The sequence below is a fragment of the Ambystoma mexicanum genome, chromosome 2p, assembly GCF_040938575.1.
Source record: "Ambystoma mexicanum isolate Mex_15411 chromosome 2p, UKY_AmexF1_1, whole genome shotgun sequence".
Classification (NCBI taxonomy): Eukaryota; Metazoa; Chordata; class Amphibia; order Caudata; family Ambystomatidae; genus Ambystoma; species Ambystoma mexicanum.
Window position 1 is genome coordinate 585,031,803 of NC_090923.1, and position 72,089 is coordinate 585,103,891.

The window sequence follows — 72,089 nt, forward strand, 5'->3', positions numbered from 1 at the left end:
TTTTGTCAGCATACCTATGGCCTCTGTTAAGGTTCCATGTTTGTCATCGTGAAATGGTATAAATGCGCAACATGATTCTCTGATTTTTGCATAAACACCTCCATCCATAGCTGTGATCATGTAAAGGACATATCTTTTCTCGAGTGTCATTAGTCTGATCTCTCTTGACTCTTCCTTGATTGCATTAAATCCGTTTATGGTTGTGTTGATGGTCTGCAGTAACTCCCATCTGGTTATCTGCAACCATTTAGTATTTGCTCCAAGCTGAACTCTTGGCATCAGGATTGTCATGCACACTGATGAGGTTAAGCTGAACAGCCTATGTTCATATGTGATTGCATAAAAGGCTTCTATCCATTTGACAGAGAATTAGTTTTCTCTCTTCATCCTGGTGATCAGTTCCATAGATCTCTTCTCCCTCAGGTGAGCATCTGCTTTCGGGAAACTGTCAATATCCAGATCACTTCTGGGAATTACCAACGCTGGAACATGGACATTCACCAATGTGCATATACCACCCTAATTCTTCGGCAGTCTCATGTATGCGTTGGATCCACATTCCCAATAATGATCCATGATCACTGCAGTACCATGTACCAATCCTGTAGCATCGAAGATTCTTCCACAGTTCTGATTTTCTCCCATTTTTCTTGTAGCATTGTTTCTGAAGCACAGTTTGGAATTCTCCAATGGCACTATCTGTAAGGGTCCTCCTCTGTCCTTGACCTATGTTACATGTTAGCAGTTTTGCAAGTCCTGGCCATAATGGTTTGCATATCATCAGTGCATTTTCAATTGTTTCATTATAGTATCCAATAATCATCCATGCGCTGCAGATCACTACTCCTTTCTCCCATCCTTCTGGAGAAAGCACTGTTCCCCAAATTTGCATTTGACCTCTGTCCTTCCAACTTCAAGCTTCTTCTGTAGATTTCCCTTTGACGTTCAGCTTTTTGTTTGTTTCTCTTCTGATCTCTGCTCCTTTAACTCCAGGCTTCTCATATCTGATCACGATATTCTTTGTTTCGACATTGCTTCTTGTCTTTATGTCTTGGACATAATCATCTTCATCTGTGTCTGTTTTTCAGTTGCCCATTTGAGAGAAGCATCACTTCCCATGAACTGACCTCTGGTCGTGCACATTGCTAAATGTGATAGGCAGTGTGCTGTTATGACATCTATCTCAACGGCTACGAAGATTTTTGACTTGCCCATGCTGTAGAGTAGGAGTGCACAAACAAAGCATTCTTCCTCTGAAGTTCGTCTTCCAACTTCCTTCATATGTTGGTACCATATGTTGTTTCCCAAGTGTGCTGTGCTGTCCAGGTAATTGTTCAATTTGTTATTGTCTTCTTGTTTGCTTCTTTTGACTGTTAAAGTCTTTCTGTAGTTTGCTAAAACCATCTCCTTGAACACATCCGTATAGCTTCTTCTTGCTGGAGGATTATCAGGTATTTCCATCAATGATCTGGGCGTGTCCTCATGTATTATTCTTGTAGGATAAGGTCCAGTAAGCCTTTCCTTGTCCTCCTGTCTCTTTTTGGCTCTGTTTATGAACGTCCATATTGATTCTGCCATTATCTCTGCACGTGATTGTATTGCAGGACTTGAGCTGGACCCTTTCATCACTGGATCAGGCGTGCACGTCGGTGCTGTCTATGTTCGTTCATTCTTTAGAGTTTTTTGTTTCCTTAGCAGTTCCTTTTCCTTGTGTCTTGTAACACCCTTTGGTAAAAGGCTTCTTGTTGCACTCTGTCCAAGTTCTCCCCATTTTCTGGAATGTGATCCTGCAGTCATATTGCCTCATTACGAGGTTGGAGGTAGCCATGGAGCTATTAGCTCCATGGCTGCCTCCAAAACCCTACCGACTCCATCCTGGTGAATGGAGCAATTACCGGTCCATTCCAAGGTTGGCGGGACCGGTAATTCCCCATTCACCAGGGCCATTCCCCATTCCCATAGGGCTCAATGGGAATGGGGAAGGCACTAATAACGGTAACGCAAATTGCGGTACCGTTATTAGCTCCAGAGCCCCTTTGGGGGTCTCGTCCTTAACGCCTGAAAAACCAGGCGTTAAGGGAGGACCCGAAAAGGGAACTTGTAGTAGGGCGGTAAGGGATTACCGCACCGGTGCCTTTACCGGTGCCGGTTATCCCTTACCGCCCACCTCGTAATGAGGCCCATTGACACTAGACCAGGTGTGTATGTACTCATCATCTGTGTACGTGTACCTTTCATCAACCCCTTCTAAGGTTTATTTTTCCGACCCTGTCTCCGGCTTTCCAATTATCTGTTATCACTAGTGTCGCGTGTGTGTCATTGTTTATCACATCCATCTCAAGTTCAGTCACTGTATCATTTTTTCTAGGAACTGGAATGACTATGTAAGGTCTGGGTACCTTTGTATGTTTCATGCATACATCATTAGGTGGTGCACAGGGACCTGAACGCTTTGTGCACCAATGAAAAATGCAGTTCAGTTCTAATCGTTAATGACTGTAATATGATAATGAATACTATGCATGTGTAAATGATACATTTGTATGTTAGTTTGCAGCATTTGTTCCTAGGCCAATATGGATGACTCTCCTCATGAGGGAGGACAACGTTGCTGCTCTCGTTTCCCATCTCGATCATCTATGGAAGCAAAAATAACTCTTTAATATATACTAAACATTACCAATTTATCTGGATTCTGCTGCTTCTGCTTACAGGTCACGAGTGCTGAACGGATTATCCTCTTTGTCCGACTAATAGACTGTCTCTGGAAACAGTTCTTTTTCTATTAACAAAAGTTCCAAATGAGGCAATAAGTTCAGTACATCTTATTTTGCATGTTCCATGTAAACCAATTTCCAGTCTATGCCTCTAATTTGTTTCAATCCAGATGACATGTTAGTTCCTTGTCAGCATAAACAAAAGTGGATTCCTTGGCAACACCTTCACGATCTGTCCCTCGAAGGAAAGTTTACACTCTTCTCTTGTGATTGTGATACTGACTAGAAAGTTTGACCTGCATCACGATTCCATGTAGGAGCATACTCATATGTGTAGTGTTTGATGGGTCTCTGATGAAAGTGAGGATGTCGACATTGGCATGTCTCCCCACAAGTTCTGGAAATTCTTCAATTAGACAGAAAAATACTGCATTGGCTAGTTTGCTTTTCTCTGGTGACAGGGACATTTGTCTTGTCCTTGCTGTACTCCAGGAGCCAAAAGAAACTGCTCTGCAATCACGGTGAGCAGCCTCCTTATTTTCCTTTAGTTTTCAGGATCCTGAAGAACCTCTGTTGTACTTACGATTCTTCCCACCAACGATGGGTATGACCTCAATACTAACTCAAAATAGATCAGAATGTCTTTGGTGAGGTCACTATTATGTGACACCATAAGTAAGTTCAAATAGGGATTCTGTGTCGAAAGAATCATCATACTGTATTCTCTTCCAGTTTTTGGATCCTCAATCAAATGTTTGGCATATCTTTTCCTTATCAAGGCTGCAGTGTGCCTCAGTCCAAAGTTCAAAGTCAACAAGCTATCTTGTGGCTTATATGTGTAATTCTTCTTCTTTACCCTGCAACTAGGATGCACAGAGTGCCTGTGTTTTTATGTCCGTCTTCCCTTATTTTGCTCAAAGGAAGTGTCCAGAACTAAGCCACAATTTTGCACAAAAGTTCTTTGTCTTTTACTTGGCTGATCATGCGTCCTTCTTCCTCATCCTTGATCTTGTCTGCACATGCTCTGGTTCTTCCCCATTATCTGTAGTCTCTTCACAGTGGGGTGCGGGCAGAGGGTCTTCTCTGATGTATGGTTTGATGTCACCCAAGAAGAGCCAAGCTATTCTTCCATGTAGCTTGACTGCAGAGGGTGTGACGTCCTCCATTCTAAAAGGTCAGTTGAACCTTGGCTCGTCCCACTTTTTTCTCATGTGATTTCTCACCAGGCCTGTGTCCCCAGGGAATATTGGAGGAACATGTAGTTCTGGAATTTTGTCTGTTGCAGCAGCTCCTTCTGTGTTCTGTAATGCCCTAAACCCTTCTTGTCGTCGCTGCAGCTGTCCTGAAATTACAGTAAGACAAGATGCCATGCAATTCAAGTAGTTTTTGCATTTCCAATCCTAACACTTCTCCTGTTGGCTGAGCATCACATATAGCTCTATTTTGGGCTGTTAATGGCCTTCGTATCCTTCTGACCGTCACAATTTCGTGCAGCATGAGATGATGGTCAGAACCAGACTTGTTTCTGAGTGCATACAGTGCCAGTGGAAGACAGTGCAGCCATCCCTTCTTCAGAGTAAGCTTCAACTTGGCTATCCTTTCCTTTAACAAGCCATTGAGCTTCTTGCATATTCCATTGCCTTGAGGATGATACACCGAAGAAAATGTGTGCTTTATACCAAGCAACAAGCTAATCTGCTAATCTGTTCAAATACTGCATTAACAAAATGAGCACCCTTGTCTGACCTCATTACCTCACACACTCCCCATCTGGAAACACCTTCCTTACCAGGAATTTGGCCGCACAGGTAGAGTCTGGGTGTGTACATGGTCCTGCTTCTATCCATCTAGAGAATGGACACACCACAACAATTAGATACCTGTACCCGTTACATACTTGAATCATATTGACATAATCGATATGCAAGTGCTGAAAAGGCCAATTAGGCCTTGGGATAACTCCTCTAACCACATGTAGTGTATGCCCAGCCGTGAACTGCTGACAAATTATGCATAAAAAATGCAACGTGGTCTGCCAAGTTCGGTATGAACCAGTCTTCAGCATTTGTTGCTGCTAGATTCTCCTTTGTCATGTGAGCTGGATAGTGTAACTGTGCCAGTGCTATTTTCAATAAGACTATCAATGGTTTACCAGTGCTATCTTGTCACCACAAGCTCTCGGAGGGGTTCAAAGAACACCCTTGTCGCTTCCATAAGTTCTTCTCTTCTTGTGGTGCTTCTCCTTGGAGCTCCATTAACTGAGTTTTTGCCATATTGCTATAGCCTTCCACTTGTACAACAATCATTCTCTCATGCTCATCAATTATTTACACACTCATGATTATTTCGTCTTTGGTTGCCACACACTTGGCTTCAGTGTCTGATGCTTCATTTCCACGTGAGATGAAATTGGTCCCTTTCATGTGGGTAGTGCATTTCATGACCGCTGTGCCCACTGGGAGTTGTAGTGCCTTAATGAGCCTGTCCAATAAGGCTGCGTGCTTCACTGGCGTGCCGTCCGCTCGGAGGTAGCCCCTCCTTTTACAATACGCTAGGCCTGCGTGCACTGTTGACGTCACATAGGTGGATTCCCGAGTGTGAGTATCAGCGCCAATAATTCTGCAGCTTGTGCTGAATAATGTGAGGGTAATCGTGCACTAATGAGTACTCGAAATTCCCCATTTGCCATGTGTTTCACCACAGCGGCACCAGTATATCTCTGCCCATCATTTTGATTGATCCTCAAAGAACCGTCAACGAAGACAAAGTCTCCCTCAGCCAATTTTCCTTCACTCTGGGAATATCATCATAAAATTCTTAATAGTTCGCGCAATCATGGATTGGCTCTGCTTCAGTGACTGGTTCTGCTATAAACATAGCTGGGTTCACTATTTTGCATCAAACTATTTTAATCGTTGGATTTGATATGACCACTTCATAAACAGAAGCTCTCTGAGATGTCAATGTGCCTTTTGGTTTGTCTAAAATGGCAAATAATGCATGCTCGACAAATAATGTCATCGGGCATCCCATCATAATGGTTGTAGCCTTCTCTATGGTGAACGCCACAGCAGCCAAACTTTGTTCACACGGGAAGTGACCCCTCATCACTGGGTCTAGATTCCCACTTTAGTATGCAAGGGGCTTGTATATCAACGTGGTTTTCTGTGTGAGTACTGCTGTCATAACACTGCCATTCGTGTGTGAAAACAGGTAAAATTCCTCTGCATAATTGGGAATCCCTAAAACTGGTGCCGTGCAAATGACCTCTTTTAGTTCAACAAACCCTTCTTCCATGGTCTCTGTCCACACAATTTTTTCTTTCATTGCCTGTGCTTTGTTTAAGGTTTGTAAAAAGGGCCTGGTATAAGAATTGTAGTCAAAGACCCATGCCCTAACATAATTACATAATCCTAGAAAACTCTGCATTTGTTTTATCCTGTGTACTTGGCTGTCTTTGAAATGGCTTCAGCTCTTTCAGGGGTAACCTTTTTCCCTTCATGTGAGATCAGCTGGCCTATGTACAGCACTTCTTGTTGACAATATTGTAACTTTTCTTGGTCAACTTTATATCTTTTCTCAGTCAGAATAGTCAATAGCTGAATAGAATCGTGTCTGCACTTTTCCTCTGTCATGCTGCAAATCAGAATGTCTTCCACGTATTGAAAGACAATATTCTCTAATGCAATATTGCTTAAGTTCATCTGCAGGACACTGTCAAAAATCGAAGGAGACTCACAGTACCCTTGAGGCAGTCTTGTGCTTTTCAGATGAACCTGTCTGAACGTAAATGGCATCAGATCTTGTGAATCTTTGTGCAATGGTATTGAGAAAAATGCATTTTTCAAGGCAATCACAGTGAAATACCTTTCTTCAACGCGTATATTACATAGGATAGTGGACTGGATATGGACTAGAGGGAACTCTACCTCGACTATCTGGTTTATTGGCCGTAAATCTTGCACTAGCCTCCAAGACCCTACCCTTTTTTCACAAGATTAATCAAAGTATTATATGATGACTTTGACGTCACTAAGATGCCCTGCTCCATCATGGCAGAAATTGTCTTAAAAATGCATTCATCTGCTTCCCTAGAAATGGGATACTGTCGTGCTTTTGGTAATATTGCTCCTGGTTTCAATGTAATCTTCACTTCTCCGACTCCTTTCAGTAAGCCTATGTCATAAGGGCCTGTAGTCCATACTGAGACAAGCACCTTTGTCATGTTGTCATCAAAATATTCAGGGCGTTTTTGTGACAGCATCATTCTCTATGGCACCTCTCTTTTGATCATTTTCATCCAATAAATGAGATTCACCTCAACTGTTATCTCATCTTCGCCTATTTGCTCTTCAAATAGATCATCATCAGTGACACAAGTCAATCTGTAACCTTCCCCAATGGCGATTACTGCGCACCATTGTCTGACTTCATCATAACAACCGTCAAGCAAAGCCATCTCTCCTCACACTATGGCTGCTTCTATTGTTAAGGGAAACATGTGTCCCTTTTCCTCATGCATAGGTATTCTTGGTCTGAACAAAAACTCTTCAGGGGTTCTCATTGTTTTTTCTGCAAGGCCTGGTAGCCATGACATTAATATGTGCACTCCATATGCAAATATTTCTGGTTCCAATGGAATAGCTCTCATGGCCATTTGTCCTGCATATGCTCTAATTATTTTGCACACATTTAAGTAATGCATCCCTGGAGTTGAGCATATTTTGCCTTTCTCCGCAAACGAGATTGTCATGTTCAACTTTGTCATTAGGTGTTGACCCAATATATTCACTGGTCTCTGCCTCGAACATAGCAGTGGCACTTTCATGTCACATTCCCCTATGGAGACTGGAAGTTCTTTTGTAAAAGGAACACAACTTGTTGCTCCTGTAAAACCCTGAGTATTTATGGCATCGCCGGACAAACAAAACTTTCCTTCACGTATACACGAGCATGTCGCACCCGTGTCAACTAAGAAAGAATATTCTTTATCCCCTATACAGACATCTACCCTTGGTTCCTCATGAGGGCTCGGTTTCACAGATAGGATAGAACACATCAGGTCTCCCAGTGAGCTGTCCTAGTCCATATATAATCTTGTACCATTCTGAGTGAATGGATTTCCCCTGTCACTTGTGACATCTATTATTCCAGAATTCAGTATCTGTCCTGTAACTGTTGTCTGTGACAGTTGCATTGGGGACTGTTGAGACTGTCCCTGTGGAAAATGGGTTACATTCTGCTGCGGCTGGAAACTTTGCTGTACTCTTGCCGCTTGCTGCTGCATCGTGTGATTCTGTGCAACTCCATTTCCACCCTGCTGCGAGAATGCAGATGGATTCACCATCCCTCCTCTTGTGTATTGGTCATTTTGCACCACTCCTTGACTTCTGCATGTGCATGCTAGATGCCCTGTCATCCCACACGTCCAACACATTGGCGGTGGTCTGATTAATTGCCCATTTTGCATGTCCTGTTTTCCGCCTTGCATATTTTGAAAACCTCCCTGATTACTCTGAAAACCTCCCTGTTTACTCTGCCATATTCTTGCTCGAAAGCCTCTCCCTCTTGGGGAAAACCCATTATTGCTTTGATCAAACTGCCTTTGGCTATTGGTCTGCTGCATGTTTGATCCTTCTGTATTGGTTATCATTGCCCCTTCAATGGCATACTTCGATAATTTTTTCTGCACTAATTTAGCTTCTTTACCTTTTCGTGCAGCATCCCTTTTGCGATTCTTTTCTTGCAGAAGCCTGCAATAGTGCACAATGGTCAGCTGTATTTCAGACCATGGCTTAGCCTCAATCCCTACCAATTTCTTGAGCTGCTTCTGTACCTGTTCTGGTAGCCCCTGGCATAATATATGGTAAAACGCGTGTACAGATTTCCCCAAATATTCATGTGTTGCCAGGACCCAGGCATCTTGGAAATTCTGAATGTAAAGCAAAGGATCATCTGACTCCTTCGGGGGCGTGGCTAGGACGGCCATGTAAGAGGACGCACAACGGAAGAGCTCCTTCGATCCTGTGATGATCCTCTGGAAAAGTGCATGCACGGATACCTGTTAGCACTGGAAATCAACATCCTTGATTATGAAAGCAGAGAACGCATTTGCTGAACTTTTGGTGCACGCGTGATGCACAGATACAAAGTTATACTTGTTTGGAAATTGCGAGCCCCGAAGAGGAAAGTGGAAACAAAATGGCAGCGGGAACAAAGGAATCATCAAGATACATGAGGGCGCCGCAGCGATAACGGAATGAGAGCCCGGCCGGACCCTGCAATGGATGGCTGCATCCAGCTCTAGGACACGGACTCGAAGGGGCTGAGGCGCGGAGAGAGAGAGACGGTCTGCACTGGCCGCGCATCAGTCTTGCAGGTTGGGGAAAACAACTGTGATAGTACGTGCACACCCAGAGCTTGCGCACACATGGTTTGGAATTGACAAGACCCGCCGAGCACAAGCGAACCAGCGGCGGACGCTGGGCCCGCGGTCTAATGGGATCGAACGTCGGAGGAATCTATATAAGATACTTTGTGTCAGCGCACCTCATGGAGGAACGAACGAGCGTTGCGCTCAGCACATGGCGCTCGCGAACGGGCAGGCAGCAATGGATTGAGGGAACCTGGGGCAAGCGAAAGGGAGTGAGCGGTAGTGGCAGCATTCATGAACGCTGTGGATTAGTGAAGAATGGAAGTGAATGGAAAGAACTAAAGGGGCTGTCAACAGTTCAAGGCACACACCCCACACAAACTATAATACTGTAAACTGGGCTGCCTGTGGAAAGTGTGGTGGCCGGTGCTGTGAGGTGTGCTGGAATACAGGGGACCAGGCACGCTCCAGGGGGCCGCCTTCTAAGAACATTGGAGGTTGAGGAAAACACAATACCGATGGGCCCAAAAGGAACAGAAAGCACCGAGGTGCGCGAATTAGGTCAGAGGCTGGTGGGACCTTAATACAAACTACAGAAGCAAGACAGTAAAAGAGGCTAACCCGGTGCTCTTGCTGGTCTCCAGATACCATGGGATGCAGCCTCCTTAATTTAGGAGCGTGAGCAAAACACCTTGGGCTGTACTGCGGGCTGGATGGCCTCGAGGCCGACAGAGTGCCGAAGTGGGAGAGCGATGGGCCAGTGAGTGCACATGACCACTGACTACTGAAGGATTATAGCAGAGATCGGCGATACAACACTGCGTGAGTGCAGGTACGTGGGAGGACACAGCCCATTCTAGGTGTGGGGCGAACAATAAGGACACACTTGAACACAGCCGTAACAGCCCCTATAACGCCAAGAGTGGCCTGACGCCACGTGGACTTTCGTATGTAGGACATCGCTGCTGGATTACTCCCAGACAACATAGCAGGATGTCTTCTAAAATCGTCAGACCCAAGAACAAACAGCCCATGATTGTTACGCTCACCTGGCTCCCACAGAGGCGTCGATCGGAACTGGACTGCTGCGGTCTCCACCAATGTGACGCGTAGGGCCGAGATGACGGACTGGACTGGCCCACATAGCTTCGTTTGCTTGGCCCGTAGGAATATTCTTCTGCAAATGGAGAAAGGGAATTAACCACCCGTGGAGTTGAGCTAAATCCCCCCACTCCCGCTGTTCTCCCCACAGATCACCTTTGATGTCCCCTCTTATAGTCTCACCTGATGGTTTGAAAAGATGAGCTCTCCATCCTGCATTGAGCGCAGGGGCATGTTGATAACCAGTGGCTTCACTGGCTCGAAGGAAATGGTGAGTTCCAGAACAATATTGACTCAGAGATTCCCGGCAAGACGCCGTAAGTATTAAGTTCGTAAGAGTTTAAATGCCTGACTTTCACTCTTGTCCGATTCCTTGCAGGTTGCAGCTTGACCCTAATGAAGAGTTCCTCGTGGCAACCCGTAGTATTCTGGTAAGCATTTGTATTTTCCAACACAGTTCAATAGAATAATGTCAATATGTAACCTGTTGCTTTCTCCTTATTCAGGCGCTGAGAGAAAGTATGAAGTCTTGGGGAATAATACCTCCGGATGTAAAATCAGGTAAGTCTATTGTAGTGAGGAGGGTTCCCCTTGTTAGTCCCTTTGTTTCACCTTGCTGTCCTTTTGTTTCCCCTTAGGGGCTGGGGTTCGGCGAAGATGCAGTGGAAGCTGCGCCGTCCCGTGAAGAGGTAGAGTACCCCCAGTGGTAAAATCAGGTAAGTCTATGGGGGGCTAACTAATATTCCTTTTGTGTATTCCCTTGGCTCACCTGGCTGTTCTTGTCTTCTCCTTAGGTGCTGGAGTGCGGCGGGAACATGCAGGAGGATGCGGTGGAATGTGAAGATGCTGCGAAGGCCGGTGAGTTCAGCGCGGCGCTGCAGCAGGCGAGGCGACGCGCTTAAAATAACTTCTTTCTTCCAGCTCGAAGGTGCGATGGATCGGGAATTCAGGTAAGGATTAAAGGTATTGCTCTTGTTCTTACCTTTTCTCCTTCTTTCTCCCTTTTTCTAGGAGCTCCAAACTCAAGGCGGGCATGGCAGGAGACTGGATGCAGACTTGCAGGCACGGTGAGCGTTACGCTGCTGGATGCAGAATAACGCAAAGCGTGTGCTGCTCTTCGGCCGTGGTTTAAATAACCTCCAAAGTAGTCCCAGGTAAGTATTCCTGCCCAGCCCCGCCCAAGTAAAAAATAGTCCCTAAGTAAAGTAATCCCTTCCAAGCCTCTTTTGGCTTGGCGCTCTTGCACCATGGTCTGCATCAGGTAAGTTTGCAGCATGGTCTGTATCAGGTAAGTTTTAATCTATGAGCCTGCCGCCATAGGTTGGGCTTGCTTAGGATAACTTGATGCCTGCTTCTGGGGTTGCTGGACGTGGTCTGGGTCCCCGAGGGTAGGCATCATGACAACGATGGAGGCCCCCAGGTGCAGTGGGGGGCAAAAGCAAGAACACTACTACGGCAGTAGCGGAGACACCAGGCACGATCCAGGAAGTGCTGCAGCGATTGCAGACTTGAAAGTTGCCTGGGAGACCAAGCTGAGCCTGGCAATGAACAAACTGAAAGTGGGCCTGGACCTCAAGATCGGAGCAGTCCATGAGGAAGTGAATCTGCTTAGACAGGATGTGCGGACGCTTGCAGAGCGTACTGGAAACTTGGAAAAGGAGATGGCCCCAAACACGGCGGCATGCGCCGCCCACGGATCGGAGCTCCATGCCCTTGTGCAGCGAGTGGGCAACCTGAAGGACAGAGCGGAGGAGGCAGAAGGGCGCGCCAGACGCAACAACATTACCAGCAAATCAAAAGCGCGGATAGAGACACATCTAGATTCGACTTTGGCAGTTAACCTAAGAAATGGCAATTCCAGTGCAAAGATAAAAACACATCTAGATTCGACTTTGGCAGTTAACCTAAGAAATGGCAACTCCAGTGCAAAGATAAAAGCACATCTAGATTCGAGTTTGGCAGTTAACCTAAGAAATGGCAATTCCAGTGCAAAGATAAAAACACATCTAGATTCGACTTTGACAGTTAACCTAAGAAATGGCAATTCCAGTGCAAAGATAAAAACATATCTAGATTCGACTTTGGCAGTTAACCTAAGAAATGGCAATTCCAGTGCAAACATAAAAGCACATCTAGATTCGACTTTGGCAGTTAACCTAAGAAATGGCAATTCCAGTGCAAAGATAAAAACACATCTAGATTCGACTTTGGCAGTTAACCTAGGAGGCAACAGTAATACAAGACTAGGAAGCACATTTCAATCGTACTTTAGCACTTTTCCTGCAGGCGGTATTTCCGAAGCACAAGGAGTAAATTTGTCTATATTCTAGTGCTTGGGAAGTTTAAGCAAAGTAGGGCTAAGGAGAGTGATGCCCAACACATAGACAGGAGTGCAATTAATTTCAGGCATCAATATTTCAGTGTGGGTGACTGGTAGTGTGGGGCTTAGAGAGAGGCAGTCTGAATTGTGAGGAACTCAATGTTGGGCCATGATCAAAGCATGTGCGAAGAGGCGAAGGAGCACAGTATCAGTACTTACTATGTCATGAGCATATCCTGCAGGATGGATGGCGGCCATCTGCGGACAGCTGCAGACAGGGTCCCTTTGTTCGCGGCCCTTCTGTTGCAGCGGCCGGCTTCCGCCTCCGGTCGAGTGGGCCTCGGGAAGTAGCAACACTCAGCCAATCAGCTGTTCGGCAGGAGGGATGCTACGAAGTCGTCGTCGTATTGCGTATTGACATAGCTTTGCTACAGGAGACCCACCTCACCAAGGAGAAGTTGGAGGTGGTCAGGAGAAAATGGAAGGGTGATGTCATAGGTGCCACATACTCAGGATATGCAAGAGGGGTGATCACATGGGTGGCACCGCATGTGCTGTTTCGGTTGCTCAGTTCGACAATAGACCCAGAGGGCAGAATGTTGGTGGTGGCGGGACTCCTGGTGAACAGAGAAGTGAATATCTTAAATTTGTATGCCCCTAACCATGATACAGCGGCTTATTTCAGGTCCCTATACAGTAAGATTAGCCCCCTGGTGGGTGGTGTGATGGTGTGGGGAGGGGACTGAATCCCAGAATAGACAGGTCAGATGACAAATCAGGGAAGCCGGCGCCAGTGGCTAAAGCGCTGAGGACAATGTTGATAGACTTCGGTCTAGAGGATGTGTGGAGAAGGCTACACACAACGGATAGGCAATATTCGCATTACGCAGCACCACATGACTTGCACACGAGGTTGGATTATGTGTTTGCTGCTGCTGAGATAATAGGAGAAATGGTGGGAGCGGAATAGAAGGCCCGGGTACTATCCGACCATTCGCCCTTTGTCGTAGAGTGGCGACATCAACCCCCCAGAGCGCGTATCCCGACATGGAGGCTCAGAACTGAGGCTCTACAAGATGCAGGATTTTGAGTGGATTTGAGGGAGGCCATCGAGGAATACTTTGAAATTAACACAGGCAGTGTACGCTCTGTGGGAACAGTATGGGAGGCATTTAAGGTGGTAGTGCATGGGGTAGCTATATCGAAATCTAAAGGGCTCCAAGGGGGCATTGAACGGGAACTGCACGAAACAGAAAGAGAACTGGAGGGTCTTATACAAAATGCGGGGACCACCCAAGAGAACAGCGTCAAGATAAAGAACTTACAGTTAGCTTGCAGTGAACTTTGGGACAGATTATGCAAACTAAATTATAAGAAACACACGGAGAGGCTACATGCAGGGGGGGATAAGCCGGGTAGATTACTGGCCTGGTTGTACAAGAATGAGACCCCCCGCTCGGTAATCAGAGAGGTCAGGGACGTGGAGGGTCAAATCTGTAAACGAGGAGTTCCTCAAGTATTACAGATGATTATACAAGGACACGGGAGAGGATATGAGTCAAGAAATACTGGAAACAAAAGAAGATATAGGGCTGCCCACCTTAGATGACCTAGAACGCGCAGATCTGGACGGCCCATCACCTCGGACGAACTGGAGTTGGTGATCCAACACCTACCCATATGTAAAGCGCCCGGGTCGGATGGGTTACCCAGCGAGTTTTACAAGACATATAAGCAGGAGCTACTTCAGCCACTGTTTGCCATGTTTAATGAAGCCTATGAGCAGGGGGAACTGCCGACGTCCCTCCGTGAGGCAGTGATCATTCCACTCCTGAAACCAGGCAAGCCGGCCGTGGAATGCGGGTCCTATAGGTCCTGGTCCATGCTCTATCAAGATAGTAAAATACTTACGGCAGTGCTAGACAATAGGCTAAAGAGGGTAATTGGTAAGTTGATGCACCTAGATCAAGCAGGTTATGTCCCCGGCAGGAATATCACAGACAACCACAGAAGGCTGCACCATATCATTGATCACACCGAGGAAGACTCGGGCGAGTTGGCTATCATGTCGCTGGACGCGGTTAAAGCCTTTGATTTAGTGCGGTGGCCATGGTTGAAAGCGACCCTGAAAGGATACGGAATGGGACCAGGGTATATCAGGTGGGTCCAGATGTTATATAGCTCCCCGATTGCGAGCGTTAAAACAGGAACCACAATTTCAGACAAATGGCAACTCAGCAGGGGGACCAGACAGGGATACCCCTGGTCACCCATGTTATACATTCTGGCATTAGAGTCGCTGGCAATATGCCTGCGGCAACAATATGGGGAGGTAGGGATTCGTACGACAAGGGGCACACACCTGATATCACTGTATGCAGATGACATGCTTCTCTACTTGCGCTACCCGGAGGAGAACCTGCAATATGTGCTGGTGGTGATGGATCGTTATGCCACCCTCTCGGGCATATCGGTGAACCCCGGGAAGTCTAGTTTGTTGGGAAGGTACAAGAGTATTCCACCGGAAAGGCTACTCATCCTGCAGATACAGATCGTGACATTCAGGTATCTGGGCGTAAACATCTACCATAGGATAGAGACAGAGCACAAACACAATACAGAAAAAGCGATTGAGGGAATTAAGAATAGCATGGCGTTCAGGTCCAGATTACCCCTGGCCATGATGGGGTGAACAGCCCTGCTCAAAATGGTGGTTTTGCCCAGACTCTTGCATTTTTTTGTGAATGTCCCGTACTTGATTCCCAGACGCTTTTTTGTGAGACTTCATGGCATGTGCAGGGGCTTCATATGGGGCTACTCCAGGAACAGGGTGGCCCTGTGTAAACTACAGAACACATGTGATAAGCGGGGCATAAACCTGCCGGATTTTGAACTGTACTATTTAGCGGGGCAGCTGTTGTATGTGGCCAGGTGGTTGTCTGCAGAGGACTTGGCAGAAGCCAGCTTTTGCAAGGTGACTCAGGTCCATACTTTGTGAGAGAGACAGTGTGGCTGCATAAAAATAAAATGGTGGGGAGAGGGAGACTATTGGAGCTGGGCTGGGAAGTCTGGCGCAGAACATGGAGAACGGTGGGTGACCCAGATCCGCTCTCTCAGCAGGTCCCGCTGGTGGTGCTATGCGGGAACGACTCCCAATTGTTCAAAGTAGTCCGTAGATACTGGGAACCGGTGGGCTTAGCCACCCTCTGGGATATATGGCAGGACGGGGAGGCATTGGTATTTCAGAGGTTGCAGGAGGAGACGGGGGTGCATAGAGGTCAATGCATTACTTATACCAGGCTCATGAAACAGGTGAGGGAGAGGTGGCCTGAGACGGTGCTGGCAGAAGACCCTGATGCCACCCTGGAAATTATGTATGATGTCTCAGAGGGTGGGCATGAAATATCCAGGATATATGAGCTCCTGAGAGCGAAGTCAGGGAAGGAGCTGCTTCAACTGAGGCAGGACTGGGAGGAGGAGGTAGGAGAACCCATGACAGAGGGACAATGGGACAGAGCTCAAAAGTACCATAAAAAGGTTTCCCGGAATGCAAGACTCCATCAGATCATGTTGTATGTCACTCACAGAGCTTATCTGACCCCCAAGTGAATAGGCAGGTTTGGAGGCTCGGCTATACAGAAATGCCCCAGGTGTGGGGAGGAGGAGGCGGGGTTGCTGCACATGTTCTGGGCTTGCCCAGAGGTGCACAGACACTGGGAAGAAATAAAGACTAAAATGGCCGGTGGGGGAGCAGTGCTTGATTTGGGGTCTGCTTGGGCATGCTTGCTCGGGAATTTTCCCAGGCCACGTAATTCAAAGCATATCAGCAAAATGAAGGACCTGGCCTATATGCTGGCCAAGTGCAGAATTGCAATGTGTTGGAAGGCGGCCCATAGGCCTAGAGTGGAGACATGGTGGGCGGACCTCTTGAGATGGGCGGAAGCAGAAACTGCGTTATGGTTTGAAGGTGCCACCATGGGGGCGGGGACAAGGAAGTGGGCCCCCTGATAGCCTGGAGGCAACTGGTGACCTCTATAGTAAACCCCCGCCAGGTCAATTACGAAACAGAAGACTCAGACGAGTCGATAAGCACTGAGATTACTGAAAATGCTCCTGTAGATAATACGGATGAGCCGGCTCAAGTCTGTGGGGAGGGAGGGGGGAGGACGGGGAATAACACTGTATAATGTGATGGTTTGATATTGATTATGAACGTCCTGAAAAGTTGTAATGTTTGGTGTTGTGTTTGATAAAAAAATAATAAAAATGTTTTTAAAAAAAAGGATCATCTGACTCCTTCATCTTGCGTGTCATTATAGCTCCCATATCAGAAGTGTCCGGGTATAGCACTCAAAGCGCTTTCCATACTGCAGTTCTGTAATTGTCAAACAGCACTCATTCATGTGTGGTATAAACTATAGTCACTCCAGGGTAACCTGCACATGTCCACACATCGTCAGCTCTATCACAAAGTATGGCGATTAAGAGACCCTTAATATCCCCTATAGCTAACGTGTTACCTCCTGTCATTTTTTCGAACTCATGTATTCATTTTTTTCCGGCTCCCCATGTCAACATTGGGAGCTTATTTTTCAGGTTTTCTCTATCCATCTGTGGCCAAGGTATATATTGTGGACTAGTCCCCCCCTTTTCGGGTAAGGGGAACTGTGCCACATGGCACTCTTTTTAATCTCTCATCATGTTTCTGTCCACTTTAGGGCTAATATTCCTGCATCACCATCTACATGGCAATGTCCTTAATCTGCTTACATAGGGTGGTGGGGACACCCCCCTCTGACAGTATGATACTCCTTCATGCCGATCTGATTGTATGGCTAACTCTGATGCCTTATGTGCAGACCCACTAGAATCTGACCATCTTATTCCCTTTTCCCTAGAGAAGCATCTTTCACGTCTTCTCTCGTCTTCTCTTTCTTCACATTCTTCTCTTTCTGCATCCAATATTGTCTGTGTCCAACTTGTACAGCTTCTCTCATCCTTGTCATCTCTATTTAGAGTCAGCCTATCTAAGGGCAGTTCTCTATTTCTGCCACTTAGGGAAGCGTCCTCAGTATCGTACAACTGAGTGCTCTCAAGACGCTCATACTCTCCTTCCCATTGGGGTACCTTTTCTAGCCCCATCCCATCATATATTTTATCAATCGTCTCTCCAATGCTTCTGGTGTCAAAGTCATCTTCCATATTTGCTTTAGACGTGCCTGGTACTGAATCATACTCAGGAAAGTATTCTTCTGTATCTTCCCAGTTTACTACTGGATCAGGTTTTTTAACCTCTCTTTCCAGATATTCAAGATCCTATGCTCTCTGTCTTCACTTGTGTTCTATATCGTCATCAAACTCTCTACGCTTCCTTGCTTCTTCTCTGACCCAGTCTTCTTCTTGCTTCCTTGCATCTCTTCGTTCATTTTCTCTTCACATTTCCTCATCTCTTCTTTCTTTTAGGCTTTTGTCCTATATTTTTTGTTCTTCTTCTTCTATTCTCCTTTGTTCTTGTCTATCCTGATCATCAGCCCTTCTCTGCTTATAATTGCGTTTTCTTTGTTCCTCTGCCTTTTCCTGTTTTCTGACCTGCTAATCATGATATAACTGCTCTCGTTTCTGCCTATCTTTTTTCTTAGCCCCTTCGTCTCTCAATCGTTTTCCCTTTTCCTTCTCTTTCCCTTCCAATTCATCTTGTTCTCCCTTTTGTCTCATATCCTCAATGTCTTTACAATCGAGTTTAAAAAAAAACTGACCTCCCATCCATTTGTTCTGTGTGAATGCCATCTCATCAGTTCTATCCTCATCTCCTTTCCATCTCTTTGCATCTCTTTCGTACCTCGAGATGTACTTGCTTGTGCTTGATCTCCTTTTTCCTTTTCGCGTCTATCCTTGTTCTTTGGGACTTTGGAGGTAATATTCCCTTTCTGTGTCCTTCTCTGGGCTTTCCTCACTACTTTGCGTAGGTGACTCATATGACGGGTTGCTGTATCCCGTGACTGCTTTAAGTTCCCTCAACGGGTATAATCTTTCATCTTTACTAGCTTCGCTTTTTATTTCAGACGGGGCGGTGGCGCAGAAGGCTCTTCACCCCCCTCTGTGTATATATTCAGTATCCAATCTAACGGTGGCTCCTCCTCTTTTTCATGTTGGTACATTTTCCAAAGTTTTAAACTAGCTAGGTGTATGTCTAACTTTTTGCCAGTATACGTGGCGTGCATATATTTCGTCATGTGCTGCAGGACCAATCCACCCTGGGGTCATGGCATAAACATTTTGTCTATGGTCCCTTTAGCCCATTCTGCACTGTACTGTTTAAGCTTAGGTGCATGCTTCGGCAGCTGTTTGCACATGTGTATCAATGGGGTAATGTCTTCCATATTCAACAGTATGAGCGAGCACCAATCGTCGCAAGATCCAATCCCATTTTTTCAACAATAATTTCACTTTCACTTTTGTTAACTACAACCATCAATCCATGCCATGCAACATCATGTCATTACAATCGTGCAATTTTCATGCTATTTTTAAAAAGTTTTTTTACCTTATGATGTCACAGATTTTAAAAAAACACATAAAACAGACAGACAGACTCTGGCCGGCTGCACAAATATCATGCCATCTGCTTCCTCAGATGCATTCTGCCCCTAATGTGTATTCCGACACATTAGAATTGGAATTTAAGCTCTTTCTTTCCTATCAATTTAGGACCTTAAATGAAGGCTTCTTCTAGCGCTCTTTAAAACCAGGAACATGGGCATATTCTCTTATCTCGGTCACTCCCGGTATCTCTCTATATTGCTCGGCCACCCTCCCCTTATATAAGTACATTATACACTTACTCTGATGTTATTTTTGTCCCACCTCCCTCTGTTACCTTCCCTTTGCTTGTTTTTAAGGCATGCAACTTTTTGTCACTGCATTTGTTACCGCCTTTCCGTGCTGCTTGTCCGATCTGCTGCTTGTAGATGTGGGAAGGGTTTCCTGGGGGAAAGCAAAGGTCCCTTCACACCTCCCTTGCAGGGTTTTTAATTAGACTAACCAATATCTATGGGGAGCTTCTTGTTCTTTCAGCCGGATGGCAAAGGACATTTGATATTGCTGAGGACCTGAAGTTACTTATGTCGACGGCCAATGGGTGTCTTATCTAATCTAACCATCCTCTCCTACCAAGTGAACTGGATGGACCCCAGCTGGCCCATAAGACTGGGGGTCTCCAAACAGCCCTTTAAGATGAGCAGCAGCACCCTCGAGATAGATGGGGATGCAGATTCATACTCTTGCACCAAATAATAATGACAACTCAATAGTTTGGCAAAGAGAGTCCGTTTAATGACAAGTACAAAAACGGGGAGTTCAATGAACATCAGCAACTGCTCGATTTTCCTTCTCGCTTAAACTCGACTTATTTTCAGAAAAAACACAATATTTATATCAAAAACTCATCATCACTGACGCAAAATCTTAAAAACCTAACATGCAACGTGATTGGTTATATGGAGGTAACTTTAACATAGGTACTATAACTGTATTTGGTAACGGGGAGAGGGGATTGGATAATCAATGTCAGGTGGGGCAACTAAGCCCTTCCTTCAAAATAGCTACTGTAAACATCACTAAAAGTATGACGTCTCATTGGTTCTATTACTTATAGGACCCTAGATTACATGGTCCACTATTATTGGGTTGGCATCAACCCCACTCATACTTTTCCACTCACGTCTAGCAGCATGCAGAACAACCAGCCAGGTGCAGGGAGTTTGTCTGCAACCCAGCTTCCCTCCAATTGTGTTACAATCAATCATCACCTCATTAGTCATTTGTCAATTATTTCTTTGTAGTTGGCCTCAGGTCTGCTTCTTGGTCTGAGAAAGTTAAGGAGCATGGGTATGGCAGGGATCCATGCGTAGATGTGAAAGTCTCATCCCTTCCTGCCTACCATGTCACGTGATTAGGACACCGTGAAATCAACCTCTTTTTCATACAATTTCATGTATTTGATTTAATTCTGCCAGTCTTCTACCATCTGTGGCTTATCTTGACCTTTCTGAACGGGATACTCTGTTCTTTTTCTCTTAATTGTAACAACTGTTGGCCTTTTCCCACCTGATACAACCATGGCTTCTTTTCATGGTTACCTTCTGCTAGGTTTCTCTCCCTCTAAATTCTCGATTTGTTTGGTGCAACACTCTCCTCTTGAGACCTTTAGTAACCTCTGTTCCATTCTGATCGTGTGCGTAGTGGATTTTCACTCATCTATAAAGTGCCCTTTGAGGTATATATATGTATAGTAGGCTCTTGCCGCAATCTATTGCACTACTAAGAATAAGCAAGCTTCACGATTTCTTTGCTTCTTGCAGTTTCCTGCATCTGTACATGTTTAAACTAACTGACTATCTTCATCGTGTATATGGCATAAGTTTCTTCATCTTGATATCAACTGTTTCACCTTAGGCTCAAGATGTCACTTATCCATTGTATTTCGTCTCTTTGTCATCATTCTTAGGTCATTATATCTTTTGTATGTGCATCAGTCTGATCTGTCATGACATCACCATTCGTTTTCCTTTAGTATCTTCTTGACTTCTTCGGGCATCCCATTCTGACAAATGCCATTTTGTCTTGCCTGTAGATATGGTTTTCTCAATGGATACCTTACTGTCCATGTTTTCTTAGGTGCCGGTACTTCAATAGGTGCTGTTACTCTGATAGGCACTGGGCAGAGCCCAGCTGGTGCTCTTTGCTGGTTTATTTGTTCATCATACATCACATATTTTTGCGTGAACATATCTGGTACTTCGAAGGGGGTGACTGGAGTGTGGATGGTGCTTGGCACTTCCTCTTCAAGTTCCTGACCACTCTGTATGAAAATGAGGAGAGAAAGCCAATACTTTTTTGATCATCTGCGCAGAGACTGAGGACCAGCAGGAAGTCCAAAATCAGTAGTGGCAAAGCCCCACTACTTCGGGGATAAAATGGATATCCTTAACAGGCAAGGAAGAAGGGTGCCATCTGCAGGAAGGGCTCTGAAGGCAAGATATTCCAAGACTTATCCGCTTCCACGTTGCAGCAAAGGAGGCCGTGTAAACCCCTTACTACATGGTTTACATAGAAAGATCACAGGTATAGCTGCCGATACCCATTTCTATCCTTCGAATACTGAGGCTCAGCATATCGACTTCCAGATGTAGAAGATGTGCCACGGGTGCTACAGGAAACCCCGGACTCAAGGGAAGAAGTCTCTGACAAAGGTAAACAAAAAAACATTTTTAGAGCCTTTTCAGGAGGGGGCGCGAGAAAGAAAATGTCTGGAACACAGAAGTTAAGAAGAAGGACTCCAGTAAATCCCAAGACTAAATGATGGTCAAAAAGCAGATTGTAAGAAAGTAGCTGTAGGACAGGGTGGGGGTGTCCAATGGTAGCATAGGAAGGGCAAATGAATATCCGAGAGGTGACATTTGGCTATTATTAACACTTAAATGTTGCATGGGGTATTGTAAGACAAACTTTGTGAAGGATGGATCAAATGTTTTCTCGGGGTGGCGTACACCTGGTAGCCTGGAGAAACCTGGCATCTCAAGCACAACTTAGGCAAACCCAACATGGGAAGTAAATTCATGTTAATTGTTCTAATGGTGTTACGGTTGTGGTTAAGGGTAGGGGGTCCTAGGTAGGGGCAGACTCCAGATCCTTGGTGAGTGACAAGGGGACAATTGTAAAAAAATTACTGAATATCACAACCCTCTGAAAGATAGTAAGGAAGGGTGCTACGAACTAGCAGGACCTTCAAATGACTTGCACACATAACAAATGATAAGAGTGGTTACCCGTAATGTGAACAAACCCACAAAAAGGTCCCTAATGGTAAGAGAAATTAATATGCACAGGATCTCAATACTTTTTATGCAGGAGACCCACTACGAGAAGAAAGGGGAGCATAGGCTGATGGGACAGAAAGTAGCCCAAGCGTTCTCGTCATCCAGCAAGGCTAAGAAGCAGGGAGTGGGCATCTTGTTGGGCCCACAGGTCCCACTGGATGATGTATAGATCAAAAGAGACCAGGAGGGCAGAGCATTAATGTTGAAGGGAAATACTAGAGATAAAACTAACATTATCAATGATGTATGCTCCAAACACAAAACACCTTCAGTTGATGGACAGAGTCCTTGAAAGTATAGAGCAATGGGCAGAGGGAGAAAGGTTAAGAGTGGGTGATCTTAATATGCTTTCTGAACTGGGAATAGATAGGTTAGCCAAATGGGCGATGCCACAAAAGAAAAATGTACAGGAGGATACTGGCTTAGGAGAATGTCTAGACCATCATCTTTAGCAATACTCCCGAGCCAGGATCTTATGCAGGATATCCTTTTTACATTCCTGGGCTAGAGAAGAATTGGAATCTGCAAGAAAGAGAAGGCCCCACTGTGCCAAACTGCAAAGCACTACTGTCTCGAGGTTCTCCCTTGTAAACTGGGCTTCCTCTGCAAAGTCTATATAATTTACCATGAAACCTGGTATATCAAGGATCTTGTCTTAACAAGTAGCTCAAGATCTCAAGATTTGTCCAGCCACTAGGTAATATCTCTGGCATATTAATAAAAAAAGGCCACGATATTTGGATACACCAGTGCAGTAGAAGTTGAATTGTTTGTCAGGGATGGACGAAGACACTGCTTTCATCCTGGACTGGCTGTCTCCTCCAATCATTTGCCTAGAAAAGCATCTTTACCTTGGAAAGGGCAGTCATTCCCTGGAAATGGGATGAGTAATAGCCGAGGGCAGGAACATGGGACTGCCTGCTGTATACTGAAGCCCCAAAGAACCCTCCTCTTGATCCAAACTAGGAGACTCCCCAAGATCTCCCAAACGATCATTGTCTAGGAAGATTTGTGGGGACCCAAGCCAAGTGTCCCCTGGCAACAAGCACAAAGCTCTAACTCTTGCTCTCCCAATCATATTATAATTCTCTGCACAACCTAAGTGACCTGTGGGGTACATGCCTACCCCTGAGGATGACGCTCCATGAGCTGCCTCTGCCCTGGGCAAGCAGAGTAGGAAAATTACCCCACGGGCCTCCTCCATGATCCTAGGGTATCTCTCCTTTCTGTCGGCTCTGGTGGACAACCTGAGGCTGCCAAAATAAGAATCCTCCCTGAGAACTTCCACCAAATGAACAGCCAAGAGCTTAAACCATCACCCTATGAGTCATGGCTGCTGTCACTGACTTACTGAACAACCTCCGACAGTCAAGATGAAATACCCTTGTCCATGGCAGAAGAGAGGGAGGAACCAATGAAACAAAACAAAAATACTTTCTAGGACTTCTCATGTCACTGGACTTACTTCCACCAAGCCAGAGTTTATTGCACACATGGCATATTACTCTCCTTCAAACTATATCCGAAACCAGGCAACTGCCTCTCGAGCGAAATCCTAAAATGCCCCAAAAACACTGTTTGTACCTTCTTCCTGCAGTGGGAAGTTTGCTTCTGATGTGATTCAGACTAGTGCCTCCTTCTACTTAGAAGCTGTAACTACACTACCGCCTTCTACACAATATAAGTTTCTTTCATTCAGCCTAAACATTGCACGTCTATGAATTACCCAAGGCAACTCCACCATCAACAAATGCCCCTGTATGGGGTAATTAAAATACTAAGGGCCTCATTACACGGTAGGCGGTAAGGGATTAACGGCACCGGTAAGGGCACCAGTGCCAGTAATCCCTTACCGCCCTACTACGAGGTCCCTTATCGGGTCCCTCCTCTAACGCCTGGTTTTACCAGGTGTTATGGAAGGGACCCGCTAAGGGACTACAGAGCTAATAACAGTACCGCAAATTGCGGTACCGTTATTAGCTCCTTCCCCATTCCCATTGAGCCCTATGGGGGCTTGAATGGGAATGGGGAATAGTTCCCGGAATGGGGACTTACCGGGTCCTCCTGGGTCAGAATGACCCGGTAAGTCCCTATTCCGGGAACACGCACCGGGAATGCGGTAAGGGGGTAGCCATGGCGCTAGTAGCGCCATGGCTACCGCCTACCATGTAATGAGGCCCCAATACTTCCTGCGAGTCCACAGCTGGTAGCAGTAAGAAACAAATACTTGCAGGAAGATTGTCTCCGATTTATGAGACGTGCTGCTGGTTGATTGGAGGACTAAGGAGACAAGGAAGGGGTTTCTGGGAATTGTAGTTTGTATTTTTGCACTGCTATTGAAAAAAGGCAGAACAGGGTGTGGAATAATCGGAGCCTCCAGCCACAGCATGTAGTCCTGCATGTGTATTCAGGTTTAGCTCAATCAGCAATACATAGACATCAGCCTTCTTATAAAAGGAAACGTTTAAAAGCATTCACATCTAAACAGGCACACATAAGATGCATTGATAAGAAAAAAGCACTAGCACTATGACAGTGCACATCTATGGCGCTCACACACATGCAATTTAGATACAGTCGAATCATGCACATGTCCATCCATGCACTGCTGTGCTAGTCTAGAACCCTCCAGAAAAGCTAACAGCTCAATCTCTCTCTCTCTCTCTCCCTCTCTCTCTCATACACAGACACAAACGTACACATGCCCACAGCATAACACACAAGTTCACACTGATAGACACCCATAGATGCCCAAGCACTCCAAGATCTGCATGAATATGCGCACACAAAGGGCCTCATTACACGTTAGGTGGTAAGGGATTACCGGCACCGGTAAGGGCACTGGTGCCGGTAATCCCTTACCGCCCTACTACGAGTTCCCTTTGCGGGTCCCTCCGTAACGCCTGGTTTTTGCAGGCGTTAAGGACGGGACCCGCAAAGGGACTCTAGAGCTAATAACGGTACCGCAATTTGCGCTACCGTTATTAGCTCCATCCCCATTCCCATTCAAGCCCTGTAGGGGCTTGAATGGGAATGGGGAAGGGCCCTGGTGAATGGGGAATTACCACCCCCGCCAACCTTGGAATGGGGCGGTAATAGCTAGGCGTGTCACGGTATTAGTTTTAGGACGGTACAATAAACTTCTTGCCAAATGACGGTATATCATGGTTATCGCAGTATAGCAGGTGGAGTTAACTAATCTTAACAAATATTTTCTAAAAGGTCATAAATTGTCAGATTTATCATCACAAACAAAACCAGGAACCCAGGGCCAGAATTGGGCTTTTCAACATACTTTCCACTGAAATGCCACCCCTTTCTTCCACCAAACACAAAAACACATGTGGAGAGGAGGAGGGGCAGCGACTTGCAAAGCAAACTGAATAGCTTTTCATAAGTGGTCATTTCGACTTTTATCCCCCCCCACTGGCTAATGGTGAAGATGAACATATTACCATCTTGATAACCTGCATGCCACAGATCAATGGAGTCTGATGGTAGTATACGCTTGTGCGCATACACACACACGCACTCTCTCTTTACGTTACAGCCTTTAGTTTACTTGTGGGCCAAAAGGTGTTCAGTAATCACGGACATGTTACACTTTGGTATGGCAGCAGGGAATACCCACAGAGATGAGTAAATTTCGCACTGTGACTTATTATATGTAAATTCAATTATGGAACCAGGGAAATCCCCCATTGTCATAAGTTTAGAAAACATTATCCATTATAAATATATAAACCCCGAACCGCCAACCCAAAGTAAACCCTTTTCCTTCTTGGCACTGTATTTATTCTTCCTATTGCTAACATATTGATTTTGTGTCAGGCACGTGTGGTTTATGGAATGGCATTAAAAACTGCTCCAACTGAAACTACTTGGCAGACGGCACATCCAACAGTGCAAGACCAAGACTGCGCAGCAGTTGCTTACTGCAGCCTTTCCAAATCAGATTGAAAAGCACACTTAACGGTATGAACGGTATACCGGTATAAACAATGTGACGGTTATTATTGTTCAATTAAGTGGTTCACGGTATCTTTAACGGTATACCGTAATACCGTTACATCCCTAGTAGTAGCTCCATTCACCAGGGCGGAGGCGGTGAGGTTTTGGAGGCAGCCATGGCGCTAATAGCGCCATGGTTACCTCCAACCTCGTAATGACCCCCTCTCCCTTTTTAATGATATTGGGCCTCATTACGAGGTTGGAGGCAGCCATGGAGCTTTTAGCTCCATGGCTGCCTCCAAAACCCTACCGACTCCGCCCTGGTGAATGGAGCAATTACAGGTCCATTCCGAGAACGGAGGGACCGGTAATTCCCCATTCACCAGAGCCATTCCCCATTCCCATTTGAGCCCCCATAGGGCTCAATGGGAATGGGGAAGGCTCTAATAACGGTACCACAAATTGCGGTACCGTTATTAGCTCTAGGGTCCCTTTGTGGGTCCCGTCCTTAATGCCTGCAAAAACTAGGTGTTACGGAGGGACCCGCAAAAGGAACTCGTAGTAGGGGGGTAAGGGATTACCGGCACCGGTGCCCTTACCGGAGCCGGTAATCCCTTACCTCCCACCTCGTAATGAGGCCCATTGTCTAAGTATAGCCCAGTTAGTGGGAGCTAGGCGTTTCTTTTCCCCACAGAGACTGGGACCCCCCAAGGCTTTCTCATAGATTAATTGGTGGATGGCAGTACACCCATATATATTGTCAAAGTTTTTAAGCTGTCAAATGGGGGTCCCACATTGGTGTTCCAACACTGTGGTCCATTGTAAGATTGATCAGAGGACTCATGACAGTTCCATGAACAATGTGGAATTATTTATTTATTTTACATTTTTAAAGCGCTCACACAGCCCGCGGGCATCGAGGCGCTGTTACAAGAATTGTTTGTTTTGTAGTTGCGTAATTGTTTTTGTCTTAGTTGCGTATTTGTAATGCACTTAAACACCCAGAGGTTTCTAAGTGCGGACCCAGGGATTGAACCTGTGTTGCTTCGGGTCGTCTTGCTTCCAAGGCGTGCATGTTGCCGCTGAGCTATCCTCCCGGGAGAATTACGTACCCATTCCACAGGCATCACTGGGGGATAATGGCCTGGGCCCCAAGTTCACGGCCCGAGTGAAGCGTGAGCCGCTAACGTGGGCCCTGGGTCATTATCCCTGGTGATGCCCATGGAATGGGTACATAAGACCATTAGCAGCTGTGCCAGCCACTGGACGGGGCTAATTTACAGTATTTTCGCACTGTGAATGGGGCACCTCGTGGCAGCCCGTTCATGGAGCGCCATCGCACCGTCCTGTTCATCGAGCAAAAAGACAGTTCCAAGATGGCCACCATGGAAATGGAGGCAGGGTTCCATACAGAGCCCCTCTTCCCTTTCCATGATGGCCGTCGGAAGCAGAGCGGAAGGTGCAGCAGCAGCAGCCACATTCGAAGCAGCTTTCAAGCCATTGATGGAAGAGTTAAAGAAGGTTAATAGGCATTTTGGAGGAGAGTGAAGAAGGAATGTCTGACTTTAGAAGAGGACTTCCCATTTAGAGATGAAAGATGTTCACCTTCAACCATGGAATTCGTTGTGAGGTTTCCTAAGTGACAAAAGTGTTACCTTTTAAAATATTAGGCCTCATTACGACTCTGGTGCTCACGTAATGAAGGGGGCTAGTACGGGACCGGCCCCCTTCATTACGGGAGCGCCTATTACGAGTTTCCCTTTGCAGGACCCGGATAAAACGTCTCGTAAAACCAGACGTCTTTTCCGCTAAGAGCACCTTGGCTGCCTCTAAACTCGTAATGAGGCGCCTTGTCTTTTTGTTTTCAATGCATACTGCCATCAATGTTTTTCGTAAAATTTGCTTCTGATCAAAACAATTTTAATGTCATTGTACCCTCCAGTTAAAAGTACCATCAATTGTTCTTCCCTAATGTCAAATCAAGTGTGGAGGATGGCAAATATCACCACGGGGAAATGGAAGCCACAATCAGTATTCTTGTTATTCCTTAAAATATTTGACATAATCCCGCACTGATGATTTACTTTGTTCCCTATGTATAATGCAAGATGCTACATTTCCCCAGCGTGCTATTTCCGATCGCATGGACCTTTTGTAATGAATATTAAACTTGATAGGAAGGATTTGGCTTGCTTAGATCGACCTATTCCTGCTGTGTTTTTGTCTAAAAATATGTATTGTAACGAGATGCTAGAAAGCTAGGCCAATGATTATTTGTCCGCCAGCGTGGAGGGAGGGAGGCATCACCGCTCACTGCTCTATGGGAAGCTTCCAAGCTAGTAATTATAGATGGTATCACGCATACTTAATAAATATAGTCAGATAAAGGAAGCAAAACTAATCACTCAGTGCCAGACAAATATGCCCACTTATGAATGAAAGCCGTGCCAGGCTCATCTCCCGAAAGAACAAAAGGAAACCCTACTTAATTATTGAAAAGGGACTAAATCGTTTTTGGTGTCAACTATAGAAACACAAATGAATAAATCATAAACAAAGATTACACTTTGTGTATAGAGACTTGCACGCAGATTAAAGTAAGAAGAAAGGGAAAATGATAGGATTACAGCTATAAAAACCTTGCATTGTTCGGCCCTAGATGAGCAACTACAAATAAACAAGAATTGCTGTGTTCTCTGCTTCCATGTACAAAATGGAACAATTGATTCCACAGGAGCGGCAATTGCAGTTCTTACACAATAGCTCAGTAAAAGCATCACTGCTGGCAAGAAAGCTAATAGATGGAGAAATTAAATATGCAATTAGAGCGCTATCTGCCAGTAAGAGCTGTGCTCCAACAATAGACTTTTGAAAGGTAACAAACAGCTGATGCTGCAACTGTTACAGAACCACTAAATGCAAATTTGGAGAAATCATTCAATGAGGGTAGGTCATCTTCATATGCAATGGACATTATAGGGAGAGTGTTTCTGCATTTAAGGAGCGCTTTCGCCAGTCATATCAATGGCCTTGTTAAACTCACTATTCAGACAATATGGCCAATGTAAACATACTGTCGGAAAGACTGATAACTTGGAAAGTGAATTTATGCCTGGACGTCCTGTAGCCAATTTCTTTAGTTGCGACAAGATGGAGCTTCCAATCTTTAGCTGCACTCCTGTAGAGGTTGACAAAAATGTTAAAGGTTTTAGAATGTAATGCAAAGTTTTTCTGTATTTCATTGGAGCTTACACAAGTAACCCATTGCCATTCATAGCACTGGACTATTACCCAGTGGACTAATAGTGTACTATTAGCAAGTGAAAGGATTCCATGGGCTGCATTATGACCCTGGCGGAACGGGTTAACGGGCTCCACAAAAGGAGGCCGACCCGTTAAACCCGTTCCGCCACATTACGAGGTCCCCTCGCGGGACCCGGTAAGGACGCCTGGTAAAACCAGGCGTCCTTACCGGGTCCCGCGAGGGGAAGAGGGAGCAAACAACGGACCACTCATAATCAGCCCGTTGTTTGCTCCCTCTCCCATTCCCATCTATGGGGGCTGAAATGGGAATGGGGAAGGTCCGGGCCCTGGTTCCTGGAGGGAGGAATTACCGGGCCCTCCGAACTCGGAATGGCCCTGTAATTCCCCATTCTGGGAACCCGGACGCAATTTCAGCGGCAGCCATTCCGCCAATAGCGGCATGGCTACCGCCGAGGTCATAATGAGGCCCAATGTCTATGTTCACAGTTTCTGTGATTTGCATTTATATAAAAACTAAGATTCGTTTTTGTACACATATTAATCACAAGACATTACAAAATCCAATAAAAATATCACAAATGTCTTGCAATAAATATGTATACAAAAATATTCCTAGTTTTTTAAACATTTAAAGAAACAGTGAACATAGAAACATAAGTCTCTCCCTTTCTTATGATATTCTACTACAATCCTTCCCAACAACTCCAAGTTCAACACCTGTAAAATATCATCGCTCGAATCTCCTATTGACCCTTATGCAGGTTCTCCAATGGCCTTCAGACTCCTAGCCTTGGATGTGTTTTACAAACAATTAACTTTTGCTTCTAACTACAATATGGTCGAGCCAGCCCAATGCTGGAAATCTGCTAAATTGGCCAGTGCTGCTACAGTTCCCTAGCCGGAGGTTTCGAGAGTGGACACTTTTGCTGAAAGTTCCCCAAAGCCCTTCTCTGTGGTTGTTATCCTGAAGGGAAGTGTTTCTATTTTTACTTTCCATGGACATCATTTTAGCCTGTATGACATCGGATATCCTCTGCAAACAATTTCAAGATAATTGTTAATTGTTCTGAATGACCCATAGAAAGATCTGCGATATTGGCTGCTGTGGCTAAGAAAAGAATAATATCGAAAATCCCTTTCTAGAGGGTTAAATGCCAATCATGAAACCTCGTAATTTGGCTATCATCTGTAAGACTAAAGGAACTAGCAAATTCACGTTAGATTTAGGCAAATTCAGTGCAGAAGAACTACCGGTTCTGTTCCTATCTTATAGAGAGATTGAGCTCGCCTGCCTAAGCAAAGTGTAGAAAGCTCCACCTATAGAAAAGTGCCTGAAGAAGTTTGCATGAAGCAAGACACTGTAGACTTACCAACATCTATAGGAGTGACATCCCCCTTACTCCAAGGTGAAAACATAGGTGGGAAGGGGGAGTGCCCTCTTGACCAAGGCACCAAAGTTGTGATATGAACTCACGCACAATCTATACCTGAAGACTTTTCCCTCTGCTCGTGTTTGATCACGCGCAGAGACCAGCCACAGGAAACAATGTAATCAAAAAGTAGTCATAGGCGCTCCTCTGCGAGAACGAACATGGCCCATTGACCTGTTCTTTGGGAAGGTACCCACTCGAGTGTCCGCAGCCACACTTTAGCTCACTGTACCTCTCACAGATGGGAATTATACATTTGCATATCAGTCTTTGTCCCACCCACATGGGCAGTCCAGCACCGAAATGCTATGGCAATTCCCCTCTGAACAAGAGTACCAACAGCAAGCCCATTCACGTGTTTCAGCATTGTTGGACCTCATCAGTGAGGTGGAGCTGTGCCTCTTTGAGCACAGTGAGCAAGGGGTCCACGTCTGGGGGTCCCTAGGAAGCTTAGGGTGACTAAACCTAAGTCCCTTAAACAATCAAAAAATAGTCAATAAATAGTCAATTGTGTATTGTGGAGTTGTTAATGAACAACAGACTCTAAATTGTATCATGTTACTGTGCAGCATTTGAACATTTTGAGTCTCACCCCTTCCTCATCTCTCCAAGTAAGTTATGTACACTTTTCCTGAGAATTTATTGTGGGTTGAAAATTGAGAAGCACACTTATTATTATAATGTGTCCTTATTTTCAATTACAGATAGGAAGATTTGTAATTAATACACACCTCAAAAAAGACTTCCGACTGGCTCTTGCTCAGTTACGTGGCCATTCAATCAATATTGTGCCACTTATTCTTTTGTCATGCTTTGAGTTTGTGTCAATGGTTAGTGAAATGTAAGAAGTCACTTTAGGCAGCACAATACTTCCAGTTGATTTACTTCTACGTTTGATGAATGCTGGAACTCACTGAACAGTAGCAACTGCTAGACATTTTATCCACATACATAACTCAACCAACCAGGTGTTGTGGTGAGGTATTGTTTTTAGTTACATGACAAGGTCTATTTATGGCATATTTAGTCTATTAATTCTGGACTTTCAGGGCTTCTACTAAATAAAGTGCCTTTGGTCCCCTATGGAACCAGGTTTTAAAATCTTGCAAGTGCAGTAGCATTTAGACAGGCTTCCTACTTGCTAGATGAAGTTCCCCCGGTCTGTCTGTGTTTGCTTGGAGTGAAAGGAACTCTTGAAGACATTTAGGGGCTCTTTCATGGAATACTTTGCTGGATAAATCTGGACTTTGCGGGCCATTCTGTGCGCAAAACCCCTCTTTGTCGATTCATTGTATCGACTTTGTGGGGCAAATCCGTGCACTGCTGGGCCATTGCGCTGGACCTGCGTGTCTCTGCTTGCAGTCGAGGGCATTGCATGAGACTCCACGCAGAGGGTGGGTTAGGCTTACGCAGAGCTCAAAGTAGGGTGCGGAACATTCAGAATGAAGAAGAACAAGGGAAAATGTGGACGTGTCAAAGGACGGCCTGCACGAGTCAATCGCACACTCACATCTGCGCTTAACCAAGCGTATTCATGGATCTGACTGCACAGCATCAGATCCATGAATGGAACTCACCACACAAAGACTGTGATCTAACCGCCACCTGAAGATATGTGTAAAGACCCTTGTGCATAGGAATCACTGTGCAAAGGTAAAATCAGATCTTGAATTTAGGGGTGGTGCTCACAATTGGGGTGCCCATCGAAGTTAGGGGTGCAGTAAGCAGTGTAGCACAGTGCAGAAACGGTTTACAGGGGTTTGTGTGCATTTTTACCAGGAAATTACTGCCTTTATGATGCATGGTATGCCTGTTGAGGGGGTGCTGGGAATAGTTATGGGGGACCCTACGCAGTGTCGCCGGGGTGCTGCCTTGGCTGTGGGGTTTTGCATGCAGTCTTGCCGGAGTGCATTACGTCACGGACGAGGAGTGCGCAAAGGTCTGTATACCCAGCTGGACTTGCTATACATGGGGGCGTGTCATGGGAGTTCCGGCCTCTACGTGCGTATAGGGTTGTTCTGCAGTGAAAATTCTGTGAATAAAATTGGCACACAGATCGTGCTGGGACGCGCAAGGTACATTTTCGACACGTGAACTCTGCAGTATGAATGCACATTTTCCATGAATCAGGCTCTTAGCTGCCTGCGCCCCGTGTGTCATTATCCTTCACCCCGATTCACTTCCCCCAGTTGGCCTGTGTTCATCTTGAGTACAAGGGTTGTGGATATTTGGTTTTTATTCTGAATTAAATAATTTTACACAACCTTCAATACGATATACACATTTATTTTCAACATCAAACATCCATAAAATTCATCTAATGCATTGTAGTGAAGCCCTGTGCATCCATAATATTCACAAAAATGTTTTGCTTTCAGATGTCATCAATCAGTTTCCAAAATTCAGTTCTTGCCACACAGATAGACAGGCCGATTCATGGAATAAATGTGCGCCGAAAAGGGGAGTGCAAGCGTGAAAATCGCAGCGCAAGCGTGAAAATCGCAACGCACGCGTGCCAAAGCCGCGCACATTGATTCATGGAATTCAGTGTGCGTGTAAATCCTGGGATGTGCGCTAAAATCGTGGGTGGCGCACGCAGGCGCACACGTCATTAAATGGCGTGCGCTACGTGCACAGGAAACGTGCACATAGCACAGCGCACACAACAAAAGTGGGCGGAACACGGGGCGTAACACGCGGAATGGGGAACAACGCGTGAAAATGTGGGCATTACGGGGGAAGTACAGGAGGTAAATTCTCGCAATGCTCACACGTGCGCCAACAACACGTATTCATGGAATCGAACAAGGGAAAGGCGTGTGCCAAAAAAGACGCGCTAATCTGGAAACACGTACACCAGCAGGAAGCAGGCGTAAGCGGGCCCGCACAGCATAAAAGTGCACACAAACAACAAACAAGCTCAGACGCTACGATGAATATACCGTTCCTCGCAGCAGTGGTCGTGGGACACCACAGGAGGAGGAGGATAGCCAGGCCCTGCATTTTTTTACCCCGGACCAGCCTTTTTTGGATGCCTGATGACCAGGTGTATGGGAGGTACAGGTTTCCACCACACATAATCCTAGACCTGGTGAGGGAGTGGGAGGATGACCTCACATCACCCACCCTGTGCTCGTAAGCACTGAGCCCCTTGGAAAAGGTGCTCAATGTACTGCACTTCTTGGCTACTGGTTCATTTTAGCGGACAAGTGCCATATGGGGGGTGTGTCACAGGCCACGCAGTCACGCTGCCTACAGCAGGTGTTGGCCATCATGACTGCACACCCCTCAGGCCGCAGGCACATATACATGCCCAGAACACCTGCAGAAATGCAGGCCGTGGTCCAGAACTTTTACGGGGTGGCACACTTCCCCAAAGTGCTAGGTGCCATTGATTGCACCCATGTGGCTCTACGTGCTCCCAGGGCCACTGAGCACATATATCGAAACTGCAAGCACTGGCATTCAATCAATGTGCAGGTAGTTTGTGAAGCCAAGGGAATCATCACTTCAGTATATGCCAACTGCACAGGGTCAAGCCATAATAGTTTCCTTTTCAGAATGTCACCCCTAAACCGGGACCTGGAAGCTGGGCGGCATGGCGACACATGGCTGATTGGTGAGTATAAATGCCTCGGCACATGCATGCATGTCAGATACTGTGTAATGTGACAACACCCCTAATGATAGCCATCATCACCTCCCCAGGTAACTGTGCCTACCCTCTGAGCACCTAGATGATGACACCAATTCGGAACCCCACCACACCACCCAAGGTAAGATACAACACAGCCCATATTGCAATCCGGGGCATAGTGGAGCACACAATCAGAGTGCTCAAGTCACGCTTTCACTCCCTTGACCGCTCTTGTGGGCAGCTGCTATACGCGCCCCCAGTAGTGTGCAGGATCATAGTGGCAGCATGTGTCCTGCACAATGTTGCAACACGCCGGCGCGTGCTGTTGGACATGGTGGTGCCCCCACATCCCAAACCACATGCATGGCTGCTGCTCATGGGAGGTGAAAGGGGACATGGTGAGGCAGCCCCGGACCCAGCTTGTGGCAAATTACTTCACCTAAAATCCCACCCCTGCAGAGTGCACACAGGCCTGCCACATACCAGCTGACAATCAATGATGATGACAAAAGGGACAGTCAACTGTCACAACCATACCAGCCTGAGATTGTAACCTGGAAGTGTTACATTATGTGCATCCCTACCTACTTAAAGACACCCAATGCTGGGTCACAAAAAGACTGGATTGATTACCCCCTTGCAAAATACCACATCAAAATAGTGCCATGTCACCCAACCCCTCCCCATCTCAGCTACCCAACACACCATGGCATGTCATGCAATGTGAAAGCAACTAAATGAATGCACAACACATGACACAAGTGTCACAAAGTGCAATGTCCCTAATGTAAACAGTCCAAAGACAATGGCCCTCATTACAACACCGGCGCTAAACCATGGCGCTATTAGCACCATGGTTGGTGCCGGTGTTGTAACGAGTCCGCCATGGTGAAATGGGGAAATACCGCCCCATTCCAAGGTTGGCGGGGCGGTATTTCCCCATTTCACCATGGCCCTTCCCCATTCCCATTTTTCCCCATAGGGCTCAATGGGAATGGGGAAGGCGTCAATTACGGCACCGCAAGTTGCGGTACCGTAATTGCCTGCGAGGTCCCTTTGCGGGCCCCTACTTTAACGGCTGGTGCAGACCAGCCGTTCAGGTCGGGTCCCCAAAGGGACCTCGTAGTAAGGCGCTAAGTGGTTAACGGCGCCGCAGCCTTTTACGGCGTCGTTAACCACTTAGCGTCTGGGTCGTAATGAGGCCCAATATGCTCTCAGTAATCAATAAGAAACACCACACGTGAACAAATACTTACCAGCAACACAAAACAGCAATACAGGATGAAAGCATGGCAACATATGACAGCAAAAAATTTAAGTAGTGCAAGTCACACAACTTGACTAAGGCAGCACATCGACCCCTTCCAACTGCAGAGTGTTGCTGTCAGGCAAATGTCTCAGTGTACTGCATACAGCAAGAACTGCATCTGCAAAGGAGATGGCCTTGTGAAGACATGAAGAACCTACATGTGTATAAGGAGAAAGACATGGATGCACAAGCACATATCAATACGCCATGCAGTGTAGAATCCAACAACAATCCTCACTAGGGATGTACACACAGTTTTGACTACAGACTGCCCACACAACTCATGGGAGCCCAATGTCACTGTGTAAGTTACTGTCACTTGGTCACACCCTTTGCAAGCCCATGGGAAGCAGGAGGGGTGTGTGTGTCAGGAAACCAAGCATCTAACCCAAAGACAGGACAAGCCTGCATGTGCCCAGCTGGAATACACAGTGGATGCCCACGGGAGCCACACAAAGCAACACACTGTAAAAAAAAAAAAGAAAAAAAAATAGCCATGTGTGGACCAGGATGGTGGGGGCCCAGGAGGCACGAGGTACAGGGTGCATCCCAACACCCACATGCGTGGATGTTGAAAAAAACAAAAAACCTCCATGGGCTCATGGCATGCACGGCTATGCTACAGTGGGAGAACTGCCGTCGCTCTCATCACCCTCTGCTACTACATCAGGAGGTGGCCGTGAAATAGGAGGCAGCCCACGCAAAGCCCTCCTATGGTCCTCCAAGGCAGCAAGCATGCGGGTTTGGAAGATTTGGTTCTGCAGGATGATGGTACGGAGATCCCCATGCAGCACCTCACGAGTAGCACGCATTTCTGCCTGCATGGCCTCGTGTGATGCCCTGATCTCCTCACGGGTTGCCTGGAGCTCAGCTGAGAGTGAAAGTGTGAGCTGCTCCAACTGCTGTTCTGGCCTAAAATTCTGGGAAACCTCAAGTTCACCCAGAGTATCTCTGAGGGACCTGTATTCTAACCTCAAGGCTTTCCTGTGGGCCTGGGACTCTACAGATATGGCTGCATGCAGAGTCTCCAATGCAGCCCGTCGGTCCCTGTTGAACGCCAACATGTCCTCCCTCTGTGAGTGGCAAATGGAGTCTGTTGCCTGCTGCTGGAGCTCCATCTGCCTTTCAGGGGGGAGAATGGAAGTGCCCACCCTATCCATTGCCTGAGCCATCATTTCACACGATGCCCCCTGTTGTGCTGCAATACTGTAAATGGAGTTCTCCCACACAGTATTGCCTGGTGGCACACGGCCACCGCGTTGGCGGGCACCACACCTGTTTGGGGCAAGGCGATCTGCACCTTGCTGTGCTGGCACTGCCTGATGCTGCAGGACTGCATTCCTTCTTTGATCTGCTGGCCCAGGAACAGGAGCAAATATTGTGGAGTGTGACCCTGCATCCGTAACCGCTACAGGCGGACTTTCCAACACTGAAATCCCCATAGAGGAGTCTACCCCCGGTGCAGGTGGGTTGGACAGAACAGCATCCCTGCCAGAAACACTCACCTGCGATGGCACATATCTGTCACTGTCCGATTCAGCACCTGATTCATAGAGGTCTGCGGAGGTGTACCCAGAGACACCCATGGACAGTATGGTCTGCAGGAGGATTGGGTTTTCACCCACCACCACCCCACATCATCCACTGGTGCCCAGTTGTGGCTGAGATTCCTATTGGGTCTGCACCATCTCCTCCTCCTCAACAGCATCAAGTGCCTCATCACCTGCAAAAACATGAAAGACAACAAATGGAAACAGGCATGAGCACCATAGCACACACACAGGCCTGACGAGGCAGAGATCCAGTACATAAATTGCACATGAATATAACTCTGGCATGCATGCACTGTCAATGAGCCGGAAGGGGAAGCAAAAAGCACACAATGAGGACTCCAAGATGGAAAAGCAACACATGTGCAGCATGCTGGATGCCACTGGCAGCACACATTAGCCTGTGAGTGGCATGTCCAATACACATACATGACACATGCCATCACACAGATGTCACGTAGCATAGCCATGGTACATTTCACTACTACAGCCATATGGTAGGAAATCAGTACTGTCGCCCATCCATGTGAGATGGACATGATGAGATGAAACATGCAAAATAGTGTGACAAAATATGCATGTACCACATGCTGCAACACATCCAGTGGTCACTGATACAGTGATGTTAGGCAGATGAATACATCAATGGTTGGTCACTTCAACATGAAAGATTGTGTGCAGCCCATTACTCAATCAGCTTGAATGGTTAAACCATTCCCATAACAAGGTAATAAATGTGGGCCATTGTGGGCTGTAATGTATGACAGAAGTATGTCACATATGTGGCAGTACGACAATAAAATGTGTCCTAAAAATGGCAAGAATTGAAACAATCAGGCTGAATGAACAGGAAAATATTTTGAACAATGTAGTTGCAAGATGACAGTTGAAGGGCAACTGCCAATATCTGGTGCAAATTGGCAACTGTGGTCAGAAGGGATACTGTCATACCCAAGCCCAAGGTCGGGGAATGGTTTTGAGGGACCACATGGGTGGCCCATACCAGTCATGACTACACAGCCTCACCTGGCACTCAATCAGAACACATCATCCAAGCAACATACACATGGATTGCACACACATGCATGGGCACTCACCGGACAATGCTTCAAAATCTGGTAGGTGTCCCACGCCTTGGATCTGTTCGTCTGTGACGAAGGCTACAGCGACAGAATCATGTTCAGTCAGTTGCTAGTCCTCTGGTGGAGACCCACCACGAGTCACCACAGTAGAGGCATGATTGGAAGCCAGCTTGTTCTTTGCTCTGCGTTTCAGGTCATTCCACCGCTTATAGCAATCATCAGCTGTGCGCCTCACAAATCCAAGGGCACTAATGTGGTCTGCGATGGTCTGCCAGTGGGCCCTACGTTGAGCAGGCGTAGTCTTGCACCCTGCAATCACCACCATTTCGCGGCTATGTGCCAACACATAGCCAACAGGTGCATCTAGTTTGGCGTCATTGAAACTAGGCTTCCTTGACGTGCCGGAGTGTGAAGCCGTGTCTTGGGTCCCAGCCTGTAGTGCAAGAGCACCCTTCTTCTTCTTGGAAGGTGGTGTGGATCCTGAGTGGCTTACGCCGCTCTGGTTGGTAGGGGCAGAAGTGCAGGTGGACTGGGTACTCGAAGTTAGCAAAGGCACAATGACCATGACCAAAGGTCTCAATGCATGCATTGGCCGCAGGGTGATGTTTGCAGGACCAACCTCGGTGTGAAGGACTTGGACCGACACTGTCCCGGCTGGGAGACTCGGAGTTGGGGTGGATTGAGCTGCAGCTGCCCCTGCAGCCTCCTCACCCTGGCTACTTGGGGAAGCAGATGACATTGCTGCCCCAGATCCACGTGGCCTTGTGACAGCAACTTTCACTGCCACACGTGGCTTAGACTTGGTGACACGGAAGTCAGCCTGGGAGTCATCCTGTGCCGGTTCAGTTGACAATATGGGCTGGTTTAACAAGGGCTGAGCTGGGATGGTGTCAGCTACATTTCCCACAACCATTGGGGGGGGACAGGGCATAGGTGGCCCCGATTGGTCCTCCACACACTGGCCTCTTGGGGCACCCTGCAAATCCTGGCCATGTCCTCTACTGCGCCCACCTTTTGGAGGTCGGCCACCTTTGCCTCCCTTACTGCTTGGTCGCTTCCCAACCATGGCACTGATGTTGTTGTTCATATGGGATCTGCAGTAAACAATTGTCCTGGGCAATTGGGATGAAAGGGGTACGGTACTAGATGGAATTTGTACCCTAGTGCTCTAGCAAGGCTGTCTGTGACCCCTGGGGGAAGATGACGGGTCACGCAACGCACTGGCACCCCAAAAACAAAATTAAACGTGCACGCAATCCCTGGTAGACCACGTGCGTGGAAAAATGAACCCGCAATACGCGGTGGCACCCAGAAACACGAAAATAAGCGTACGCGTGATACACGCAGCCTACAATGACCTCTGAAGGGGTACGCGACAAACAGGGGCAACCACAGATGGAAAATACGTGCGCGACTCACCGTCTGCCTGGAAAAAGAACGTGAAAAAGACGGACATGTGCGCGTTGGCAACACCCCCGCCAAAAGAAGAAATTAACACTGTCTGAGGAAACAGGGAGTATGAACTGGAACCGTTGTGATGTAATCGTGTGTGAACCGACAAGAAGTACAAGAATCACCCGCAATCTCCACAAAAAGCATGTACAAGAAAATGGCGTCCTACGCATATCTTTTAAGCCAGCCCACACGTGTCACGTCACTTACACGTGTACGCGCTAAGGGCCTTACCTACAATTACACGCAGTGCCACCCGGACCCGCAGTTTTTTCACGTGTACAATGAACATGCACCCGTGTTGTGGGAAACGCCTGTGCGCGTTACGTCACAGACGGGATTACGCGCTAAGGGCCTTTCCTCGAATTACATGCTGACGTGCACTTTTTTCACCTGCCAAATCACTCCATAGCAAGCTGGCCACGTGACAACACACGGAAGACCATGCTCCTGCCCAAAAGGCAATTTTCCTGCCCCCCAGAGCCACAAGCACGCTCCCACCTGCCATCTGCTGCTACCTGCCTGCTGCCCACGTGCACTGCTATTTGGTGCCTGCACGTCAGCCATCTGCAGGGGTGTAGTTGCTGTGACCACCCCTGTTGGTACTGAAGACTCCCGACTGGGATACCATCGCTCCACAGCCCAGCCCCAGGACCCAGTTGCCCACCCACACCTGCCTCTGGGGTTGCCATGTCGGACACAACACCATCTTGCACCACTGGCACCCCCCATCCAGAGCGGCAGAGGGCTACCAGCTTCAGTGCCAGTGAAGTTGGTATCCTGGTGGAGCAAGTCCTAGGGCAGTATGATGCCCTCTTTGGAAGTTTGCGTGCCGACAATGAAGGACGGAAGAGGGTCTGGATGGACATTGTGACTTCCATCAACGAGGAGGGGGTGGCAGTCCGTGACATTCAACACATCCGGAAGCACTGGGGGGACTTCAGGTCCAGGACCCTCAACAAGGCCCGGCGCCTCTTGAAGGCAGCGGATGCCAAGGGGTGCCGGGTCCGCCTAACCAACAACCAACTGAGGGTCCTGGAGAGGCAGACCCATCTGGAGTTGAGCGGTAAGTGTACATGCGTACTGATTGGATGCTGTGCGTGTTGAGGTGTGCCAGGAGTGTGCAGGTTGCACGTATGTCTTTGTAGGGCCATGTATGGATGCGTATGTGCAGGGACGTGAACCTGCCACATGTGAGTCCTCTCATGTGTGAGACACATCGATGTTGTATGTGTTGGTAAGCATGCTGGCCAAATGCATGTGTGGGTGCACACATGTTAACATTTCTGTGTATGTACTGTGGCATGGTTGTGGTGTCACACATGGATGCTGGTTCCAGCTGCACGTATCTGCACTATGTACATGTGCATGTGTGTGTATTTGACAAGTGTGGAACTGTGATACAACATGGATGCATGTGACACTGACATGTAGGAGGCTGATTGCCAGATGTGACATGGATGGCGATGTTATCATTGTGACAGGTGGTGGAGATGTACAGATGCATGTAAGTCTGGTGGAGTGTGTGCATGTGTTCTGCACTCCCCATGTTGCATGTGACGTCAGGCTCACCTTCGGCTGATTATGCTGTTGTTTGTGTATGGATGGTGCTGCCTGGTGCAACATTCCTGTTGATTTGCTCATGTGTGTGAGTTGAAATGACATGTGTGTTGAGGAGTGTGATGCCATGTCTGAAGTTTGACACTGCCACTCATGTGCAATTGTCATGTGTGTATGAGACCTTTGTACACTGCCCTGATGCCTTTGTTCTATCTCTCCCTGTCTGCAGCGTCAACTGATGAAGAGGGCAGAGAGGGTGCTGTGGAGCAAAGCGGCAGGGATCGCACCGCCAGCCGGAGATGCAAGGCCCAGCTCCCCTCCCATGTTGTCATCTCATTGGGGAGTGAGGAGTTTGCTGCCGCGTCCCAGGCCGCAGCTGCCGAGGGTAGGTCCAAGAGGCGGAGGTCGGAGGTAGACTCCTCGGCAGCAGAAGGGGCAGCTGAGACCCCACAGGGTCCGATGGAGGAAGATGGCATGGAGTCATCCAGGTTGGTGGGGGGTTTGGTGGAGGAGGAGGCCGTGGAAGGGACACACATGGGGTCTGGAGGGGGGATTCCACTGGTGCTAGTGGTGCAGCCCAGGGGCAGGGACAGGAGCCAGCACAGGCCGCCGTGGAGGTGTCTGTGTGTACTCCTGTCCCCGATCCTGTGACTGCATCATCCCGCACCAGCAGGGATGCCTACGCCCAGACCTGTTTTCAGGGAGGGGATGAGCGCACAACAACTGCCCTTCCTCTCCCTGCGGACGTGGCAATCTGGGACCGGGTTGAGCCTGTCCGGGCAGGGATGGCATTGCGTCAAAGGGGCATGCGAGCTGACTTGCAGTGTTTTTGTCAAGACACTGCATGTCATCTCGGATGCCTCTTTGACCCCTTTGACCTACTAGGACGGGTCACCAGTGCTGGATTCCTCTGTGTGCTGGACCTTCCTCTGACCCCCTCCTCACCTGAACCCCCTATTCGCCAGTCGTCCTCCATGCCATCTTCCCATCCATGTATCACCTGGGTACCCTGTGGAGCTGCTTCTGACCCAGCGGCCAGGCTGGTGGAGGACACATCCCTGCCACAGTCAGGAGTCGGATGTCCAGCAGGGGTGGCCACCACAACAACTGCACCCCAGCCAGAGGAGGATGTGCAGGCAGCAAGAGGCAGGGCACAGGCACAGCAGCAGCAGGCACAAGGTGGGAGTGATGATGGCTCGGGGCCATCAACATCAGAGGGGCAGGCATCGGCCAGAGGGCAGGAGGACCCTGGATTGGGAGTGTCTTGCGTGTGGCAGCGGTTGGGCCAGGCCATAGATGCGGAGCGGCAGTGGGCGGAAGAGGCACGGCTAACAATGGTCAGGGCGGAGAACTCCATGCGCAGGGCGCTGAGGTGGGCCAAGTGCCTCGAAGCAATTCACAGGGGGTTGGAGTTGAACATGGCAACGTCCCTGCGAAACCTCAGGGCCATGGAAGAGTCCCGCCTCCAGGACATAGACGAGGAGTATGATGATGCCCTGACCCGGGAAATCAATAAGTGTCATGATCTCTGCTTCCAAAAGGTCAGGGTTTTCCCAACTCCCTTGGAAGCAGATCCATAACCCAGGTTCCGAGTGCCAACCAGTCCCAATTGGGACCTTTTGGACCCAGTCCTGGCGCCAGTGGTACCAGGCTCATAAATATGCCCAGTCCCAGCGCTGGAAGCGCCGGGCTCATAATGCTTGGGTGGACTTACTTGCAGCAGACCATGCTGCTTACTTGCCTGCCAGTTGAGCCTCTGATCCTCTTCTGTTTGGAACTACTTTTCCTGTTGGGTGGGGCAGGAGCCACTCCCTAGATTCAGAACACTGGAACTCTTCTGGAAAGCAGGAACTCTTTTCTTACATAGGCGTGGCTGTGGAAGGAGACACCTAAGCACTACAGGAGGCTATTTAAACCACACCGATGGATGAATCTTGCTTTGCGTTATTCTGCATCCTCTGCAGCAGAACGCTCATCGTGTCTTCTGCATCTGATCCTGGGCCTAAGGAAAAAGGCTTACCATCCTGAATCCAGTCTTCAGCAACACCTATAAAGACAAGAAAGAACAGGTTAGCATTACGGTCTTCAGTGACAGCTCTTCACTTACCTGGTCCATCGGCTGTCACCAACGCCTCACGCTGCATTCCCGCATCTGAAAGACAAAACAAGGTGCGTTTAAAGACATTGGGGAACTTTAATACTCACGTGCCATTACTCCTTTCCACATCTAACCCAGTGGGTATTCCGGCACCCTGCAGCCGCTCCGAACTTGTACCTGCAAAATAAAAAGACAGTTAGAGCGCATTGTGAAGCAGGCAACAAGCGCTTACTTACGTGCTTCCAGGCGCTTCTATTCATCACACGGGCTCCATCTTCAACTCACTTCAGCCCGTCATCCGCCATCGCCGGAACCCTGCAAAACAAGAAACATCATTACTAAAGACTTTAAAGACATTAGAATTACTCGAAACTTACCGTTCGTACAGTAAACGACGGACAGCAGTCCTCTGAAGTCAAGAGGCCTGCTCCCCTTATCCAGTGAAGAAACTGGTTACAGCACCCTGCCCCGAGGCAGATGGAGAGCACGGCGTTCACTTACCTAAGGTGAGAGCGTTAACCTTTGGGGTTCTACAGGAGAAGAGAAAGGGAAGAAGAGAGAGACATTCAATAACCCAGTTCCTTAATCCCATATTTTCTATCTGCAGACATCTTACCCTTCGAGTCAGACATACAGTGCACAGAGGTCCAGCCCAAAGAGCCAGCCGTGTGTTACACATCACCTTTGAAGATACGGTATACTCCCAGTCAATACCGGCGCCTCTACGGGAATCAGGTGAGCGTTACAATAAGTTAGCCATCGGACTAGCCCGCTGCCATTGTACATAGTTTGTAGTGTTGGGTTTCATTTTCGTTTTGCTATATTTTGGGGTGCTTGGACAATGCCCCACCTTTTGTATATAGTTATTTCTTAGGTATTTTTTTTATTTGGTTTCTTTTCATTCGTTGAGCTCATGGACCCTGGATTGAATCGCTGTACATAGTTGAACTGTGCATTTATGAAAACAAAATATTTTTTTATCACCATGGATCAATGGATTTTTCAATTTACGTTTCCTTTGGATTTGCTTTGGTGGACGGAGAGTTTGGACGAACTTTCTTTTTGATTACTTTGGATTGGAACTTCATTATTTTTTTCATTTTTGGGCATGCATTTCTTTTTTTGTTTAAAATATTTTTCATGTTTTCATTCCATTACCTTCATTTTGTGCTAAATACATTTTGATTTATTACTACCATGTGTGGTTTTTGCTCATTGGTTTACTGCATGTCACAATGTGAGTTTACACAATCGCTGGCACCCAGTGTGTGTGTGAGGGACATGTGTTGATGTCATAGTTGACTTCCGGTTTGTGTCATGTAATAGGCCTTTCAGTGTGGGGTGGATGGGAAACTTGATTGGGTCTCAAGACTGGGGTGGCGTGCAGTGGGATTTTGGTGGACATGAGGCCCATGATTGTGCATCTTTATGACATGTTGGGGGAGACATGAGTCGGGGCCTGCAGGCAGGTGCCCGTCACTGCTGGGTGGGTGTGGGTGCAGGGGGACATGAGGCGGGGCCTGCTGGCAGGTGTCCATCACTGCTGGGTGGGTGGGGTGCAGGGGGACATGAGTTGGTACCTGCTGGCAGGTGCCGGTCGCTGCTGGGTGGGTGGGGTGCAGGAGGACATGATTCGGGACCTGCTGGCAGGTGTCCGTCACTGCTGGGTGAGTGGGGGTGCAGGAGGACATGAGTCGGGGCCTGCTGGCAGGTGCCCGTCACTGCTGGGTGGGTGAGGGTGCAAGGGGACATGAGTTAGGGCCTGCTGGCAGGTGCCCATCACTGCTAGGTGGGTGGGGGTGCAAGGGGACATGACTCGGGGCCTGCTCGCAGGTGCCCGTCACTGCTAGGTGGGTGGGGGTGCAGGGGGACATGTGTCGGTGCTCACTTGTGCATGGTGGCATGTGGGCTGGCTGGGGGGCATGGCCAGGGTGGATGGGCTGCCTGCGGGGCATGGCCAGGGGTGCAGGGTGGTCCCCTGTGGTGGGGTCTGCCTGCAGGCCCTGGGGAGGGTGGTGAGGGCTCACCTGGGAGGCCACACACTGCCAATTCACATTGGGGCACCCCAGAAATACACGTACCCCGCTCGCCCAAGGCCTATCGTGTGTGAAACTTCCCGCGCACCCCAGGAATACACGTACCCTGCTCACCCAAGGCCTATCGCGTGTGAAATTTCCTGCGTACCCCCAAAATACACGTACCCCGCTCGCCCAAGGCCTTTCGCGTGTGCAACTTCCCACGCACCCCAGGAATACACGTACCTGCCTGCCCAAGGCCTATCGCGTGTGAAACTTCCCGCGCACCCCCAAAATACACGTACCCCGCTCGTCCAAGGCCTATCGCATGTCAAATTTCCTGTGCACCCCCAAAATACATGTACCCTTCTCACCCAAGGCCTATCGCGTGTGAAACTTCCCGCGCACCTCCAAAGTACACATACCCTGCTCGCCGAAGGCCTATCACGTGTGAAACTTCCCGCGAACCCCAGAAATACACGTACCCCGCTCGCCCAAGGCCTATCCCGTGTGATACTTCCCACGCACCTCCGAAATACACGTACCCCACTCGGACAAGGACTATCGCGTGTGAAACTTCCTGCGAACGCCTGAAATACACGTACCCTGCTCGGACAAGGCCTTTTGCGTGTAATACTTCCTGGGAACTCCTGAAATACACCTACCCTGCTCGGACAAGGCCTATTGCGTGTAACACTTCCCGCGAACCCCTGAAATACACGTACCCCGCTCGGACAAGGCCTATCGCATGTGAAACTTCCTGCGAACCCCCGAAATACACGTTCCCCGCTCGCACGATTGCAGTGTAGCGGCCCTGTTAGCTGGTCCAGGGTTAGCGCTGACTATTGTGCTGCATTGGGGATTTCAATGGTTTTTCCTTGCACAAGGGGCGTTCTTGGGGGTGTAACTGGCGCTGCGGGATGTTCTCTGCGCCAGCGCACAAAATGGCTTGGTAATTCCATGAATACGCGGCACGCCAGAATGCTGTTTAGCGCACACGGCTGGCGCACGCTGGTGCACGCTCACTCTCTGCGCTGCTTACGTGCGCTGCCTCTGCTCTGAAATCTATGAATTACCCCCATAATTGTGTATCCTTTTATGTACAAGGATTAAATAGTCTCTTCTGATAATTTATCATTATAATTAAAACGTTCACTAAAATATACATTTGCGAATCCCCTAACCCATCACAAGATGTCATCAGAAATGTTAATGCTTCTAGGGAATCTCTCTATATATAAAATGGACATTTGTGGATATGTGTATGTGTCTGTTCGAAATGTTCAGCATACTTCCCAACATACTACAAAGCTGAAGTTTGGACCGTTCCATGGTGTAGCCTATGTAAAAAGAATAAAATGTAAACAAAAATGTATGTAAGCGCTCTGCAATGCTTGGATATGTCGGTTTGAAATGTACAGCATACTTCCCAACATGCTATACACCTGAAATTTGGCATGTAGGTAGGTTCCATGGTGTAGACAATGCAACAAGTATACAATATACCTTTTTCCAGATTCATTCATTTTTAAAGGAGTTTGCAATGCTTACCCCAACCATATGGCTCTTCATGCCATAGTTCTACGTTCACTGTTCCTAAAGTTCAGCAGTTCATTGTTCCTAAACTTTCCACACGATCAGCATTCTAGCTGACATTAGTAATCCTCACTTTTGAAGTCATGCGGGTGATGCAATACGGTGCTTTTGTAGTAATGCGGGTGATGGGAAACAGTGCATGTTTCATCAATAGTGTCCACAATTACATTGTCTGTCAAATCGTGGCAAATCTCTGATGACAATGAACAGAAACTTAATTTCCCACAGAAGTTGATGAATGTATGCCATCTCAACAGTACAAAGCTTACATGCTTCAGCAGTATGGCACTTATGTTTAAGCCGCTGCCGCCTCGGCTGTAGATCAGAGCACCAATAATGCTGCTGCGCAATCTCAACACTCCAACTCAAAGTGGCTGGAACCAGTTTACGGGATTCATGCTTTTCATATGGTGAGGTTTTTGTGGCTTGCTCCAGAGTGGGAAACAAAGACAATTTGTTCACCCTAGCTCTTATAGGAAAGACTAGCAATATTGGCTACCAAGAAACATTGGATTAGTTCATTAAATAAACTACAAAGTAGGACTGAAGTAGAAATAACCATACGAAGCACGGGTACACCTGCCAGTTAGTTATATGTGAATGATAGGAGCCGTTGTAAGAAATAATCTGTTAACATTTTGGAAATTACTGGTGAGCAGTGGATCAGGGTTTATGAATTGATGGGATGGGTTTACTAGATGGTTTCCTCGTTTGTATGCTGCCCACAGTTCACTGTCTTAAAGTAAATATAACATTTTTGATAAAAAAAACAGCTGAATCAAATGCAGACTACACAGAATTGTATCTTCGGCAGATCTGAAAAGTATAGAATGTGATCAACCAGATTCGTCATGAATACCAAAGAAAGAACAACTCCTGTTCTCTGCCATATGGAGACTTTCCGAATTTCCATTAGAGCAAGACGTGCATTGAAGATCACACGCCTCACTCACAAATACCTTAGTTATACAACCATTGTTTACCTTTGAAAATCATCTTTGCATCTATGTTTGGCCACCAAATGAGGCTCAATATTCATGCAGCCGAGAATATGGAATATTTTATGTCCAGGCTTTCATGACCTAGAACAACCTATTCATCCACATCAAAGCTCAAGACACCTTCGTTTAGAGAAGCGATTAAAACATTTCTCTCTCTGCTGCGTTACCTATGATTAGCTGCTGTATGTAAGAGGTTTGAGGCTGTAACCTGTACCCAAAGATGTTCACATTTCATAATACAGATGCTATAAATATTTTGAAGTCAATAAATACAGAAGCCATTACTTCCAAAGGCTAGAGGAATATGTTGTACGACATACCAACCATACCTGTGTCTTTTATATTTTCAAGATATGCACTTATATAAATGTTTCCTGAGCAAAAAAATGTTTGATGTTGTACTTGTCCAATGAAAAATCCCAGCACTCTAAAATGTGCTACCTTATTTTGGAATTTTCTGAAAGTAATGTGCTACTGGGGTACAATATGTACACTTCTGCAGCACTATAAACTTTCTCAGATGGTAATATTGCATGCTTTCAGGTAAAGAAAGAGACAGTGGGCTTCATTACACGGTAGGAGGTAACCATGGCACTATTAGCGCCATGGCTACCCCCTTACCGCATTCCGGGTCCGTGTTCCCGGAATAGGGACTTACTGGGTCATTCCGTACTTGGAGGACCCGGTAAATCCCCATTCCAGGAACCATTCCCCATTCCATTCGAGCCCCCATAGGGCCCAAGAATAGGCCAAAAAAAAAGAATAGGCCATTTGGGCTAGGGGGACGGTGAAGAGGAAATGGACAGGATAGAAAGAGGGGATAGTAGTCTTGATGAATGCAAAGCAGGATGAACATATGATGATGGATAATAGATGACAAATGCATTCAGACATAGTGTTTGAACCTTAAAATACATATGAGATGTTAAAGGATATTGCTGATTTGGTTTAGCTCAATGAACAATGGACCCAAGTCTGGCCAATATGTGGACGCTTTTTATGGTTTCAATTAGAGGGTTCATGGTAGCGTTTGTTGTGCACATTAATAATGACCCTAACTCGAATACTGAACACTTGAAAAGGAAATATCTTCAGTAGAAAGATTGTTCTACAAATTAGAATTTATTCTCAACAGATGTTTTTCTGTCAGCTACCTGAGTTAGAACCCATGTTTACTGACCTGCTGGATCTTCCCTCCACATAATATGCGTTATTTAATTTGATTATTGTAGGTGAGCAAATGGGAAGGACCTGATGCAGCCCCTGCAGATTTGTATAATATCCACTGTCACTTCCTGTTCCCGTGCTCAGTTGAGGTTCGTCAGTTAGTGACTTTGTTGGCCTGAAAAACCTAGTTTTATCCCAAGAGACACTAGAAGGTAGGTTGGCTACAATACCTGATAGCATCCTTTGGTCTCACAGTGACTTGGCTTTCCACAGGTACAGGGCTTGAAGAAGCCAGATGGATGTTTTGGCCTCACTGAAGCCTGAGCTTCTGTGGTCTGGGGAACCCCCCCAGCAGTGCCAAGATGGTGCATTCTTTTAGTTCTTTGCTCTTCTTATACCTTCGGCCACTGGGGGACCTAGCACATCTCAGAGTGAATTGGAAGATGCTTCACAATGAAAATTATGCATGTGATCAAAGGGAGTTTAGGAATGTTTTTGCTCAGTGCTGCCATCACTTCCTAAATCATCCTCAGCTTTTTGTAATAGGGATGACCAAAATGGCATTTATGATGTCATGTATGATTAAAGGCACCCGTACTTGACCGAGTGCTGTAGTTATGAAAGATAGCCCCTGGTTGTCACATTATGTGCAGTCTCAGGATAGAAACAAGGAAAAGAGCACAACAGTTAGTTTCTCCCAGCCACATTACCGCTTTGGAGAGGTTGGCCATATAAACAGACCAGAAGCATTGAGAGAGAAAAGCTGACAGATACACTGAACCCAGCTGATCCGCATCTACCTACCACTTGTTTATTTACATAGTATAAATATCCTGAGTCCCAGGGTTCATGTGCATCGTCTCATTAAGGAGACCCCTAGTGACAACTGAAAAAGATAGATTTATCAAAGAGAAGCTGCATCTTTACTATGGTATATCTGAACATTATCTAAGGAAATGCCATCAAATTCCGAGCATCCGTATTTTTACATGCATTTATGGTTCACTTTATTCGTTAAAGATTATGCTCTTAAGGATGATTTATCCTATCGTGGAACCGTGTATCATCTTTTGGATTTAGGAGCATCCAGTAACTTCATGTGTGCAACACTTGCTAAACTATAAAACCTAATGTGCGGAAATCCTGTAGCAGAAAGAATAATGATAGTCTGTGCGACAGTCCTCATTTCAGGTGATTTAATACTGGAGATGTCCCTTGTGAATAAAGTATCTTGCTGTATACACTTTGAAACCATGGTTTGTGGCCAGAAAGTTCTTTTTCTTTTCTTTCCACTGGCTTGTCAACAATATGGGAAACCTAAAAAGAGGGACTCCCTATACTCAAGAATTTCTTTGCACACTATTACTGAAATTCACCTCATATAACAGACTTACATTTTAACTATGCACAATAAGCAGATGAGGTTTGATACTTGGAGCCAAGGTACCACAAGGAAAGATGATCTGACATTTAAAAAAAAACATCTTTAAAGACTCATCGGCAAAAGCCTTCAGTAGGCATTCTACCAATGAAACCAGAGTGTCCATCTTTTTTGTTCCCAAACTAGAGTGAGCTACATCTATGCATAGATATAGGAAATCAAAGGCAATCACAGTAAATAGCAATAATCCTCTCCCTTTCATTTCTGTTATGATGGATCAGCTCGTCATGATCTGCATCAACCTTGATTTTCCAGGAGCATTCAACATGGCAGGCAAAAGTAAGGGTAAAGGTTGGAAGACTGCTTTTAATATTTGTTATGGGCACCGTACAAGGTAATGCCATTTGGGCTGTGCAATCTGGTAAAAAATATGCCATGGGATCTCCTGGCTGAATGAGATGTGATCTATCTGAATGCCATTGTGGCATTCGCGTTGGCCTAAGTGGACCATAGACATTATGTAAATGAGGGGCTACAGCATCCTAATTCTCACAGTCTTCAGAGATAGAAAACTATCTCCCTCTAGTATCCCCGTGAATGTTGATGTGACCAAATCCTTTAACAGTACAGAGATTTATCATCTTTACCAATTTGTTTTTTTTTGTTTTAAAAATAAAAACATTTTATTAAATTATAAAAACAACCAAACAATACAAACAGAACAAACAGTGCATGTTCCAACAGTTTCATTACACTTTCTTAACTTCTAACCGCTACTTCCCTTATCCCACCCCCCTCTACGAGTCTATTGCGTTAAACCTTCAGTTTCCGCATTCTGTGGTTTGGTCTCCTCTTCTACAAGCTCCGCCGGGTCATCTAATGACCCAAACAGTTCAGCTATCAGTGATTTCCAGGCCATCTGGGACTCAGTCTCCTCCTCCCCCCCTGTATTACTTGCTTCTTGCCATGCCATGGTTTCGGCTTCCGCCCATTTTTGCAAATCTCTCCACCACACCTCTTCCTTTGGCACATGGCATGACTTCCATCCCATGGCAATCCTCCTCTTTGCAAGCACATAAGCCAGATCCCTCAGCTTACTCACGTGCCTGAGCTTCTGTGGTCTGGGGAACCCCCCCAGCAGACAGGCCCACACTGTATCCACTACAATCTTGACCCCTTTTTCCTCCAGTTACCCTTTCACTCCCCTCCAGAAACGCTCTATGATTAGGCATGACCAGAACATATGCACCATGCCCGCGTTCTCCTCATCACACTTGGGGCATGCCTGCCGTCCTGTATTTTCAAACCTCGATATCCTCCAATGCGTCATATATTCCCTGTGCGTTATGTACAGCTGAATCTGTTTCAGCCTCGTGTTTCTAGACACCTTCTTATGATACCCCTGCACCCGTTCCCACATCCCCTCTCCCATCAGGGCTCCAACCTCCATTTCCCAGTCTAGTCTCAACTGCGTGACCTCCTTCCCCACTTTGGACATCAGCATTTCATACAATCTGGAAATCTCATGACCCCCCCTCAGCTATGTCATATATCATGTCTATGGTGGCATCTGATTCTTCCTCCAACACAGTTTCGGGCCATGTTCTCTTAATCCTCTGTACCACTCTATGATACATAATATACTGGCCCTCGTGCAACCCAGTTTCTTCCCACAGCCCCTCAAAAGTAATACCAGAGCCCTCCCGCCAAATATCACCCATTGTTGCCACCCCAGCCGGTTCCCAGTGGTTCCTGAGTATCACTCGTAGCTACGCGTCTGCCCCCGTCAATGTAACCAGTGGTATCTGTGGTGAGCATGGGGACGGGTTCTCCATCATTTGACATGCCCTGCGCCACACCTTCCACCCCAGTAGCATCATTTTAGGGCGCCCAACCATTTCCGCCCTGGTTACCCACATCATCTATTTCAAATAAAAAGGTGCACAATCACGGCCAAACAGCCTAAATTCCGAGGTCTCTTCGTCAGAGAGCCACTTGGCAACATACTGTAGCTGGCTTGCCACATAGTACGCCTCATAATTGGGCAGCTGTATCCCTCCTTTGTCATGGAAGTTCTGTAGCTTCCATAACGCCACTCTATTTCGCGTACCATGCCACAAAAAGTCCCTACACATACTGTTCAATTTAGTGAAGAACTTCTTAGGAATCAGGTACGGTATGTTCCAGAAGTAGTGTAGGAGCCTTGGCAGGACCACCATCTTTAGCATTGCTCCCCGCCCCATCATCGCCATGGGCAGCTTTGCCCAGAATTGCATGCACTTCTCAATTTTTTTAGTGTTTAGTGGCTACTTCTGTATTGCACCTATGCTCTTCCTCCACGGTGTGGTATATATATATCCCCAGGTACCGAAATGTGCTAACCGCCCACGGCACTAGCAATACAGGTAGCCGCTCCACTGGAATCCCCATGTACCCCCCTAATGGGAACATGCTGGACTTCTGGGGGTTCACTGCTATACCGGACAGCACAGCGTATCTCTCCAGCACTTCTAGGATGTACTGGAGATTTTCTTCTGGGAATCGCAAGTACAGCAGCATGTCATCTGCATATAGGGAGATCAGATGCCACTCCCCTTTCACCTCATACTGCTGCCTCAGATATATTGCTAGAGGTTCCAGGGTCAGTATGTAGAGCATTGGAGACCACGGGCATCCCGTCTAGTACCCCTGCTGAGCTGCCACCTTTCTGATATCACAGATCCTGTCCTAACTCTAGCCAGCGGTTCGCTACATAAAATTTTCGCCCACCTTACATATCCAGGACCTAAACCGTAGTGCTTCAGGGCCGCAAGCAGCCATGGCCATTTAACAGAGTCAAAGGCCTTGATTGCATCCAAAGACACAATTGCCATTTCCTCATCTCTTTCTGTGCCAAACTCGATGATTCTCTGGAGTCGCCTATGATTATTGGTAATGTTTCTATGAGGGACATAGCCCGTTTGATCCGGGTGTATTAATTTGCCAATAACCTTCTTCAGTCTATTTGCTAAGACAGCAGTTAATATCTTGCCGTCTTGATTCAGCATTGATAAGGGTCTATAGGAACCACAGCTGTGCCCAGGTTTGTTAGGTTTGGGGAGCGGTATTATGACGGCCTCTCTCAGTGACTCCGGTAAGCGTCCCGTCTCGAACGCTTCGTTTAACATCTCTAACAGTGGGGGGAGGACCTCTTCCATGTATACTTTGTAAAGCTCACTTGGGAGTCCATCTGTCCCTGGGGTTTTACTAGTAGGCAGCTGCCTCACCACCTCCCCTAATTCTTCCAAGGTGATCACGGTGTCTAATTCCTCTCTCTCCTCCTCGCTTATCTTGAGTAACCCCATATCATCAAGTGTTTCTTCAATCATAGTGCGACTGCTTTCCCCGTCATCTCCGTATAATACCTTATAATAATCCACAAACGCTTGATTAACTCCCTCCTGGGTGTCCTCTACGCTACCGTCTTCTCTTTCTATAGTCCTGATTGTGACTCTGGGGGTCTCACTCTTATATAACCACGCCAAATGTCTCTCCGGTTTATCACCTCCAGCGTGCTGTCTCTCTACGTATTTTTTATAATTAAGGTTACACAATCTCTCCCAATATTCTGCACATTTCTGCTATAGCCTAAGTGTCAATTCTAGCTTCTCTGCTGTATCGTCTCCGCCCCTTAAGGCCTCTTCTAATTTTTCTTCTGTCTCCTGCAGTTCACCCAAGACCCCACCTTGTAGGCCCCTTTCGCTATGGCTACCCCCCTCATGACAACTTTAAAGGCCTCCCATAGTGTTCCCGTGGAATCCACGCTCCCAGTATTTGTTTCAAAATAATTTACAATCTCCTCCCTCAGGTCCTCCTTAAAAAAGGGGTCTCGCAACGCTTCCGCTCGTAGGCGCCATGTCAGGATCCTCACTCTCGGGGGGGGGCAGTATTGCCATGCGAGAATCAGGGGCGAGTGGTCCGAAAGGACCCTGGCCTTGTACTCTATTTGTGTGATCTCCGCTATCATTTCGGGTGATGTGAAGACATAATCCAACCTCGTTGATAACTGCTGTGGGGCAGGATAATGTGAATATGGCCTTTCCTGGAGGTGTCTCACTCTCCATGCATCCTCCAAACCAAAGTCATCCAGCAATGTCTGTAATACCCTGGCAGCAGGGGCCGGTCTATCCATCTTCCCATCCGATCTGTCCACCCTCGGGTTCAATACGCAGTTAAAGTCCCCTCCCCAGATCATTGCGCTTCCTACGCATACGCTCAAATTCGCACTCAATGTTCTAATGTACGCCGCTGTGTTCTGGTTCGGGGCATACGTGTTAACAATACTTATCTCCCTGTTCTCCACCAGTCCCCTCAGCATAACCATCCTCCTGTCTGTCTCAGCCACCACTTGCAATCGCTGAAAAGGGACATGTGGCGCCACCCAAATAAGTACTCCTCTTGCATAAGCAGAGTACGATGAGCCCACCAACACTCCTTTCCACTTCCCAGCGATCGTGTCCATCCTCTCTCGTGTAAGGAGGGTTTCCTGCAGCAATGCAATATCTATTTTCTGCCTGTGCAGGTACAACATAACTTTGTTCCTTTTTAAGTAGCTGTTGAGCCCCCGCACGTTCCATGTAAGTATCTTAAGGTCCCCCATGGCCTGTACCAGTTCCGTTCCTCCTCCCCCAGGTGCAGTCTGACTTTGAGTTCCATTCTAATCTGTATAGGCTTGCATCCCATTCTAAATTCCCTTTAACCAAAAACACACCAAACTTCCCATTCCCCCTCCCTCCCGCCTCCCGTCCCTTCCCCAACATCACACCCCCCAACTGTTGCCCAGCTCCATCCCTGGATCTCAGGCTCCACCACATCTAGCTCTTTCTGGCTCTCACCTGTACTCGAAGCTCTGCAGGGTGAGGCCGCCTTAGTGGCCAACCTACTACTAACACAACTATAATTCAGGGGTAGGGTGCTTTCGCCCTGCCGCTCCTATGTCACTTCGGGTTAACTACACATTGCTATACAATTTGCATATATGTACACACTACTATATTCCAGTCCTTCAAGTCCGTTACAATCAGCGGTATTTTATCAGAATATCAGCCTCCTACAGCCACGCCCATTGTTCTTAATCATCATCTAGGCACCCCTGGGGTGCTCACTCGATGCCTTAACAGTATGCATACCGTATCACAGTCTCTTATCTCGTCCCTCTTGGGTCTCTTCCGTGTCTCGTTCCGGGCAGCCTTGCAGATCCAGCCACGTCGCTGCTTCTTCCGGAGTGTCAAAAAAAGTGCTCTTGTGCACCACCTTCAATTTTGCAGGGTACAGAAGCATGTATTTTAACCCAGCCGCGCGCAGCCTTCTTTTGATTGCCACATAGCTGTACCGTTGTCTCTGGATCAACATAGTGTAGTCCGGATACGCCGTGATGGTGCACAAGTCCCTTTCGATTGTTCCACCTTTTCGCAAGTACTCCAGTATTTTCTCGCAGTCTTTGTAGTTCAATATTTTGGCGATTATCGCTTGGGGAGGGGCCCCTGGTCTCGGCTTCCTCATAAGGGCTCTATGTGCACGCTCCACTGCAAATCCCTGTGAGAGTTTACCAGCCCCAATTCCTTGTAGGAGTAGGTTCTCGACGTAGTCTGTCGGGTCCTGTCCCTCCTCGCCCTCCGGCAAGCCCACCGCGCAAATAATGTTCCTCCTCGCTCTCCCTTCTGCTTCCTCCGCTCAAGACTCCAAGTTAGCTACCTGTTGTTTGAGTACATGGATCTCCTTTGCGTTGTTGGTGCCGGTGTCCGTGTTGGTTTTCACCGCACCTTCCAGGATGCTTGTTCGTTCCACCAGTCCCCTGACATCTTGCCTCAGCAGGGAGACTTCTATGCCCACTGCGTCTATTTTAGCCTCCGGGGAAGTGCGCAGGTCTGACATCGCAACCCCCCAAGAGTCTTTCAGCTCTGTGATGGCCTCTAAAATCTGATGGTTATCAGCCCCTGTGGTGCCCTCCGCTGGTGCCATCGAGCCTTTGGCCGCAGGAGAATGTTGTGTTTTGGCAAAAATATCCATTTTGGGTTGCTTATTCTTGTTCTTGCTCACGGCCCCTTGCGCCGACATTCTGCGGCCTCCATTGGGCCTCACTGTCTCGATTCAGCATCCGCGTGCCTCCCCAACCGTCTTTTCCACCCTTATCAGCTATTGTAGTACTTCTTCAAGCAATCGCACCGTCCGCCGCCTCTCACCGCAGCGTTCAGCTCATCGATACCGAGCGAGCGCTTCATATGTCCATCGTGGCGTGGCCTATCTGTACGCACCCTCGCTCCCCCCGGGCTCTTGCCTTCCAGGTCAGCACGCAAGCCAACGTGACACAAGGATTACCGCCGCAGAGGTTTCGCTCTGTCTCCACATCGCCATCATCATTCTTTCCCGGCGGCTGCCGTCTCTATTCTGCTGCTCCGGGTACTTCAGTTTCGTTTCCTTTGTTGTCGACCATCTTGTGCGACAGTAGACCGAGTAGCCGCCGTCGTTCGTCAAGCAATTCCTCCAGAATTCCACACACCATTCACTCGGTCTTTACACAGTGAGCAGAACGCACGTTCCCATGCATGTATAGTCAATCCTCGAACCAGTAGCACGTTTTTGTAGGTAGTTTTCACGGATCATATGTCGGATCCTCCGGAGCTGCTCAGGAAGCATGTCCTACTCCATGGCTGCCCAAGCCACGCCCCCTTTACAAATTTGTTTAGATGTTTTTTGCATGATTTTAAAAGAATCATGTGTCTCATTTTTCCATGGGAAAAGAGGGTCCCTTTCGATGGGCTGATGCACAAGAGTAACAATGAATATCCTGATGAAATGCACACATTACACCCCAATCCAGACAGTCCTTTCAATGTAGAGGCAGACATGTCTGCAACATCCATTGCTGCCATTCATTCACTCAAACGTCCACAACTCGTGAGGTGCATCAGTGAGATTTTTTCATTCAAATTTGATCTCTGCCAAAAGAATTACACTATGTATGATGATGAGGTGCTCTCAATTGAAATATGTTTGCTCAAAGGTGCTGTTGACATCAGCTATGGTCCAGGAAATGAACATAGCCATGTCTACATCCTTTTATGCATTGGCCTTTAAAAGTCTAAGATTAACAATGATAAAATGAGCAAGAGGTCGAAGATACAGATTGAAAAGAAGAGAAGACAATGAAGACCCCTGAGGGACACCACAGGTGATGGCAGTTGAGGGAGATTTATAAGGAAACAAAGAGACTGTTTGTGTGTGTTCTGACAGAAAAGAGGTAAACCAAGCCAGGACAAGGCCCGTGATTATTTCCCGTTCCAGGCACCGAAGCAGGATGGTAAGGTCGATTGTATCAAATGCAACAGAGTTCCAGGAGCATTAAAGATCTGACCACTCTGTGATCCTGGAGAAGGCTATGTAATCAGGACAAGTATCAACACTGCCTCAGGACCGGTGGCAGGACGGAAACCATATTGAAAAGGTTGCAAAGGGCCTGGGATTCCAGAATGCTGGACAGCTGTGGGGTAATAATGGCTTCCATAAGCTTCATAATATCAGGCAGCAATGAAATGGCCCGACAGTTCGCTGCATGGGCCGCATCAAGTTGAGGTTTCTTTAATAGAGGAGAAACAAATGCATGTTTCAGGACAACAGGGATAGAACCCATCATGAAAGATGCAGCTGTAAAAAGTGGAATAACAGCCGTAGTCAGAGACTGAATAAAGCAGAGGGAGATTCGGTCTGCAGGGGAGGAGGATTTAATCTTTCAAAGAGATGCCAGAATAGTGATATCAGTAACCGACTCAAAAGAAGCCATTTTAGCCCCATTACTTCTGAAAACAGAGTCGGAAAAGATTGTCTCTGGACCTCCAGCTCAATTGTCAACAATGGCTTGTTGAATTTTTGGAATTATTTTATCAAAATATAAGCTGATAGCATCACATTGTTCCTGTGACTGTGTGGGAGCAGTTGTTGAGGCCACATCTGAAAGCTCCTTTGCCGCCATAAAAAGCTTGCAGGCTGCACAGGAAGCTGACAAGATGCAATTAGTATTGTACTGTGACTTGGTCGCCTTAATTGCTCCCTGATACTGGGTCACAGAGTATTTGTATGCAGACTTGCAATTTTCATCCCATTCGCACCACCATTTGCGCTCACAGCGTCGACAGGCATGCTTAAGAGGCCAAGGTGTTTGGACTAAGCCAGGGCGCAGATGGCTTAGTACCTGTGTGGCCATATTTCAGAGGTGCAGAAGTATTTGCAGCTCCCATCATCAGCAAGAAGGGCGTGGCAGGGGTCTAGATTGTCCCTAGAAACAAACTGATTAACATTAGTCATCAGAAAGTCTGCTACAGAGGCAGGAGGGAACCTGCCCCAGTGTCGTCTCAGGGAGGCAACCTTGGGGCACAGCCGAGAAATAGAGGTAATAAAATCAATAGTAAACGGAAGAATAAAATGATGGGACCAAAGGATAGGATGCAAAACCATCAGAAAAGTTATTTTCGAGAAAATTAGATGTAATGCATGTAAAAGGGGGTATTTCCCCCTTTGTGAGTGGGCTGATTTTTGCATAACTCCAATTCCATGCCAGCAAGCAGGCTGATAAATCTTTTTGCATGAGTATCAGTAGGGTTATTCGCTTTAACATTGAAATTGCCCATTAGGATCAGGTCAAGGTAGCTCATCACCAGGTCAGCAACTAATTGAGTAAACGTCTGGGCAAAGGCAGCCAGAGATGCCACCGGTGGTCATAAACTAATAAAATATAAATTGAGATTTGCAGAGTACTTTGTAGCCAGATTAAATAGAGTTCACATTGGCAGGTTGTAACTAAGTACAACTGGAGTGCAGTTCCAAGATGCACGATATATCAGTGCCAATCCCTCAGCCGCTTTTGAAGAAATTCTATCAAAACGGAGAATGCTATAGTTAGGAAGTAGCATTTGTACAATATCGGGTTCAGAGTGAGAGGAAAACCAAGTTTCCGTCATGCATAACATGTCAGGCGCACAATTCTCCAGCAAGGTGAAAATGTCCTTGCAGTGTGCACCTGCTGACCTAACATTAATAAGTAGGCCACTAAGGGAGTAAAAAGAGCTCTTTACAGTTTTCCCTTCAGGGTAATCCTTGGGCCTAGGGATGGAACCAGCCATAAAACAAGACTCTGCCCTCCTTGCTTCAGGCGAGAGGTTGGATTCAAAACCCTCTAGAAGATTGGTCTGACTCGGAAAAATGCTTAAGAGCTCTGCTCTGGTATACATTATTTTAGCCCTCCTGTGATTCTGATCAGTTTGTGAATGCCAACGATCAGATTCTTGACATAACAATAGGGCCCAGGGCTCATTGGGTCGTGGACAGGCACAGAAGAGCTTGCCTTTAGCGTGCCCACTGCGCCCGCCCGCTGTGCGGTCGATCACTCCGACACATTTATGATGTGAGGTAGGAAATGAGGTGACGCGCAAGACCATGTCAAAAATAGAACTGATAGACGCACTATCAATCAGCCGCTGGAATTAGCCAAAGTAATTTTGATTAAAATCCTCTTCGGTTTTGTAAATAAAGGTATTTGCTCCCCAACACTGTAAAACAGCATTCTGTGCAATAAAACTGAATGTGGCAAAACTGGTTCACATTTAAAATCACTCAATCAAGCTAAAAAGCGAGCAGGATACTAAGCATAGTCTCACTGTGTTCTCTCCCTCTGGGACATATGTGACCGCGTCAAAAATAGTTGAAAAGCTTTCCATTCCTGGCTACCATACGAAGTGAACACCAATGTTTGTGGGACCATTTCTAAAAATGTTGAATAGTTTTGCCCCAATATTGACTTCCTTGTCACTGATATGGGCCTCATTACACGGTAGGCGGTGAGCCATGGCGCTATTAGCGCCATGGCTCATGCCGGTAAATTACCGGCACCGCCTTGGCGGAAAGGGGATTTACCGCCCCATTCCAAGGTTGGAGGGGCGGTAAATCCCCTTTCCGCCATTGCCCTTCCCCATTCCCATTTCTGCCCCATAGGGCTCTATGGGACTGGGGAAGGCGCTAATTACGGCACCGCAATTTTGCGGTGCCGTAATTAGCTCCGAGGTCCCTTAGCGAGTTGGATTTTAACGCCTGCAAGAAGCAGGCGTTAAATCCTCCAACCCGCAAAGGGACCTCGTAGTACGGCGGTAAGGGTTAACGGTCACCGTTGCCATTAACGGTGACCGTTAACCCTTACCGCCGTCCGTGTAATGAGGCCCTATGTCTCTAGTCTAGGGAGACATCCTGAAGGAAGGATCCCCAGATGTGATTTTAGATCCATATAGCCATACGGGTAATTTGCAAAACTGGTTGTTTTGTATGTACATTGGCTACGCATAATTGACTATTGGCATGTAAGGAATTGTGTGCTGTGTTTATGTGGATAACTGAAGAGGTGAGTGACATTTCATACCTGCCTAGTAGCTTGCAACTTGCATTTGTTTAGTCTATTCACTTCATGTGTGTAAGTGCACACTTGGAAAGAGGTACTGTTGTGTCTCTCCTGAAGTCAGCTGATTGGTGGTTCTGTAGACTTGCCATTGCCTGCAGAACGCCTGCAGCTAGGAAAGCAATGCCTCTGATGGCACCCCTTGGTTCTGCAGAGCTCTGACAGGTTGTTGGCAGTTTGGTGAATGTTTTTCTGAAGTTCAGATTTCCACTGGTATGTAGCTCGGATATAGACCCCCTGAATGATGTGACCAGGAGACATGAGTCTGGGGTGCGATGGGACCCTCCCTCAGGATCAATGTGCCAGCTCTTCAAAGAAAGATAGGTATTTGCAAAATAACAGTACCTCTGCGTCATGACAGACTTGCACAGTACAAACGTCAGCCAGAGCCCAGAAATCAGGCCTGGGGAATTTTTAATTTGTGTGGGTCTCCACCCACATCTGCTCAAGTTTGCATCTGGTTTCTTGTTTCACGTCCTGTCTCTTTTGCCTTCTGACTCTGGTTCTTGAACATCCATTGAACTTTGGATTGCCTACCTGCCTGAGTCTGTAATGGACTCTGTGTAAACCTCTTGGGTGGTTGGTTCCTTTCATCTTGTTCTGATTGCTTTAGTATTCCATGTGGAATCACTTACTCACTTGCCACTGATACAAATCACTCGGACATGAGTGGCGGAATTCAAATATTTTTTCATATATTTAGATGAGTAGATTTTGTAATGGTTGCAGAGATACAGAAAGTAATTCTGGTTCTTGCATTGCTTTAGTTGCGTTTCATCCCTTAACCTTATTTTTCCACAGTGCTCTGTTTATGTGCATTATGGTGAAACAGTTGTGTATTACAGGATCCATAGCGCACTCATTACTGGCATCAGGGATGCCTCCTCCTATCAAAGTAGCTGGAAACCTGACATATTCACAGATTCACTCGCTCCACATTTGTAATTGCTCTTCAAACATTTCACGAACGAAGGGGGAACAGGAGGTAAGGTGAGGGTGGTCACCAGAGTGTGGCTGCCCAAGGATGGCTATAATATGATAAGAGAAAATGAAGGTGTGGTCGATGACTCGACCAGAGGGGGGAATGTAGTGGGACAATTGTTGGCTAAAAAGCAGGTGCCCCCCTGCCTTCCCCAGAAACACAGAATTATAAAATCAGAAAGAACACATTTGAAAATGCACTTTAAATCCTCCTGAAAATGCAGCTGGCACAAAGAATAGATAGTTTTGCTACACAAGTAGGGCAGTGGAGGCATTAGCTTGCACAGTTAGTGTTCCCTTTAAATAGAATATACTAGGTGGAAGGAAAGCGTGTATCAAGATATTGACTCAGAACACAATTAGGGCAGTATTTATATAGGTAGGGATGAGGCTGCAGCGTACCTATAAGTATTTGGGAGTTTTCCTGATCATACAGAGGTATTCATTATTTCTTTAATGGGGGTTTCAGGACTAAGTGCCTAACTTTGAAGTGTCTTGGGTGGACAAGGATTCGTTGAGCAATCACTTATCTTGTTTGACCTAAATTAACAAACAAACTGAAGTTAGTCTAAAGCATATAAATCTGCTTACCTTTTTAATCTTTCATTTTTGGATTGATGGCTGATATTGTCTTTCCAATCTCTGATTTGGTTTCTATGAAGAATTTGTAAATGTTGCATCTGCAAATCTTGATAACAATTGGCAAATACTGTGTATATGACCAACAATGCCGGGATGTGGTCTTGCCTTTCACTGAATAATGCTAAGTTCTGGTTGGCTTACAATTCGGAACCCTCCTGGAATAGCCTTATGAAGGAATAGCATTTTAGAGTGCCTCCTTGGATACACAACTGGATGGGTGTCAGTATCTTTAAGGTCCTGGAAAAAGGGCACATGCGTTACAAAGTATCTGGATTTCCTCACAGAATATGGTTACAAATTAAAAGAAGAACTAATAAGACTATGTTTTGAAACTTTTGAGGAAGTGTTTTGCTCCACTGAGCTGGTAGTGGGGAAAGGATATTGTAATTAAAATGCATATTACAGGGTTTCTCTCGCTATCTCGCTCTCCCCTCACACAGACAACAAGGTAGGGGAATTGAGATAAATTCTATTTGTATTAAGTATGAAAATACTCAGATTTGTAGCAGATGTCCATACAAAGCAGGCACAAACAACGCTAGTCCTGGGTTTAACACAAAATATGTAACTGAAACTGCGTACCTGCAATACTGCTCCTGCAGAAATACGTCACTCTTCTTCTGAGCCACCACATCTACTCCATGTTTCCTGTATATACAGTGACATTCAGACAAAATAAATTTGAAGACAGTAAATCGTTTTGGGATTTGATTACATTTTTATCAATTTTAAGCAAAGATCAAAAAGAAAGCTAGGTGAGGGAACAGAAAAACAGAAAAGGTATACATTTGAAAAAACTCTTCTTTCTGATTTGTTTTGTATAGTCAAATCTCAATTGTTCATACAGGAGAGTGAGTAAGCGTCAAATATATTAACATCCTTGCGTGGGTTTGAAATTCATTTGCGTCAATTGAATGAGGGCGGCTTACATATTTGTTTATTTATTTATATATTGTGTTTTTAAAGGCACCACGGGGGAAAAATTTTACTTCCAGGTGGTGGCATGGGAAGTAATGGTGGAGGGAATATAATAAGGAGGTGGAGAGGATGGAGAATGGATTGTGGCAATAGAGAGTATATTAATAGCAAGCACACAGGTTACATTACTGATGACAGTTAACTTATATGTATTGTGACAGATCCTTGGATGCGGTCACTTCTCCCCAAGGGTGAGCCCCTTCTCATGAGGGCAGGGAGGTGAGGCCACAACCTGAAGTCCCCCTGGGGATGGTACTCAGTGGGAGGAATTTATGGGGGAGACTCCCCATCTAGGGACATGGACGAACATCCAAGGGAAACACAGTGTTCCCATACTCCTTCACACCTTCCCTCACCCTCTTGTCATACACAGGTCACTTCAACACCCCACACATGTATGTATGTGTGTAAGATAGGAAATCCTTTCTGAGAAGGACTGAGACGAGGACGAATAGGAATTACTCATGTGACATAGACTCAAGGACTGGGATGAAGAAGAATTTGTGACCATTGGAGAAACTCATTAGTAATATTAAGATAAGGGTGACGTGCAGAGCCCTGAAGAGCAAAGTGGGAATCAACTACAATGAGCGGTCTAGTCCCTCAGAGAAAACCCACCCAAACCACGAGTTAAAAAGCAAGAACAGACAACCATTGGAGTCTGTCTGGCATGGGAGCGGAGCAGCGCTGACAGGAGACACAGGCCAGGAGACATGCAGCAGGCGTCTGAACAAGGAAGAAAGAAGGACTTATCTGAATGCTGGAGAACCCAACATCCGGTTCCAGAGGAGATGGGAACCGAGTGGTGTGCTGGAGACCCGACAATTGGGGAGAGATCAATGAGGCAAAGCCACCACAGCATTATAGCAGACCGCACGAGCCAAAGGAGACTGGAGACCCAGTGGCCCAAGCAAAAAGGTATGCAGAGGGTGCCCAGGAAGGCACAGGGAATCCTGTGGGCTGTGGTCATCTGAAGGAGGAAGAGTGGAGAGATCTTCCTGGTGTCAGTTGGACATACCAAATCCGGGAGAACGAAAGACATAGGGGGAGAGATCATCCCTGCGAATAGCTACTGAGAGAAACCAACCATACTTGGCAGGAGAGTAAACCAAGTTGGTAGGACTTGGAGACATTAAAAAAATCCAAGATTGTGAGGGGGGTAAAGTATGCCAGAAAAAAAAGGAAAGATTCCCTTGGGTTATCTGCACTGTGTCATGAATGGATAGCCCTCTTTGTAAGATCAACAAAGAATATCGAGGCTTAGTACCACCAAAAATTGTATCCGCCAGTCACAAAGTCATGAATATAAATGTATTCTGTACAGATTCAAATATCAAAGCAGATAGCTATCTGGCTCCCAACACCTCGCATTGAGTACCAGAAAACACTGTGAGGGGAGTGACTACTGGTCATCAAAAAACATGCAGTATTTATACACAGTCCTGGTCATAGCCCAGCCCATCTCCAAACTAATTGGTTACAACTCTGGGTTTGTGCCCAGTTCACATAACAAATATACATTATTGGTTTGTACTTTTGACATGTTGTTCCATCCTTGAAGATTCAATGGTGTTGTTGGTTCTTCATCTTGAGTTTTGTAGACATAGATAACACTTTCAACGAGAGTCAATTCTGACTACAATGTCTGTTTGCACAGGACAAACAGTCTGCTCTGCCAGTCCTAGTGTTGACATAGGCTCAAAGGTCTTTCCTGCTCTGGCAACTGAAAACATGGTTAATCATTACTGAACAGAGAGCAGAAGTTAGAATCAAGATGGAGGATATTTTCCAAAATGGTGTTTGAAGTCAATTCTAATTAACTGCAGGTTTTAATACAAAATGCAAAATGGCTTAGGACAATATTCATAATCAGACGATATTTATGCAAATATGGTTTAATTAACAAAAAAGGGGGGAATCCCAATGTTACTACTAGAGTAGCTGTCCTACCTTTTATCGGGAAGAAAAACTAATTTTACAATAGAGATAGTTAGCACATACCAACAGCTTACAGTAATTATTAAATCAGAGCTGTAGTTTTCTCATGATCAAAAAATACATTTGTATTAATAGCAAATTATCAGACAAAGACACAATTCTTTTGATAAAAAAGACGAGGGTGGAATCACTTTCGCTTGATTGTTGTAAAGACTAAAACACTGTCTAAAACCCAACAATATAGTCGTGACATATGAACCTATGTGAAGTGAGGTAACATATTTTTAGTACACGTTAGGAGAATCGTGAAGAGGGTATAAGGATAGTTAACCGACTTGGATCTCTATTGGCTCTTATTCTTAGAGTATATATACAATCTAGAAGTTACTTATCTAGAGGAGGAACTCGACATGTTTCAGTTCTCGTATACTAATTTTGGAACTTTCTTCAGGAGATATCTCGCTGTGATTATGATTAATACAGTAGAGACAGAAAGTATTATAAAAACAGTATTCATTGTGGGTTTTTGTTCTTGTATGGTGTTTTCGAACATCAGACATTTCACATTAGGACTGTAGCTGTTGGTATTAGGAATAAAAACAACAAAGATGGGCTTTAGTTGCTTAAATTGTGCATATAATCTTATTTTATATCTACACTGGGCTAGGCGAAATAATCCCCCGGTCCAGTTGTTTAGAGTATATCCAAGGGGATCTGGTCCTGAATGAAGCAGGAGTTAGTCCTTGGGGCTTGCTAGAGACTCAAGACTCAGTCTAGTGTGACCTGCAATTTAAATTTGCATAATTTTTAGACACACTGCTGTGGGAAAATGACTGGGCTACATCGCTATCGGTGACTTAAGCAATATATTAAGTTGGGTTCGGGCTTACCTAACACATAAGAGCCAGGTTAAGGCGTTGAAGTATCTTCCATATATTGCTGTCCTATTCAGTATTCTATAGGGTGTTCAGTCCTTTCTTTATTGTGTTGTAAGCTCTTAGTAGGATTTCTAGAGAAGGTAAGTTAATTGCATGTCATAATGGTCTATCAGTAGGTATTAATACGATAGTAAAATGTAGATCAGCTCTTACACTTTGAGTTTATTTTAAAAAAATGTACCTAATAGGTAGTTGTTGATATTCTATCTACTTGGAAGGAATTCCTCGTGTTTAGGTCTATTTTTCTTAGTGTGTTAGCATCATAGTTTTTTTCATCCTTCTTGGGTCTTAATATGAGACCAGATCAAAATCGGATCTGGAAAGGAACATACATGGGTTTTAGACTCTCTTTTAGATTTAATTAGTTAGAGGCAATCACTTGATCTAGTTAAGCGAAGAGTAGCTCTTTTTCGGGGCTCTCGCGGCGGTTGATTTTTCCATTTTCCACCTGATGCGGATAGTCACAGTTCAGTGCTTACCTGTGTGGAGGGAGTTAGCTGCTTGGTCCTTGCTGCTTATACGTATCTTTCGCGCAGGCACCCGGCTCCTTTCTGGTGAATAGAGAGTCGCAGCCGCCGTCTTGAGAGGGTTGTATTTATAATGGCTGAAGTCCTTTCTTTATGTTGATGGCTATACTTGGCGTTCTTTATGCCATTTATGCATTATAAAAGGCGCATTGATTACATCTCGTCTTTTAACTATGATCATTATCAGCTTAAAAACCCACTTTAATAATCATAGTGTGAAAAAGAAAGTATTACACTTTTCATAGGAATTCACTAGCATCATATTGGAACATTATTATTGGTAGGACGTGTGTCCTTTTTTGTTTTCAATTAGCCTACTCGAGGTTACTGCCGGATTTATAAATCAAAAGACTAAATTAAGCTTTTGTTCTTCTGCTCAACACGCAATGTTATAGCCAATACTTACCCGGTATATTCATCTTTATTGTCCATAATTAGATTGTAAATGGTATCAGCGAGTTTCTTAGTGCTACATTTTTAAGGGAATGGCCAAACACAAAATAATGTCAAACTCTATGCAGTATATTAATATATCTAGATCTGAGGTAGTCTGCATTGCTTGAATAGATTTATGGTATTAATGGCTACCACTGGGAATTTTAGATTTTATTCCATTCTATGGCTTCATTAAGCCCTATTTGATCACTTTTAGTTAGGAAAATTAATCTTTGTTCTTTTTCTAGTAGCATTTTTTTCTTTTTGTTGGTATCATTCCCTAAAAGGGTCAAGAGGACAGTCCAACGTAGGTCATCACTTGTATGGTTATGCTCCAAAAAATGGTTTACCATTGGAGCTAGTATAGTTTTATTTTTTATGCAACTCCTGTGTTCTATAATACAAGTTTTAACCTTATTTATCGTTTTACCTATTTCCTTACGCTGGCATTGACATGTTATTATATAAATAACATATTCCGTGTTACAGTTAGTAAAGTGCGATTGGTGCCAAGGGGTATTTAAACCTACATTGACTTCTTTAGATTTTGTTGTGTACTTACAAACTGAGCAGTGTCCACAAGGATGGTGACCTAAAATGGGGGTAAGTCCCCATGCTTCTGTGATTCTTTCCACTCGAGGATGTTAACTCTTAATTTACTGCTACTTATCTGATTGCCTATGGCTGTAGATTTCCTATATGCAAAGAGTGGGCACGGTAGTTTTGTAATAGATTGTTCAAAGATTTTCCATTGTTTTCGAACAATGTTAGTGAATGAGAGACTTAAGTTAGTGAAGGTATTTGTCAGTCCAGAAAAACCAAATACCCCTTGAGGGTCCGGAAATGAATGATAATTGGTTGGCCGAAGACCAACCGCCTCATTTACAGTGTTAAGAATATATATTCATTAGTTATTACGTAGCTATTAGTTCAACTAGAGTGAGGCCATTTTAAGATGACCAGAATCGCCATTTTGTTTTCTCTCTCTGCTCTCTCTAACGTTGCCACTTTGCCTCATGTAAAACTGCTTTGCTGTAGATATTATTTCGCTTCAATGGTCCAAGGCTAAGAAACATGTTGAAATATTACACTGGAGAGCCAGACAGAAATGCCCAATTCCCTCCCTCGCATATCCTTGAAGACAGGGAGCAAGGGATTTATCAGTAAACGAATGCCAGAGAGTCCCCTGAAAGAATAGCAATGTACAAAACTAGCATTTAAAGAGCTGGATTATGCTCTTCTTTACGGCCCCCCTTTCTGAGCCCAGTGAGGCCCCGGAGAGCGGGCTGACCTCTAGAGCGAGAATCGAAACTCAGAGATAGTGAGGTCTGGTATGTGCCAGTCTCCTACGTGCAGCTTGCCCATGAAAAACAGAAACACTGTGTTCTCGCAAACAAAGAATGTTGTCTGTAAAATTGAAGATTGCAAACCGTTACTAAATATGGTGGTCTAAGGTGTCATATTTATCACACTGGTCAATCATCGCCTCTAATTCAAAGGGAAATGAATTGGGGGCAGCATCGAATGTGTCATACTGTTAGACACACGTCGCGGGGCGTGGGACCATTTGGCCAACTGGGACTTCTTTGTATTACAATAAACCCTAGATTTTGGGAACGGAACCTCGTGTCTGGCGTATCTATTCGAGTGTGGTGACTTGCCTTGTTTCCACATCCGAGGGTCCCTCAAGGGCCCCTTAAAGATGGTGCCCGAATAGGGACCCTCCCCCACTTGTTCCATCGTGTACGTTGCAAAATAAGGAAGGGGGTAAGAACGGCGAGGACGGGAGCGATCGAGCCGGGATCAAGAGGTGTACGGGGTGCCCCTGCGAAAAGAGATGAGAGACTCCTTTGCAGATCTGCACACCACTGATCCCTGATCAACATCCCTGCCCAGCGAACAAGGAGGCGAGGGTCCCGAAACGAGGCAGAGCTGAGATACGCAGACACAACATCATTGGTTGCGTCAGGATACGGACAAATTGTGTCTTGAAAAGACAAATTGACTAATCAGGTGAGTCATGCCCCAATTCGTAAGTGATCCTGATATTGGTTGAAAGTTGATTTTGCAGAATCAAACACCCAGAGTAAGTTTGATTAGCCAAGGGAAAGGTTAAAACATGCCTGGGGTATTGTCCACCTTAGCAGGATGTTTCCGTTGCGGCGAACAATCTTTGGAAACTGGCCAGGAAGCACCACCGGGAGGAACACCGGCTTATGATATGTACATAAAGTATGGTACGGGAGCGATAATGTTTTGAGAAACTTGGCATAAGCAAACCAGAAACCAAGAAAATCTTCAGTGGCCGAGGGATAGGAGTTTTGAGATGGAGCGTATAGATAACCTGGAAAAGGTGTTGATAAGTAAGAGAGCACACCCTGGGGCACTGGATATCCTTAAGGGCTGGAGGAGGGAAGCAATGCTCCGATTTAGAAGTAGAGAGAAACATGCGCGCAGGCATAAGTCAAAGGTGGAGAAAGCTGAGTAGAAAGAGGAGGAGGAGTGGAGTAATAGCTTGAGAAAGACAAGACGGCGCGATGAATAAAACATAGAAAAAATATATCTACAAAGAGAGCTACACTCATCGGACGAATTAATAAACAAAATCTTAACTGAAACAAAACAGGGCCCGAGGAGTGAAACTAAAAAGACTATGTCAGTAGCTGCCGCTCAGCCCCCTCCCGTTGCTCAGCCTCTCCCAATTCCAGCACAGGCTACATCAGTAACTGCACTGCCCACTAGCCTGACAGCCCCGAGTGTTTCGCAATTACCACAGCCCCAGCAGACGTATCCCACTCTCACTGCCCCCTCCACACCTCCCGATCAAGAGGGTGCCACTGTTCCGACCGCCCCTCCCATGAGTGGAATTGAGCAGAATGAATGTACGAGAGTAACTCGAAGCGCGATCAGTAAGGAGATAAAGCGTGAGCTGCAAGAACAGGCGGAAATGTATATAGACGAGAATGATGGGGCATCCACGCTAGCGTCCCTATATGACTTCAGAAGGAACAACGAAAGACAGGTATTGTTGGAATGCATGGAGGCATATTTGTCGGGACAATGGAAAAAGATAATTGGGAAGTTACCACCGCAACGATTGTTGGATTTGAATGCATTAGCCCGTTGTAGAGGAAGAGATGAAGAAATAGAAGAGCATGTGAAGCGACTGTTTGAAATAAAGAATATTGAGAGGGGTAGACAGCATCGATTTTCGTCACCAGCAGCGCAAATTAGTGCAGAGATAAAAGTACGTATGTGGGAGGCACAAAAATGGATTTCAGATCCCAGTATTCCCACAATGGAAATACATGGAATATTTCATGAATACACATTAGCAATGAAAAGGAGAACATTACAAACCATGGTTGAATATTTGATAAACAAAGATATACACGAGGAAAAGGTGAGCCTCCTGAATTGTTGGCAGTATATAAGAGAGCGATGGAATGAGGAACAGGTTAGACAGCCTTATCCCTCGACTTGGGAATATGCATATGAATGAGGGGGGAGGAATAGTGAGTGTGGCTTTCCCCATGAGAGAAGTGCCTCCTACTTTTGTACCGAAGGTAGAGACTCCCGCAGTAGGCAGTGCGCCACCTGTGGTAATCCCAGCACATTATACAGCCCAATACGTGCATGTTCCCTTCTCTAGACAGGAAGTGAATAATATAAAATCGACAATCCCTGACATACGGAAAAATCCATCGTGTTTTTATAAAGAAGTAGAGTCTTTATTGCAATTCTCAGTGTTCACTATGGGTGATATAGACTTAATATCCCCTGTAATTTTGCCAGCGGACATATGGAAACGAATAAGAAAGGTAGATGATGAGACGCCTATGGTGCCACGTGGGCAAATTTAATACTGGAAGATAAGAATAAAGCAGTGGGTGCACAGCCAGGGGCGAATATGTTAGCATTACTGGCACGAATAGTACAGAAGTTAAAAGAATTGGTCCCAGAGAAAAGAATTCAATGGGACAAGATGACGGCGTGCGTTACAAGGTAAAGATGAGTTGTCCAACAGATTTGAAGAAGTATTTACAGATTTCAGTGGACAGGATGCGAGTACGGAAGCAGGGAAAAGGTTAATTGTGGATAAATATGTGAGGGGATTAATACTTCCGATTCAATATTTGATAATGACTTCAGAAAGTGCATAGCAAGCAAAAACGCTAGGAGAAGTATTACACATGGCCCAATATTATGACAACCGGGTAAATACCGAGAAGGAAATAGAAGCAAAGGATAGAACAAACTTGAAAACACGAGTTTTACTCCAGCAGGTAGC